General features: G+C 59.0%; 5 protein-coding genes across 5 annotated transcripts in view; 2 read left to right on the top strand and 3 right to left on the bottom strand.

The window, feature by feature from the left end:
• CDR2L (cerebellar degeneration related protein 2 like) overlaps positions 1–1,456 on the bottom strand; it is a 13,411-nt gene extending 11,955 nt beyond the window's left edge. Inside the window, exon 1 of the mRNA XM_056137875.1 lies at positions 1,224–1,456. Coding sequence (XP_055993850.1) covers positions 1,224–1,299 — 76 coding nt within the window. The 5' untranslated portion in view covers positions 1,300–1,456. The remainder of the gene's footprint in view (positions 1–1,223) is intronic.
• A 10,430-nt stretch (positions 1,457–11,886) lies between these two features.
• On the top strand, positions 11,887–27,393 carry HID1 (HID1 domain containing). The gene is made up of 19 exons (XM_056137989.1): positions 11,887–12,080; positions 16,723–16,872; positions 17,144–17,314; positions 18,188–18,301; positions 18,802–18,908; positions 19,082–19,198; positions 21,076–21,298; positions 21,389–21,445; positions 22,224–22,364; positions 22,480–22,570; positions 22,656–22,807; positions 22,909–22,987; positions 24,592–24,756; positions 25,337–25,564; positions 25,738–25,811; positions 26,115–26,201; positions 26,406–26,497; positions 27,037–27,195; positions 27,277–27,393. The coding sequence occupies exons 1-19, from the start codon at positions 12,015–12,017 to the stop codon at positions 27,338–27,340; spliced, it is 2,337 nt and encodes a 778-aa protein (XP_055993964.1). The 5' UTR covers positions 11,887–12,014; the 3' UTR covers positions 27,341–27,393.
• Positions 27,394–28,873: 1,480 nt separating this feature from the next.
• Positions 28,874–34,776, bottom strand: OTOP3 (otopetrin 3). The gene is made up of 6 exons (XM_056138408.1): positions 34,476–34,776; positions 34,245–34,381; positions 32,783–32,841; positions 32,464–32,576; positions 30,115–30,938; positions 28,874–29,044 (listed from the first exon to the last, which is right to left on the bottom strand). The coding sequence occupies exons 1-6, from the start codon at positions 34,774–34,776 to the stop codon at positions 28,874–28,876; spliced, it is 1,605 nt and encodes a 534-aa protein (XP_055994383.1).
• A 3,999-nt stretch (positions 34,777–38,775) lies between these two features.
• Positions 38,776–49,009, bottom strand: OTOP2 (otopetrin 2). Its single transcript, XM_056138431.1, has 8 exons — positions 48,656–49,009; positions 48,050–48,395; positions 47,254–47,390; positions 45,377–45,435; positions 42,808–42,941; positions 41,870–42,042; positions 41,066–41,779; positions 38,776–39,052 (listed from the first exon to the last, which is right to left on the bottom strand). The coding sequence occupies exons 2-8, from the start codon at positions 48,360–48,362 to the stop codon at positions 38,882–38,884; spliced, it is 1,701 nt and encodes a 566-aa protein (XP_055994406.1). The 5' UTR covers positions 48,363–48,395; positions 48,656–49,009; the 3' UTR covers positions 38,776–38,881.
• A 574-nt stretch (positions 49,010–49,583) lies between these two features.
• On the top strand, positions 49,584–53,106 carry USH1G (USH1 protein network component sans). The gene is made up of 2 exons (XM_056138427.1): positions 49,584–50,003; positions 51,882–53,106. Exons 1-2 carry the CDS (start codon positions 49,840–49,842, stop codon positions 53,104–53,106), a joined length of 1,389 nt encoding a protein of 462 aa, XP_055994402.1. The 5' UTR covers positions 49,584–49,839.
• Positions 53,107–68,081: the final 14,975 nt, after the last annotated feature.

The following is a 68,081-nucleotide window of genomic DNA, read 5'->3' as shown; positions in this document are numbered from 1 at the left end:
CTTACCCTTCCCCCCTTCAGTGATAGGCCCGCCAGGGTCAGGGCTGGTAGGGTCTAGCCAGAATGTGGGGCCTCCAGACAGGTATTTGTGGGAGTGGTGCACCTCAGAGACTTGCCCCCAGAATGGGGCATGAAGCTCCAGGACAGTCTTGGCCATACACCCCCAGCCCAGGCTCTGATGGACGCACAGGCCAGCATAGGGCAGCCCAGACCAGGAAACAAAGCTTCTTCTCTGCCTCTCTGCAAAGCAGGACAGCACCCACTAGCCAGCCCAGCTACTGGGGCACAGGGGCTGGGGTCCTGGGACAGTGGGGACTGGCAGCTTGGGGTTATCCTAGAGCCCCAGCACAAGTCTGCTGGCTGGCTGTGGTCACTTGCCCCGGACATGCTCTGTGCCCTTGCCAGGAGGGGTTTTGGGCAGGCCAGCACACTGGACGCCTCTCCAGCTTCCAGCAGGGCGGGGCGCTGACCCTCCTCCTCCTTCCTGTCCTGACTGTCCCGCCCCCTGTCCGGACTGATGTCACTTCGGCCAACTCATCACCAGCTCTGACCCTTCTGCAGCAGCCACTCTTCCTCTGGGAGGGATTGGGATGGCGGGGGGTGGGGCTCCCGTGCTACTCAGGTTCTCACTAGGCTCAGAATTCCCAAACCCAAAGCCCTCATCAGGTCTCAAGGTCTCGGCCATTGGAATGCGGATGGAGAGGGGCAGGGCCAGCGAACTCCTCCCTCGAGAAGGCCAAGGGGACTCCCACTCTGGTTTTGCGGCGAGGTCCCTGCATCCCCACTTCCCTACCGTCCCCAGGGGAGAGGGGAAAGGAGTTGGGAAACTTTCTGGGACTTCAGGCATCCTGGCAGAGAGAAGGAGCAGTGCTGGCCTGGAAAGCAGGGGAGGACGGGAAGGGGGGGTCCCTTCCTCTGCACCCCGCTCCCACCCCAGTGGAGCACAATCAAGGAGCTGCCTCGCGGCCTCCAGACGCTCCCCGCAGATCCCTGGGCCCGGACAATGCCAAGGTGGCTTTAAGATGAGGCGAGCGAGCCGTGTGAAGCGCGGGGACAGCCGCACACCCCCGGTTTGGGCAGGTCCCTCCCGGGCAGCGCCTCCATTCTGCAGGCGCACGGCCCTCGGGCGGGGGGCGCGCCGGGTTCCAGCAGCCCCTTCCTGGCCGCGATCGCCCGACAATGACCAGGGGTCGCGGGACGCCCGCCCCCCGCGCCCGCGCTCACCGTGCTCCAGGTCCTGCTGGTCGTACCAAGGCTCCTCCTCGTCCACGAAGTCCTCCATCGCCGCGGCTCTCCGCATCGCCCCGCGGGCGGCGCGGCTCAAGGCTGGGGCGCGCGGCCCGGGACAATGCGGCGGAGGCGGCCGGGGCGTCCGGAGTGGCGGGCTCCGGCGGCAGCGGCCCGGTCCCTGCACTGCCCTCTGGCCATGGGCCGCCCGCCCGGCGCCCACGCGGGGTTGGCGGGCAGCCGCGGGCGGCCCCGCCGGGGTCCCGCGGCGCCGGAGGGCACCGGACGGCGGCGGCACAAAGGGTGGAGGGGCGGGGACGGCGGGCGGGCCCGCGCCTGGAGGAAGCAGGCCCGCGGCTGGACTGGAGCACGAGCAGCGTCCGGGCACCGCGGCGGGCGGACCCTGCCCGGCTCCGGCCCGCGCCGCCCCCCGCCCGCCCGGCCACCCCCGGAGCCTCGGCCGCGTCTCAACCGGGTCCGCCCCGCGCTTCCCCGGAGACGCTCCGAGGGGTGGGGCCAGTCGCCAGTCACCAATCAGAAGTCACATGTAAATCAGGGGGCGGGGTCTATAGCGGGTCGTGAGGCTGCGCCTTCATCCCCGGCGGCCCTCCAGGTCCGACCCCTTTCGGACTCACGAGCCTGAAATGATTTCAGTCGTTTGGTTTCCCTGTTCTTTGGCTTGCGTCCTTGGTTCTGCCTCTCCCTCTAGATCTTCCCAAAGCAAGGACCTGTCTCATGTGCACCATTGGTTTTATCAGTGCCTAGAATAGTTGGTTAACCGTTAGCCATTACCTGCCATGTACACCGAATGAATGAAAATTCACTCAAAAGCTTTTAAGAAACTGAGGGTTGGACCACTCCTGGGAATATATCCCAGAGAGGCAAAAATGTATTGTCGAAGTGACATCTGCACTTGTTTGTTCATTGCAGCACTCTTTACAATAGCCAGAATCTGGAAAAACCTGAGTGCCCAAGAACAGATGACTGGTTAAAGAAACTTTGGTACATCTACACAATGGAGTACTATGTAGCTGTTAGAAAAGTTAAAGTCATGAAATTTACATACAAGTGGTACTACATGGAAAGTATCATGCTGAGTGAAATGAGTCAGAAAAAGAGAGATAGACATAAAAAGATTGCATTCATCTGGGGGACATAAAGTAACAAAATAGGAGATTAATACCCAAGAATAGCCGAGATCAGTGCCAGGAGGATTACTCCATGGCTTAGAGGCTAGCTGGGCACCTCAGATAGAGAAGGGAGCACCAAATAAAAGGTGTTTGGAGGATCCTCCCAGGATGGGAGATGCATATTGAAAGTAGACTATGGACCGAACATGATTGCCACTCAATGCCTCTTTTGCAGACCACAGCACCCAAAAGGAGAGAGAGAACAAAAGGGAATGCCCTGCCACAGAGGCAGGGTGGGATGGGGGGATGGGGATGGGAGGGATACTGGGGTCCATAGTGGTGGAAAATGGGCACTGGTGGAGGGATGGGTATTTGACCATTGTATAATCAAAACCCAAGCACAAAAATTTGTAAGTCTACAACTGTACCTCATGGTGTTTCACTAATAAAAATTTTTAAAAAAGAAGAAGAAGAAAGAAACTGAGGGTTGGGCCGGAGTGATAGTATAGCTAGTGCAGCGGGGAGGGCATTTGCCTTGCACGCGACTGGCTCGGGTTTAATCTCTACTATCCCATATGGTTCCCCAATTGTCCCATGTGGCTCCCCGATTCCCCAGTACCGTCAGGAGTAATCCCTGAGTGCAGAGCCAAGCTGAGCATCACATGCCTGGTGTGACCACCCCCCAAAAAAATAAAATAAGAATTTGAGAGACCAAATGCCTGTGGCTACCAACCTCAGAAGCTGGGCCGGGGCTGACCTAGGTTCCATTCATGGCATCCCATATGGTCCCCTGCGGGGGGCCCGCAAAACCACTCTCCGGCCCACGGAGGTGGCCCTAGGATCCGTAGGTGCAGGGAAGGACCGACCGAATGAACACAAGACACAAGAGACAGAATGCAGCTCAGAAACAGAGAGAAAAAGGGACAGACTTTATTGGGGGCAATCAGGGTATATATCCATTAGTGAGGCAGCCACACTAAAGGTCGTGCCCATATATGGTTAGGAAGGTTTGTTTTCACCTATCATGCATTACAAGGTTTATGTGTATCTGGTACCAGACTGTGTCTGGCATATCGAATACTCTCGGTAGCTTGCCGGGCTCTCCGAGAGGGGCGGAGGAATCGAACTCGGGTCGGCCATGTTGGCTGCATGCAAGGCAGACGCCCTACTCGCTGTGCTATCGCTCCAGCCCAGTACCAGACACGAGGTGATTACAGAAAGGGCCATGTCCATATGATTTACCAGACATGAGGTAGATACACAAAGGGCCATGTCCATATGATTTATAAAATTTACATGCATCACGTACCAGACACGAGATAGTTACTTCTTGTTATTACTGACAGCCATGACAGATGTCCTCTCAGGATAACCATACATCAAGATAACCATACATAGCACTGGTTTTGCCTGTTGTGGGGTCACGTAGGTCAAGATGACCATACATAGCACAGGCTGTGCCTGCTGTGGGGTCGTAGGTCAGGATGACCATACAGGAACTTAGGCCTTGGTCAGTTAAAGGGCCAGCTTCCCACAGTCCCCCATGGTTCCATATGGTCCTCTGAGCATCGCCGGGGGTGACCCAAAAAGTCACAAAAAAGGGGTCAAGTTTGGGAGCATATTACCTGCATTTGGGTCCTTATCCTTTAAGATTCCGTGTTCCTCTGCATAGTCAAGGATCCATATTCTGTTTCAGCTGTACCCATTATACCCATGAACCACCCAAACACCTTCCCCTTTAAGGACTTTTCAGACTTCATGCAACTAATTTTTTAGTCTTCCTGCAATTTTTTTTTTTGGCCAGGGGCAGGGGGCAGGTGGAAGAATGGGGTTTGGGCTACATCTGGCTCTGCTCAGGAGTCACTGATATAGGGCAACTACCCTGTACTATCTCTCAGGTCATAGATGTTCAACTTTAGAAGGAGCAACACTAACAGAGGAAGAAAGGAAGCAGGGCTGGGCAGAGCATTTGGGATTGGAGAGTGACTTGGCAAAGGTATAGCTATAGTACAGCGGGCATGACTTTTGACCTGCCTGTGGGTTTGATTCCCAGCACCCCTGAGCCCTCCAGGAGTGAATCCTGAGTGCAGATCCAGGCATAAGCCCTAAACACCACCGGGCGTAGCCCCGAAACAAAAAAAGAATAAAGGTTGTATTCATTCTTCACAGAAATAATTGGTTCTGGGACACATTTTCCAAATGGAGCAGCTTTAAATAACACCGACTTATTGTATTACCATTCTGCAGATTAGATGTCTGGGTCTCACTGGCTGAAATCCAGGTGTCTCCAGAGCTGAGTTCCTACTGAAAACACCAGGGGAGAATCTTTCCTTGTCTTTTCTGGTTTCGAAAGACTGCCCACATTCCTTGGCTCCTGGCCCCTTCCTCCATCTTCAAAGTCATCAGTAACTTATCATCTTAGTCATCTTTCCCACACTGCATCACTTGTCCTTTTCTGCATTAAGAGACCTTCATGATTACATTAGACCCACTGGAATAATCCAGCATAATCGCTCCATCTCTAGAGCGTTAATTAAATCACATCTGCAAAGACCCTTTGGTCATGGAGCATAGCATCCTCGTAAGTTAGGGTATGGACAACTTTCGATGTCCAGACTCCATTTACATAATGTTCAAAAAGGTGTGGGGGAAAAGCTATTCAGAGTAATCTATTCAGAGTAAGTAGTATTTGGCCTTTGGGAGACGTACTGGGAGTTTGGATAAACTGGGAGAGTTTTATTTCCTCATCTGGGCACTAGTGATGCAGGAGTTCTTGTTCATGAATATTAACTACCTATATACTCAGATTGTGGCTGTTTCCCTGAATATATGTTTTGCATCAATGAAAGAGCTTACTTAAGTAGACAGCATGTCTAGACACACAGTCTCTTACTTTTATATAGATTTTCTTCTAATGGGAAAAAAATAATAATTACAAGCTGCAGCGTGTAATTTTTTTCACACTTGGAAGTGCTCAGAGATTACTTCTGACTCTCACTCAGAAATCACTTCTGATGAACTCAGGGAACCATACGTGGTGTTGGAGATCAAACCTGGGTCTGCTATGAACAAGGCAAGCACCGTACCAACTGTACTATCTCTCTGTCTCCAAAGCATTTTTTAAAGTTTATTTTAGTTTTGGTTTAGCCACACATGGCAACACTCAGGGATTACTCCTGGCTTTGCACTCAGGGATCACTCCTGGAAGTGCTCAGGAGACCATATGGGATGCCGGGGATTGAACCTGGGTCAACTACAAATAAGACAAGCGCGTTACCCGCTGTACTATCTCTTGGCCTGCAGTGTGTATATAGAGGACCTGAAGAAGTACTCTCAGAGATTTGGGCAGAAGGTCTAAATGAGAGTTCAGGAAAGGCCTCAAGATGACATTTGGAGGTGACATCTGAAGGACCAGATGGTGCCAACCTGCCACAGTCTGGGAGGAGGATGGAGAATGTTCCTAGCAAAAGAGACAGCCAGGTCAATGCCCTGGGGCAGAAAGTACCTGACCTACCTGGGAAGTGCTGAGAGACCAGGTAGCTGAAGTAGAGGGAGGGGAGGGGAGTGGGAAGTAGCATTAGGGTAGCAGGAAGGGGCTGAGGTTCCCCAAACCATCAAAGAGAGTCAATCAAAGGTCTTTTCCTTTCCATCAATAAAATATCACTCAAGCAATTTTAAAATGAGTTCCACAGTCAGTTGCTCAACCTATAGGGGATCACAGTGAAAGAATCTAGGATCTCCTGGACCAGGGCAACAGTACAGCAGGTAGGACATCTGCCTTGCATGCAGCTGACCCAGGTTAAATTCCCGCATCCCATATGCACCCCCTGAGCACTGCCAGGAATAATTCCTAAATGCAGAGCTAGGAGTAACCCCTGAGCATTTCTGGGTATGGCCCAAACACCCGCTGCCCCTAAAAGAAAGAATCAGTCTAGGGGGCTGCAGAGATAGTACAGTGACTCAAAGATCAAGTAAAAAAAAAAAATCTAGGGTCTAAGGCCAGACCCTGTAACACTCAGAAACTACTCCTGGTTTTGCACTTAGGAGCACTCATGTGCTCAGCAAACTTGCATATGGGGGGCGGCCCAGGTTTAATCCCTGGTACCTCACAGCTCCCTGAGCACTGCTGGAAGTGATGTCGGGAGTAGCTTCTGAACAACACCATGTCACTCCCAAGTCCCAAAAAACACCAGCAGCTTTGGTTCAGAGGGAAGGTGTTGGGTCAGGAGGGGCAGGCTGGTAATGAGAGATGATGATTATTTGATGATAGAACTCAGTGAGCATCAATTGATGGAAGCAGCAGAATCTGTGCTCCCTCTCCCTTCCAGAACCAGGCGAGGGGGGCTAACGGGTGTCAGTGACTGAGATGGGGACAGTGAGTCTAAAGAGCAATCTGGAATCCGACCAGGACTCCAAGACCAAGAGGAATCTGTCCAGGACTACAAGGTCAGTAGGATTCAAAGATTGCAGCTCTGCCTCTCTCCTGACCATGCTCCCCATTCGCTCATTTCCTCCGGCAGCCCTGCAAGAGGAAACAGGCTCTCATGAGCCCCAAGAGGTTCCCACAGGAAAGCAGGAGCACAAGACTGAGGGCCAGGGCCTAGATTGCCTTGATGTGCCATGAAAGTGCTAGCAGGGTTCCCTCTAATGAATATACGCCCCCGCACGTGACCCCACATGAACACAAGTCCCTGAGGCTGAGGATGCTTCCAGAAGGAGACTGCCCATGCAATAAAGTGTTTCTGACTGAGCACTGGGCAGGCTGATTCAGGAGGCAGAAGCTGGTGGTGCCACTATACCAAGCTGTCCGCGAGCCTCTCTGGGCCTCTCCACAGGGCACCGAGGATACAAACCCACAACAGGTGGCAAGTGCCAGCCCGTGGCCTGACTCAGTTCATCAGAACCCCAGGCTAGTGACCCAGTCCCACCCCAACCCACGTCTACCCATCCCCCACCCTCATCCTTTCAAGGCCGCCCTTCCCATTTCCTGAACTGTTCTGGGAGGAAACCCCGGTTGCCTTGGATGGACATCCCTCGGTCTGTCCGAACCACCAGCCAACAGCCCTGACAGCAAGTCCAGGTGCAAAGGGATCGATCGGTGCAACGGCTCTAAGGGGCACTGTGCATTCCGTCGTGGGCACCGCGGGGAGGGACCCCCAAGCACTGTGCTGGGAGTAGCTCTGGAGCTGCTGGTGGTCCCCAAAGCAAACAACTGCACAAATCCTACACAAACAATAATAAGAATGATCCGACCCTGCAGCGTCGCTGTCCAGAGCCAGGGGAGAGCCAGGCCTGACCCCACGCCTTAGGCAATACGACTCCCCTTATGATGGGTCTTCCACGCAGGAGGACAGGAACGCTTCCCGGAGTCCCCGGAAACACAAACCCACCGCCCAGATGCGGGCCCAGAATGCAGATGGGAACCTAAGAGTGGGATGGGGTTCCCCAACGGGACGCGTTGGTACAGGCATCCCCGCATCCTGCGGCCCCGCCCATACCACGCCCACCGGAAGTGACGGCATTGCGCGGATCGCGCTGCCGCGAAGGGTCCTGGACGTTCTCATCACCCGGAGAGTGGGGCAGCTGCTAAGTTTCTTCCCCACCACCACCACCCCGCACGCTGGTACCTCTCCGACCCAAGTCCTGCGCGTCTTGAATGGAGGACTAAGAATCAGGAGTCACCAGAACACCTTCCTGGGGGTCTTCATTCCCTCCTTATCCCAGATGCGTCATTCCAGCACCTGGCCCCCAAGGCCGTTCCCCGCGATGATCTCGCCCCATCCGGACACCACCCCCACCCCCTTCACGGGTCTGAGGTCAGCGCCTGGCGGGTTCAGGCGCCCAGTCCAGTTAAATGAACGAGGTCACCCACTGTCCATCCCCCCTCTTCTCCCAGACAACGGTCTGCTTTGAAAGAGGAATTCTTTGACCTCCTCACCCACCCTTTTCCCAGAGTCTCCCTCCCCCGCTCCCTGCAGTTTATGCATTTATGATAAGATTTTTTTAAATGTAGGAGTATTGCTTATGATAAGTTTTTTTTGGGGGGAACCCACACCAAAGATGCTTCGAAGTTCGTTGCAGAAGTTCTGGACCGTCACAAGTTTCAAACCTTGACCTCCTGTCTGCTTTATGTGTGATTTGGCCCAGAGCTATCTTTCCAGCTCCTGAAGGCTATGTTCCAATTGGGGGGGGGGGGTGCAGGGAGTTAAATCCAAGGCTTTAAAACTGTGAAGCATGCTTGCTATTCCTGAACCACATCCCTGGCCAAACCCCGGTAGTTTACACTTTTTAGGCCTGTTCTTGCGAGAGAGACAGGTGCTTGCGGGAGTGTCCCCTGGGGCCTCACACCGCTCCTTCAACTCCCTCTGGACTTTGTTGGCAAATGTCACTGAGCTAACAGGCCAAGTGCTTGGATCAGAGCCTGGGTTGAGTTCTGTGATCCTAAAAGTTCATGTTCACTTTTAGGATCACAGATACAAGTTCTAACCTAGAGGACCATCTATACCTCACACCTCAGCACCCCCCTGCCAGCAGGGCCCCTTAGGTGGGCTGGAGACATTTGTCTAGGAACTTCTGTTTCCTGGTGGTGTGTAGCTTCAATGGAAGCCAGAGGTCTGGGCCGAGAAGCCCCCTGAACTCTTAGCCCCCTCCCCAAGCTGCCTTTGCTCCCTGGGCTCTTACTGCCTCTTGCAGACCCCCAGCTCAGCACACAGCCCCCCTCCCCAAGATCTATTGGTCTCTTGCAGACCCAGAGCTCCCACAGGGCATGAATGAAGAGCTCCCACAGGGCATGAATGAATCATGGATGTCCTGTTCCACAAGACAATCAGGTTCTGTGGTCCTGTTCCATCCTTCTTCACCCAGGCACAATCCACCTATCCCAACAGGAATAATTTTTTTTGGGGGGGATACTTATGGCTCAGTATTTGGGGGCTCCTCTTGGTGGTGCCTGAGGACCAGGTTGGGCTGGGGAATGCAACTAGGGCTCCCTCATCACAGCGTGTACTTTCCCTAGTGAATATCTCCCTGGCTTCTTGAAAGGCTCCTAAAAGAACTGGAAATGGGGCTTGGGGAGGTGTTACAGGGGAGAAGGTTTTCACCTTGCTCATGGAAGATCCCCGAATTCATTGATTTTCGGGGGATTGGGGCCCTAGCAGTGCTCAGGGCTTATTCCTGCCTCTGCACTCAGGGATAACTTTTGGTGGTTTCGGGGGACCCTATGAAATGCCAGGGATTGAACCTGGGCTGGCCGCATGCAGGGCAAGTGCCCTACTGGCTGTACTATTGCTCCAGTCCCAATGTTTTGTTTCATTTGGGTGGGGGTCTGAATTTGATCCATGTACGATGCCCATGAGCCTGCTGGGAATTATCTCTGAGCACAGAGCCAAGAGTAAGCCCTGAGCACCACCAGGGGTGACCCCAAAAGCAAAAATAAATGGAATAAAGATGAACTAATAGTATGCTAAAAACACAAACACAGGGACCAAGCGCTAGGGCAGTGGGAAGGGCATTTGCCTGGCAAATGGCTGACCTGGGTTTAATTCTGGCATCCCACATGGTCCTCTGAGCCATGCTAGGCGTAATCCCTGAGCGCTGAGCCAGGAATAAGCCATGAACACAGCAGTGTGTGGCAAAAGCAAGCAAGCAAGAAGACAAGAAAGGAAGAGAAAATCCAGGGCACGTGCCCTTTGACACAGCAGGAGAGACGCCTAGGTTGAGTACACAACTGTCCTGTGGAGTTTGCTTATGCACTGACATGGTGGCATGCGTGTCCCCTCTCCTTCCCACCATCTCTCTCGCACTGCCTCTGTGACATCCGTTCCCTGTGTAGATGGTGCATCCTTCATTTTTCACTGTGAATTTCTATTAAAGTAACACATTGAAGTTGCTAGGATTTCCAAGTATTGAGGGTTTCCAGAAGCTTCCAGACACAGCATGCAAAATAATGGTGTGGGGACAGTGTAACCGTTTTTGGAGTCAGGGTTGCATTTGGGCTTTGCCCGGCAGGGCTGGGTATCCCAAGATCATGCCTAACAGTTCTGCTTGCAGGACCAGGGGTCAAACTCAGAATCTAGGTCTGGAGATACAACAGGTAGGGCACTTGCCTTACATAGGGTCAACCTGGGTTTGATCCCTGGCACCACATACCAGCCTCCAAGCACTGCTAGGAGTGTTCCCTTAGAACACAGAAGCTGGAGTAATCTCTGAGCACTATCAAGTGTGGCCCACAAACTAACCAAAGAAGCAAACAAAAAAACCCAGAATCTTGCAAAAGCCAGGCAGAAATGCAACCTTCTGAGCCACATTCCCAGTACTGGACTTGCTATTTTATTTTTTAAGCAATTTTTTTTCTTTTTGGGTCACCTCCGGTGATGCTCAGCGGTTACTCCTGGCACTCCACTCAAGAATTACTCCTGACGGTGCTCGGAGGACCATATGGAATGCTGGGAATTGAACCCGGGTCGGTCGCGTGCAAGGAAAACACCCTACTCACTGTGCTATCACTCCAGCCCCCAAACTTGCTATTTTAACTTTGGTATTCACTAGTTGTTTGATAGGGGCAAGTAACAACTGTTTTGAGCCTCAGTTTCCCTGATTGTAAAATGTTAATATCTACTCTCACGTAACATGTATCCTGAGTTAGAGAAATTATCATCAACACCATAATTACTGTGACTTTTTATTATTGCTAATTTGCTTCTATGGAAGGCTCTTTGGGCTAAACCAGGAACTATTGTCCTTGTTTCTCTGTGAACTGATGACTTGTCAAAGGCAGGTCTGGGCACTGTTTGTGGGGATGCATGGGCCCCAAAGGACCCTTAGGGAGGGCGAGTGCCCTGAAATGAGGGAACCCAGGGTACCTCTGGCTGTTATCAAGCCAGGAAACCTTTCCTGGAGGAGAAACACGAGTCAGCGCTTCCCTGCACAGAATGAAGGTGATCGTGGGGCCGAGTAACCCAAAGCTGCAGAGACAAACGGATTTGACAGGTCAGAAAAGGAGGAAGCTTCTGGGTGAAGGGATTGTTGTTGAAACAGTATATGCCCGGAAACTCAATCCTAAACGTCTTTGTAACTTTGTAATTCACGGTGATCCAATATGAGAGAGAGAGAGAGAGAGAGAGAGAAATAGAGAGAGAGAGAGAGAGAGAGGAGGGAGGGAAAGGGGGAACCCAGGGAGAGGTTCAGAGAGGGGAAGAAAGGTGGGGAGGCCGGGCTGGGGAGCAGCGCCCGGGACAAGAGACGGGATGGGGAAGCTGTGAACCACAGGGGACAGGCTGAGGATGGGCCGGTCACAGGAGAGCTGCGGCCTGGCTGGCAATGCGAACCTCGGATCCGGGACGACGTTCCGGCGCCGGAAGGGCGCGGGGACACGGAGCCGCAGGCATCGGCCGGGCCCTCCCCGCACCGAGTGGCAGGGAAGCGCGCGGGGCAGGTGCCGGTCCCCGGCCCAAGCGCGGCAGATGCGGGGCGTGGCCAGCGGGAGGGGCGTGGCCTACGAGGCGTGGCCGGTGGGGGCGGGGCCGACGCCGGCCGGAGGGCGGGGCGCGCCGCTCGGCGCCTGCGAGAGCCGCGGGGGCCGCGGAGCCGGAGCTGGATCCCTAGCCCGGGCTGGGGCGGGAGCCGGGGCCGCGGCTGGGCCGGAGCGGCCTCGGGCGCGATGGGGTCGGTCGACTCCAAGCTGAACTTCCGGAAGGCGGTGATCCAGCTCACCACCAAGACGCAGGTGCGTTCGGGTGGCCCCCGCCCCCCCCCCCCCCCCCCCGGCGTCCCTGCTCACCTGCCGCGCGGGGGGAGGGGGGATGGGCAGGGCGGGGGCTGCGCGAACTTGACTCGCCGGAGATGGGGGGTGGCGGGCCAGGGGGCCGGCCGGCCCGGAGGGTGGCGCTGACGCCGGGGCTGGAGCGGACTCCCGGCTCCATCCCCGACCCCCTCCCGCCTCCCGCCTCCTCTCCCGGGAATATTCCTCTGCCCGCAGCCGCTGCCGCCGCCGCCGGCTGACGTGTGCCTCCCGCTCTCCCAGCCGAGCTTGCACCGCCGCCGGCCGCCCCCCTGCCCGCCACCCGCACCCCCAGCCTCGCACCCCGGCCTCTCCCTTCCTCTCCCACCCTTGCACCGCGCAGCTTTCCCTCTGCCCCTCGGTACCCGCGGGTCCCGGCGCTCCGACCCGGCTGACTCAGTGCAAACAAAGCCTAGCCGGCGGGGAAACAGCTGGTACGCGGTGGTGGCAGCAGCCGGGGGCCGGGGGGTGCTGCCCGCCCGGAAGGCCTGGGGCTTCCTGGAACCCCAGAGTGAGGTTGGCTGACAAGGGGACCCGTTCCCAGATCTGGTGCTCCAGGGGAACCACTGTTCCGGGGGCTCCTCCGAGGCCCAGTGCTGAGGATGGCCACATTCCCGGGGGCCCCTCGCCCCCAGGTCGGGGATACAGATGCCCCAAGTGACCCTGAGTGAGCGGGGGTGGGGTCGGTGCCTTTTAGCCTTTTACACTTGCAACCTCTGCCCGCAGTTGGGGTCCCCCTCATAGGCTCTTGCCCCTTTACTCCTCACCCATAGAACCAGAGAGGCCCAGCCTTCTCCCTCCAGACCCCCCACTTTCAAGGGAGTCAGGACTTGTGGCCATCTGGAACTTTCTTCCTATTGTTCCTTACTATCACTCCCGGGGGCTCTGCTCTTAGCTGGGGCTCTGCACTTAGCTGGGGTTCAGGGGGTTGAGTCTCCCCGAAGTCAGCTGATCCCCCACAGACCAGTCAGCTGCCCGCCAGTGCCCGGGGCCTCAGAGAAGTCCAACCCGCTGATGGGCATCTGACAGGCCTGGCTCTGGGTGGGTGTGGGCACTGGGCTTTCTCTCATGGTCAGGGAGATGACCCCCTCAGTGTGGAGCCACTCAGGGAAGCAGGAGGGAAGCAGCTGGGACTCCCGGGAGTGGTGCTCTGGGCTCAGCCAGTTCAGAGCCCCTGGACTCTGGGCCCCCTGGCTTGGCTCCTCCCTCCCAGAATGCCTCACTCTTGGGTCTCCCCAGCTGCCCTGGCCCAGTGGAGGACCTGAGTTAGCCTGGGGCTGGACTAGAACAGACAAGGCCCAGACTCGCTGCAGGGAACCCCAAGCCAGAGGGGCTGCCAAAAGGAAGAGACCCTCAGGGTGGAAGGGGGTTTTCCTGGGCACCTGGTCTGGCAGCCCAGGGAGGACAGCCCGGGACAGCTCCCAGGCTGAATGTGGAGTTTGTTTGGGCAGCAGACAGGCTGCTGCCACACCTTTCTGTCACCCCCTCCCCTCGCCTTCCTGAACTGTATCCTGTTTGCTTCCTGCCTGGCTGGCTGGGGCCTACCCCTGCCCCCTGGATCCGTGGCCAGCTGAGTTTCCTGCTCCTTCCCTGGTCTGCTCCCAGACTCATCCTGCTTGGACATGTCTACCTCGTGGGCCTTTTGTGAGGTGCTGGGACGCCCACTCAGGCTGGAGTCCAGCCTGCTCCCTGCCAGACAGGTTCGAAGGACCCCCTGAACCCAGGGCGAAGGGGCTTGCCTTGCCTGTGATCTGCCCCCGTTCCATCCCCAGCTCCACATACTGTCTCCTGAACGCTGCCAGGAATGATCTCTGAGCACAGAGCCAGGAGTAAGCCCTGAAGTACGGCAGGTGTGACACCCCCTCCAAAAAAAAAAAAAAGAAAATCAAATTTTTCAGCAAAGGGGCATCAAGCCTGTGCCCCTGGCAGTCTGGCTCTGCCCTGTCCAGCCAAGTCCTGAGATTTCAGAAGCTTTCCTGGGCCAGCTTCGGCCGAAGTCACTCTGGCCAGAGCTAGGTCAGGTCCCTCTCTGGACATCGAAGGGACCTGTGACCCCAGCCGACCCCTGTAGCATTAGGCCTGCCAGGCAGAGCCAGGAAACGGTCCCCTCTCTGAGGCAGTGGGGCCAGCAGAAGCACCCTGAGCTGGGCGTGAGGGAGGGGAGTACCCTTTCAGGTCTGCCCCCTGTAACTGGGCTCTGCTCCTGGGCCTCCTCATTTCAGGTCTCATTCGGGGGTGACTCAGGCCTGATGAACTAACCAGGTCAGAGGTCAGAGGTCAAGGTCACTCGCATCCCCAGAAGTTTTGCCCCCTTTGGGAGGATTGTGGGGAAATGTCAGAGGTGGGGTCTTCTCAGAGGGGATCCTGGTGGGAAGGGGGACTCTGGAGACCTTCTGGGTTGATCTACATCCCCTAAGCCTTGGTGAGTGAGTGTTGGAGGGTTTGAGGGCCAGCCAGCCCCAGCCCCAGGCCTCCTGTAGCCTTTGTCCCTGTCCCCAGTGAACTGGCTCTTCCAGTTTCCAGATAGAGCAGGCCTGATGCCAGCCTCTGTCCTGGCCACCAGCAGGCCTGGGACTCGAGGGAGCACTGCTTGGGGAGGGGGCCAGAGGATTCCTGGGTGAACTTGGTGACTCCACTTGGGCCACTCCATGGGACGCCCAGCCCTGACAGTGATCAGAGGGATGTCTGGGGTAATTACACCCCACAGCTAAGCAAATGTTGGCCACACGCCTGCCATCTGTCTCCACTGACACCCTACTGCAGGCTGCTGGGTCCCAGAGAGCAAGCCTGGGGGTGGGGGGCTTCTTGGAGGAGGAGGCCTCAGAGCTTCCTGTGGCTCTGTTTAATCACGTCTTTGGGTGTATAGGTTTGTTTCCCGCTAGTTCAAGTCGCACATTCTCTCCCTGGCCTGTGACAGCAGGTTCCTCGCAGAAGAGGGTCAAGTTAGCGTTATAGGAGCCTGACTTCACTATCCCTGCTCCCAGCCCTAGGGCCACATCTCAGCTCTTTCCTCCCTATGGGTCTCACTATGTGAGACCTCACTATAACAGTGGCCCCTTAGTAAAAACCTGACATGCGTGCCTCAGGTTCCGCCCTCGGGAGAATTTTTTGTTGTGTTGTCTGGGATCCACGCAGGTTGTCCATCTGACAGCGTACGTGTTCACAGGGTCAGGCATACTCCAGGGCCCAAGGAGGGCTGGGGGACCCTGAAGGGGCAGGGCATGGAGGACAGGAGGGGGTACAGTCTGAGTAAGACTGTGGGGTATGGATTCGGGAAACTCCACACGTGCAGGGCCGGAGCCATCATACAGCAGGGAGTGAGTTTGCCTTGCATGTGGCCGACCTGGGTTCCATCCCTGGCACCCCGTATGGTCTTCTGAGTTGCCAGGAGTCACCTAAGCACAGTCAGAATAAACACTTGGGCACTGCCAGGAGTGTGACACCCCCCTCCAAAAAAAAACCCATGCTCTTGTGTACATGTACAGTTGTGAGCATATGTCCACATGTGCATGCACATTCTGGGTATTCACTGTGATGCACACGTGCTTGTTGTGTTTTCTGTGAAGGTGTGCATGTACATGATTATGTGTGTGAATGCTTGTTTACAATATATTTTTTTGCTTTTTGGGTCTCTCCCAGCGATGCACAGGGGTTACTCCTGGCTCATGCACTCAGGAATTACTTCTGGCCATGCTTGAGGGACCATATGGGGTGCTAGGAATCGAATCTGGGTTGGCTGCGTGCAAGACAAATGCCCTACCCGCTGTGCTATCGCTCTAGCCCCTGTTTACAATTTTTCATGTGCTCAGGTGTGTATGTTAGTATGAGTTGCATGCATGCGTGCACACGTATGGACATGATTGTGTGTAAATACAGGTGTGCACGTTTTACAAGTACAAGTATGTGTGCATGACTCACACATCCATAAGTGCATATATATGTGCACGTGTGCAAGCAGGGAGGTGCGTGGAGGTGACCTCTTGGCTGAGTGTCTGCCGAGTTCTGCCGAGGTCTGAGCCACATCTAGTGGGCCCTAAAGTGCCCTGAAGTTCTTGGCATGACCTCAGTGGGCTCTGCACTCTGCTAGGGGTGGAGCTGGAATCTGGGGGCGGGGCCCCTGCAGAAGGGCCTGGACTGCAGCGCTGGGCACTGGTGGCAGGAGGTGGCCCTCAAGTACCGAGGGAAGGATTGTTTAGATTGGCACCCGTGGGGTATGGCAAGGGAGGGTGGGGCAAGGGGAGCTGCGTCTGTGAATGGAGAGGAATACAGGCCCCCTTTGTCAACTTCCTGGGGCAGAGGGCACAACCTGGCTCTGGCGCCTGGGTACTTAACATGCCTGTGAGCCTGAGGCCCAGGGAGGGCGGGGGAAGTCTGGGCTGTCCAGAGGAGGATGGGCTGGTCCCGGGCCACACCAGCCTCAGGTCGAACTGGGCCCCTCACTGTCCATGTGCTTGCCCGCATGTGCTGGCCGGCTCTCCGGTGGGTAAGCACCTCCTGGCGGGGGCAGGCCCAGGACTCTGGCAGGGGGGCTCCTTGGCCGTAGGCGGGGTAAGCTCGGTGTCACTCTGGACTCTGCTCCCCCCCACAGCCCGTGGAAGCCACTGATGACGCCTTCTGGGACCAGTTCTGGGCTGACACGGCCACTTCGGTGCAGGATGTCTTTGCCCTGGTGCCTGCGGCAGAGATCCGGGCGGTGCGGGAGGAGTCGCCGTCCAACCTGGCCACTCTGTGCTACAAGGTGAGGCCTCCAGGATGCCACGCATGCCGCCCTGTGCTGGGCAGGTTCCCGCTTCCCTCCTCCCGCTTTGGGCTGGGGGATAGGGGCCCCTCTGGCCAAGCGCCATCCCCACCCGTTGCGCGTGGTGCTCCTGTGCGGCTGCTCCTGCACGTGGTGAAACTGAGGCTGGGGGTGGCGACAGCAGGCTCTCCGGGACGCTCCAGGCTGTCCGCTTGTCGGGGTGTCCAGACCCCGTCGCCCCCTCTAGCGAGTCCCGCGCTCCTCCCCACAGGCCGTGGAGAAGCTGGTGCAGGGGGCCGAGAGCGGCTGCCACTCGGACAAGGAGAAGCAGACGGTGCTGAACTGCAGCCGGCTGCTCACCCGCGTGCTGCCCTACATCTTCGAGGACCCTGACTGGCGGGGCTTCTTCTGGTCCACCGTACCCGGCGCTGGGCGAGGCGGGGTCTGTAGGGGCAGGGCTCAATGGGCGGGGCCTGATGAGATGGGTTAGTGGGTGGGGCCTGAAGGAGCTGTGGGCGAGGCCTGAGGATGGGTGGGGCCTGGCGGGCGGGGCTATGAGCAGGACCTGAGAAGATGGGATTTATGGGCTGGGGCTGGAGGGTCTGTGGGCAGGACCAGATGGGAGGGGTGTATGGGCGGGGCCTGGGAGATGGGGCTGGTGGGCCTGGTCTGGCGAGGTGGGATCTGGGGGAGTGGCCATGCAGAAGGGTCTTTGCAGGGAAAGAATGGGCCACCTTCCCCCTAACCTCTCCAGGACAGGGAGGTGCAGGAGGAAAATGTTGGGGACTCCTCCACAGGGGCAGAGAGAAGGTAGCGCTGTTGAGGGCACGCTGCCCTCTCCTCCACCTGGGCAGCCCTCTGGTGATTCCCAGCTGAGGATGAGGCCCTAGACTTTGGGGGACCCAGTCTGGCCCTTCCTCGCTGCTCCCAGTCTGCTTCCCATTCTCCTGTGCTGCTTCGGGAGGTCCAGGGGCTTCAGGATCCACTTCCATTTCTGTCTCCTGCACCTACTTGTTCATGTGCCCCAGAGGCCTGGGTCCTTGGGGCTAGAGTAATAATAGAAGCGGGTGGGGCATTTGCCTTGCACGCTGACATCCCTAGTTGAGTCCATCTCTGGTGCCTTATATGGTCCCTTGGGACCACCAGGAGTAACCCCTGAGTGCAGAGCCAGGAGTAAGCCCTGAGCACTGCTGGGTGTGGCCCCCAAACAAAAGGAAAACAAGAACAGGGAGTCTGAGCCCCTTGCTGTCCTCCAGGCTTTGGGGCCACCGCCCCTGGCTAGCCACACTGAGGCGGCCTGTGGACTGTCCCACAGGCAGAGGACGACGACGAGAATGCCCGGCCGCTGGCTGAGTCCCTGCTGCTGGCCATTGCCGACCTGCTCTTCTGCCCTGACTTCACTGTGCAGAGTCATCGCAGGAGCACGGTGGTGAGAGTCCTGGGCCCCACACTCGGGGACTGGGCAGCGGCTGCTGGGCACACGAGGTCCCCGGGAGAGGGGTGGCTGGCACGGCTGGAGAGGAGCCAGCTGGTCCCTCCCAGCCCTGGCCGGGGCAGTGGTACAGGAGCCCATTGTCTCTGCCTGGGCAGGGCCGGGTGTGGGGCTTGGACCAGGCTGTCCTGGCCCTGTCACTTCCTGTGCTCCTCGGCATTGACCTTGAGGAGGTCCACTGTGCCCCTTGTCCCGTCCCCCTCATGCTCACCAGGGTGCCCCCGCCCCACCCCACCCCTTCCCTCACTCTGCTCCTCAGACTGGATTCAGCCAGGGAGAGAAGCGGACCAGGAAAACACCTCCAAGGTCCGAGAGCTTCTCTCCCCGCCTCCCGTGTCATGGCACTGGCTTAGAATATGGGGGTCTCTGCCTCTGGGGGTCAGGAGACTAGGACTGGCCGCTGCCCCTGCCTGATCGCTCCCTGACCCTGTCCCCAGGACTCTGCGGAGGACGTCCACTCCCTGGACAGCTGTGAATACATCTGGGAGGCGGGTGTGGGCTTTGCCCACTCCCCACAGCCCAACTACATCCACGACATGAACCGGTGAGCTCACAGGGCCCCAGTGCCCCCGCCCCCAGGCGCCTGCCTCCAGCGCTGCAGGGATAAAGTGGGGTCCCTCCTTCTCCCTGCTTGGATCTGGTCTGGCGGGGGTGGGGGCTACCTTTCCGGGGGTGCATTCGGACCCGCAGGCTTTGAAGCTACTCACTGGTCCCCAGGATGGAGCTGCTGAAACTGCTGCTGACCTGCTTCTCAGAGGCCATGTACCTGCCCCCTGCTCCCGACAGCGGCAGCACCAATCCGTGGGTTCAGTTCTTCTGTTCCACGGAGAACAGGTGAGGCCACCCCCGCACCCCGCTTTTCCGTGGCCTTCTCCCGGTTGAGTCCGTCTGAGGGGGCCGTGCTGCCCCCTGGTGGCCGCAGTCTCGCTCTGCAGCCCAGCTGCGGGCGCTGTCCAATGTGCCTCGCTCGCCGCCTCCCTAGAGCCGCGTTGCTGGGGGAAACGAATGTCGGAGGCAGTTCCTGTTGAATGCTGTGCTAAATCTTTCTTTTGTCCGTACCTTCCCTTTTCTTGTGATGAAGGTTGCACACACGCGGTGCCACCGCTCACGCCCCTCCTGGCGGAGCTGGCCAGCGACCCTCACGGTGGTGCTGCTGCGATCGCCCCCTGCCGGCCACGGGAGCGCAGGGCAGGCACTTCCCGGGCCCCCAGCTACGCATATCAAACATCTCTTGTAGGGACCTTAAAACGGGGTGGGGGGAGGGGCTTGGGCTGGAGTGATGGTACAGCGGGTAGGGCGTTTGCCTTGCACGCGGCGGCCGACCCGGGTTCGATTCGCGGCATCCCATATGGTCCCCTGAGCACCTCCAGGAGTAATTCCTGAGTGCATGAGCCAGGAGTAGCCCCTGTGCATCGCTAGGTGTGTGACACAAAAAGCAAAAAAAGAAGAAAACAGGGGCTTCTCCGGGGGTCTGAGCCTTAGTACAGTTTGCCCTGTACTCAGCGGATGAATGTTCAATCCCCAGCACTACTTATGGTTCCCCCAAGGTCCTCCAGGAGTGATCCCTGAGCTCAGAGCCACCATGAAGCCCTGAGCACAGCCGGGTGAGGCCCCAAATAGAAAATAAATAAATGAGAGTTGGGCCTCTGAGAGTTGGTCACGTGGGGGATTGAAGCACTGTCAGATGCTTCAGATGATGGAGGTGGTTTGGGGACTGCACCTGGAAGTGCTCAGAGCTTACTCCTGGCTCTGTGCTCCGGAATCCCTCCTGACAGGGCTCTGGGAGCCATCTGGGGTGTGTGCAGGTTTGCACCCCTGCTCTCTCCAGTCTCTGCATTTCCTGCCCCTGTGTTTGCCACCTTTGTTCACTTCTGACCACTTTGCTTCAAGTACACAGTGATGCTGGGTGGTTTCCTGGGCAGTTTCAATGGGGAAAGAGGGGGGGGAGGCAGATACAGAGAGCATCCTCAGGGTGGGGGAGCCTGGGCTGTGGGGGTGCCGTGAGTGCGTGGAGGCGTCCAGCGGGATTTGGAGCAGGTCTGCCCCTCCAGCTGCCTCTGCGGTGCCTGAGGTCAGCATCCCCAAAAGTCACCGTCCACCCTCCGCCCACCCATAGTCTCCTGTTAACTCTGTCCCACTCAGGTTTTCCCAGAAGGAAGGAGCCCAAGGTGACTCTTCTACCAGTCGCCACCCAGGGGGTAACCGGAAAACTTCCTGGAGGCAGTGGTGTTGATGTCATGCTCTGATGTTTCATAGTGGGGGAGGGGAGATAAGAGTGTGAATTTAAGGTCAGGGAGATGGTGCTCCTGAGCCTCTCTGGGTCTCCGTCTCCTCACCTGTAGAATGGGCCACTGAGGCCTGGATACTGACCATCTCTGAATTGAGTCACTCAGCGGCCCTAGCCAGGTGCTTGAGTACAGGCTCTGCTCCCCAGGAGAACCCACCTTCCTGGTGGACCCCCAGCCCCTTCTCTGAAGCCCTGAGGGGAGCATGTGCCCCCTCCTGAGCTGCCCCAGGTGAAAGCATGTGCACCCCTGAACTCAGGGATCACCCCAGCAGTGCTTAGGGGACCATGTGGGGTAATGGGGATAGAACCTTCCCTGCCATACTGTCCTTCTGGGCATTTGTGAATGAGCATCCTGGCTGACCCCACAGAGCAGTGGAGGGGTGGATGGGCGGAGCCTGCAGCCCTGCCCTCCGCTGCCCTGCAGACACGCGCTGCCCCTCTTCACCTCACTCCTCAACACCGTGTGTGCCTACGACCCGGTGGGCTACGGGATCCCCTACAACCACCTGCTCTTCTCCGACTACCGGGAGCCGCTGGTGGAGGAGGCCGCACAGGTGCTCATCGTCACCCTGGACCACGACAGCGCCACCAGCGCCAGCCCCACAGTGGACGGCACCACCACCAGCACCGCCATGGATGATGCTGAGGTCAGGCAGGACGGGGATGGGGGTGGGGGGCAGCCAAGCAGGGCCGCCTCGTCCAGCTGCAGCTCACTCACCCACTCTCCCTCCTCACAGCCTCCAGGGCCCGAGAACTTGTTCGTGAATTACCTGTCACGTATCCACCGCGAGGAGGTGAGTGGCGCCTGGCTCCAGCTCCTGTGGATTCTCTGTGGTTCTGGCCGGGCAGGGGACGAAGGTGAGATTGGGTGAGCCGTGTCCTGGCTCCTCCAGGGATGGATCACGGTGCCGTGGATTTGAGATACCCCAAGTGAAACGGGGGTGGTGGGAATCTGAGGTGATGGACTCCCCAGGGGTGGCAGGTAGCCCAGGAGGCTTCCTGAAGGAGGTGGTGCTGCCATCACACTGATGTTTCGGAGTCAGGGGGAGGGTTACCTGAAAGTGGATTTCAGGCCAGGCCGACCCCCACTCTTGTCCCTGGGGACCTCAAGGGTGCCTTCTGTACCCACTGAGCCCTCACCTCTATAGCTGTGACACAAGACAATGATGGTTCACCCTGAACTTGCCCCTCTTGTGGCCCAGGTGCAGCGGGGGTCGCTCTCAGGAGGACAGGACGGGGGTCGGAGGGCCAGAGGAAGGTGCTGCCCGCCAGTTCAGGGGAGAAGGGGCCCAGTCAAGGGGAGGCCTATGTGTGGTGTGTGAGCAGGGGCACAGATAAGGGCCATCCGGGACTGTCAGGATGATCTTGGTATCTGGGTTCCTCTCACTGCTGATGTGGGGGCACAGGGAGCCACAGGCCAGGGAAGCCTGGCGGCTGTAGGGGCCACTGGGACAGGCACTGCTGTCCCCCTCCCCGTCCCAGACAGGCCCCGCCCACCTCTCACCTCCTGGACCAGCCCCGCCCGCCCCTCCCCTCCTGACAGGCCCTGCCCTCCCCCTCCCTGTCCTCCAGGACTTCCAGTTCATCCTCAAGGGCCTGGCGCGGCTGCTGTCCAACCCGCTGCTGCAAACCTACCTGCCCAACTCCACCAAGAAGATCCAGTTCCACCAGGAGCTCCTGATTCTCTTCTGGAAACTCTGCGACTTCAACAAGGTGCCCCCCCACCCCCAGGGCGCACTGGACAGCCCTGTGGGGGGCAGCGCCTGAAGGACTGGCAAGGTGGTTCAGAGTCACCCACTGAATTCTCCGATCCCCTCCCCCCCCGCAGAAATTCCTCTTCTTTGTGCTAAAGAGCAGCGACGTGCTGGACATCCTGGTCCCCATTCTCTACTTCCTCAACGACGCCCGGGCTGACCAGTGTAAGGGGAGGGCCTGGCGGGGGCGGGAGGCGTCCCTGTCCTGGTGCCCCTCGGACCCCGCCCTCACCCCCTGTTCCGGCCACAGCTCGAGTGGGTCTGATGCACATCGGCGTCTTCATCCTGCTGTTGCTGAGCGGGGAGCGGAACTTCGGGGTGCGGCTCAACAAGCCCTACTCGGTGCGCGTGCCCATGGACATCCCTGTGTTCACGGGCACGCATGCCGACCTGCTCATCGTGGTGAGTGGGTGCCCTGGCCAGGGTGTGGGGGGCGGGGCGGCGGGTCCTGGAGGCCGCGTGGACCCCACGACCCCCCTCTGCTCGCTCCCCGCTCCGCGTAGGTGTTTCACAAGATCATCACCAGCGGCCACCAGCGGCTGCAGCCCCTCTTCGACTGTCTGCTCACCATAGTGGTCAACGGTAAGCCGCCGTCCCCGCGACGGCCACCAGGGGCGCTAGCCCCCAGCTGACCGGCCAGCCCTTCCCCGCCCCGCCCAAACGCACAGCCGGCCAGGTGGTCCCTTTCTAGTAGTTAAAGAATAAAAGAGGGGGTGGAGCGATAGTCCGGCGGGCAGGACGATTTCCTTGCACGCACCCAACCCAGGTTTGATCCCCAGCATCCCTTATGATCACCCTCCAAGCACCACCCAGAGTAAGCCCTGGGTGCAGAGCCTGGAGTAACCCCTGAATATCCCTGAGTGTGACCCCAAAACAAGAACAAAAGAAACTGTCTAGTTAAAAACGCACATTTAGGATAGGGTGTTGTCTTGCATGCATGCAGCTGACCCGGTTTGATCCCTAGCATCCCATATAGTCCCCTGAACCACAGCAGGAGTAATTTATGAGTATAGAACCAGGAATAACCCCTAAGCATCACTGAGTATGACTACCCCCAAAAAACAAAAACAAAAACAAAAATCTCACATTTAGGCCGAGAAGGCACTTGCCTTGCACGTGGCTGACCTGGGTTCCATCCCTGGCCCTCAGTAGGGGCCCTGGAGCCCTTCTACGAGATCCCTGAGCACAGAGCCAGGAGTAAACCCTGAGTCCCGCTGGGTGTGGCCCCCAAACAAAACAAAACAAAGAATAAAAGAAACAGATGACTGTGGTTTCTTTAAACCACCTTGTCCCAAATATCCCATTATCTCAGCTTGTAAAATTGTCTTAAAGTAATTGAGAGGTGTAGAAATTTGTACACCATCTTCAAACCTGCACCCGCATGGAGCTTCTGTCAGCAAAGACCATGCTCCCAGTGCTCACCCCCACCCCCATGGCAGCTGCCCTACTGGATGGTGCAGTTTGTGTGGTTTGTCTTTTTTTGGGGGGGGTTGGGCCACAATCATCGAAACTCAGGGGTTAGTCCTGGCTCTGCACTCAGGAATCACTCCTGGGGGTGATTGGGGACCCTGTGGGGTGCCGGGGCTTGAACCTGGGTCGGGAGTGGGCGGGGCAGGTGCGCCACCGGCTGTACTGGACGGCACAGTTCGGATAAGTGCAGCATCCACTGATGCCGGGCCGGGAGATGATCAGGGAACCCCCAGGAGCACCCCCAGGAGCAACCCCTGAACAGGGAGCTGGAGCACTACCAGATGTGACCCCAAACCTACGAAGTTTGGGGGCCCAGAGACATTGTACAGTGGGGAGGGCACTGACCTTGCATACGACCAACCCAAGTTTCATCCCCAGCATCCCATATGGCCCCCCCAAAGCACCTCCAGGAGTGACCCCTGAGAGCAGAAGCAGGAGTAAGCCCTGAGCACCACTGGATGTGGTCTCTCCAAAGAAAGATTCTGAATGTCTGAGCCTCAGTTCCCAAGTCTGTAAAAGGGGGAGGTAGCACCATGTCCTACTCTCAGAAGTGTGGGAGGACTGTCCCTTGCCACTGGCCACCTGGGGGGGCAGGGAGGTACCCCATGCTGTCCTGTGGCTCAGTGGAAGGCATGGCTACAGCATGCTGAGCCTAGAGGGGGCTTTGTGGGGGCAGGGAGGGTTTTGCCCGGAGTGAGCTGACCCGTCCCCTGCAGTGTCCCCCTACCTCAAGAGCCTGTGCATGGTGGCGGCCAACAAGCTCCTCCACCTCCTCGAGGCCTTTTCCACCACCTGGTTCCTGTTCTCGGCCGCCCAGAACCACCACCTGGTCTTCTTCCTGCTCGAGGTGTTCAACAACATCATCCAATACCAGTTTGATGGTAAGCTGTGGGCGGGCCCCCACATCCTCTTGTCCCACTCCTGTGCTGGTGGAAAATGGCAGGAGGGAACCCCCCCAGGCTTCCAATAGACGGGGGTGCGGGGCTCAGCAGGAAAAAACGCATGTGCCTTGCAGGCCAGAGACCTGGGCCCCCACAATAAACAGGAAACTGAAACAGGGCTTACCCCAGCCAGCGGGCCCCTGACCTTTTTTTTTTGGGGGGGTCACACCCAGTGATGCTCAAGGGTTCCTCTTAGCTCTGAATTCAGGAATTACTCCTGGCAGTGCTGATCATATGGGATGCCAGGGATCAAACCTTACTGCATGTAAGGCGCATGCAAGGCCAGTGCCCTCCCCAACTATCGCTCCAGCCTTGCCCATGACTTCTGACTTAAAGGGAGTAATGGACTCCTTACGGCTAGACCAGGAGGGGTGTCGGGGGACCCCAGGGGAAAGCTGTCCCCTGCAGCCCACAGCTGACTGCCTGCCCCACACCGGCACCCTCCAGACGCCCCCCAGGCTCCATGTGGGGGCCCGAGGGACAGGAGGGTGCCCCTCACGCAGCTGCTTCCGGCCCACAGGCAACTGTAACCTGGTGTACGCCATCATCCGGAAGCGCGGCCTCTTCCACCAGCTGGCCAACCTGCCCACTGATGCGGCCGCCATCCACAAGGGCCTGCAGCGGCGGCGCCGGCCCCCGGAGCCTCTGTCCCGATCGGGGTCCCAGGAGGGCTCCCCGATGGAGGGCTCCCGGCCTGCTGCCCCCGCCGAGCCTGGCACACTTAAGACCAGCCTGGTGGCCACCCCAGGTCTGCCGCCCAGCAGTCCCGTCAGAGCTGGGGGGGCAGGGCGGCCCCCCATCTCAGTAAAGGGCGTGAGATGGGCAGAGGACGGAGCTACAGGGCGAGGACAAGCACTGGGGGTCCGGGAGGGAGAGGCGGGTGCGGGGAGAGGTGGAGTCCTCACCCCAGGCCCCCTGCAGGCATCGACAAGCTGACGGAGAAGTCCCAGGTATCAGAGGACGGCACAATCCGGTCCCTGCAGGCCTCAGCCGAGGTGGGTGCCAGCAGGGCAGCTGGCCATGCCCTTTCCCAGGGTGCTCCAGGGTGGACCCCAGGGACAGTGGCACTGCCCGACCTGGGAAGGGTGAGGTCCAGATCCCTCCCTGTGGCCGTGGCTACCTCATCCATCAGCCTTATCTGGGCTGTCAGCCCTGGCCCTGACCCTGTGGGAGGGCTGGGCACGGAGGGTGGAGGCCCAGGACAAAGGTGCCTGGCTGGGCTCACCCGAGCTATGGGAGCCAACCCTCCCTGACCACTGGCTGGACCGCGGGGCGACCTCCCCCCAATTCCTTCCCAGGACCAGGAACCCCCCCAGGCGTGGAGGGAACAGCGGCGGCTGTCCAGCGCATCCTCCAGCGGCCAGTGGAACCCCACGTCGGAGTGGGTGAGGGTCTGCCCGGGGCGCGCCTGCGGGCACAGCCCTGCCAGCGGCGCAGCCAGGCCCCCCGATTTCTGGGCCCCTCACCTCCTCCTGCTCCTTCCTCCCTGTCCGACTCCGGGGGTCCTGGGACAGGGATAGTTCCCGCCCCTTCGGAGGCTTCCCCCCACCCCCGCCCCTCCCCAGCCCGGGCTGTGGTGCCCCCTGCAGGTGCTCTCGTGGAAGTCCAAGCTGCCGCTGCAGACCATCATGCGACTGCTGCAAGTGCTGGTGCCACAGGTGGAGAAGATCTGCATCGACAAGTGAGGGCGGCCCCACTCAGCACGTGCGCATGCACGCATCCTGGCTCCCTTGGGCCCTGCAGGAGGGCGTGCCCTGCGTGCATGCTTGCGTGTGCTTGTGTGTGCTCGCACATGTGGGCTTGTGTGTATCCGGTTCCCCCAGACCTTCAGGAGGTAGTCCTGAGTGCATGTGCATATGTGCGTGCCTGCGTGCCGGCTCCTCCAGGCCCTCGGGAGGGCTAGCCCTGAGTACATGTGTGTGCGTGCGTGTCCGTGTGTGTGCCCGTGCACGCCGGCTCCCCCTGATCCTCGGGAGGGCTAGTCCTGAGTGCATGCGTGCGTGTGAGTGTGCGCGCGTGTGCATGCCGGCTTCCCCGGGCCCTCGGGAGGGCTAGCCATTAGTGCTAGTGTCTCGGACCCACTTTTTGGAGGTTTGACGCCTACGGCCAGGGTCGGAAGGCCGTCCCGCGCCTGCATGTGTCTGCGTGTGCATTGGCCGCACGAGCTCAAGGACACCCTCAGTGGGCTGTCCGGCCACCTTGGACCCGGTGTCCCCACAGGGGCTTGACGGATGAGTCAGAGATCCTGCGTTTCCTGCAGCACGGCACACTGGTGGGGCTGCTGCCCGTGCCCCACCCCATCCTCATTCGAAAGTACCAGGCCAACGCGGGCACCGCCATGTGGTTCCGGACGTACATGTGGGGAGTCATCTACCTGAGGTGGGTCGCTGTGCCCCACTCCCTCACCCGCCTGCTGCCCGCACCCTGCTGACCACCCTCACTGACTGCCCCCTCCTCCAGGAACGTGGACCCGCCCGTGTGGTACGACACCGATGTGAAACTGTTCGAGATCCAGCGGGTGTGACATGTCAGGGCGGCCCAGCTGCCCTCGGACCCGCTTTTGGAGCTTGATGCCTCCGGCCAGGGCTGGGCCACAGACATTCCTGGGGTGGACGGTGCAACTGGGCTCACACCGCCCCCAGACTGCACTCCAGGGGCACCCCGTCCTGGCCGCAGCCCCAACCTCTCTCCCTAGCCCGCCTCAAGATCCATTTCTGTGTGACCCAGAGACTCCGCGGGGTCAGTGGCCCAGTGGGCAGTGCCTGTTTCGGGGGCACCCTGCACCCTCTTTAGCCTGGCGGGAAAAGGAAAGCGTGGGGCCGGCGCATGCTCGGGGGCAAGGCCGCGGGAATCGTAGATATTTAAGGGCTGACAGAGAGGTTTGAGGGTTCCTCCTGACTGGAGAACCAGGGATGGGGGGGTCAGTCCTCTCTGCCCCCACCTGGATGGCTGGAGGGCTGAGCCGCCACCCCCACCCTAGTTGTTTGTCTGTACAATCCTTGCTGTGTACAATCTGCCTCTTCCCCAATAAACTCCCTCTCACACTCCGGCTCCCGGTGCTTGTTGGGAAGGGGTGGTTGGGGTCCAGCATTCCCCCCCCGCCCCCCGCCCGGAGTCAGCCTTCACACCTCAGAGCCAGCACAGGATTGGCACCGTTTTCTTGGGTATGACCATGGAAGCCCCTGGCCTGTGGTGCCCCTATGCCCCCGCTGGCCGGTACATTGTGGACCCCTGAAAAGACCCTTGGCAGGCAAGCAGTGGGGTCTGCCACACAGATCCTGTTTGTCCCCCAACCTCCTCCACACCCCACACTACTGGCCGTGAGCAGCTCCAGGGTGGTGATGGAGGCTACTGATCTAGGGGAGGGGTCCAGGGGTACACAGGGCCGCCCCTGAAGGGTCTGGGGCTGGGCTCTCAGAACCTTGGGCACAGCCCACTGATGGCCAAGCTCCAGGGTGTATTCCAGGACGGGTGCATCCAGGCCACCTGAGGGCACAGCTCTGCGGCGGGCCAGATGCACTGATCCAGGGCTCTGGAGAAGAGGTGCTAAGGACCCCAGGCCCTCCCCCTTCCGGCCCAGCCTTCCCTCCCCCTGCAGCCCCACCCCGGAGAACCGCCCCTTCCTCTTTCCCACCAGCTGGTCTTGGGGAACAAACAAATGTGCGGAGCCTGGGTGCAATTGATCAAACAGGGTTTATGGCAGCGCCAGGCTATTAGCCAGCTCATTAGTCACCAGCTGGGACAGTTTCCAGGGTGACCCACCCCATGCCACCCCAAAGGCCCCGGCTGCTTGGTGGAGGAAAGGCCCTCTTCAAACTCTTCAAGACTCAGTCGTGGAGAGTTTGGGGGTCCCCAGGCTGTGGAGCTGGGCAGAACCCCCGCCCCCGCCCAGACCGGGGTGTGAAGTATCCAGGCCCCACCCTTGGGCATGGGCTCCCCACCTTAGACACCTGGGGATGCACTGGGGACCCCAGCTTGATCCAGGCCTCCATGCTGCCCCCCCTCTTCATTTGTGGGCTGTCAGGGGTCTGATGGAGGTGGGGTCCCCTGGACGGCCTCAAGCCCCCAGGTAGACTTCCACCAGCGTCCCCACAGAATGCATGCGGTAGAAGACGCCCAGGGGCAGCCCAAAGTTGACAATGGTGAACCACGCGTGATAGCCGTAGAAATCCTTCTCCAGCCCGTTCTTGAACTCGGGGTGAATGCCAAACGCTGGCATCACCCACAGCTGTGGGGGGGGGGGGTAAGCACTCAGTGCGGGGGAGGGGGTTGGGGGGGCAGAGCGATAGCATGGCAGGGTGGGCGTCTGCCTTGCATATGGCCAACCCTGGTTTGATTCCCAGCATCCCATAGGGTCCCCCAAGCACCACCAGGAGTAATTACTGAGTGCAGAGCCAGGAGTAAGTAACCCCCCGTGCATCGCCAGGTGGGACCCAAAAAGCAAAAAAAAAAAGCACTCAGTGGGGGACAGCGTGTTCAGAGTCAGCCCCTCCTCCCCATCTCCCCCGAAGCCCCTCAGCACAGCGCCCTCCCTGGCCTGCTGGGCGATCCTCGGGGCTGCCCTGATCCCAGCCTCTGGCTTCTGCCATGGCAATCTGCCAGAGCTGGCGGCCCCAAACTCTGTCCCAATCCCATCCCATTCTCACAGCTCACTGCAAGCCTTCCAGAAGCTTCCCTGGTTGCGGGGCCCACCCGCCTGTCCCAGTGTTTCCACTGCCTGTTAGGGCCATGCATGATGTAGGCTCTGTGGGGTCAGGGCACTGTGTCCTGGATTCCGTGTTTAATCTAGGGAGGCTTTGGGTCTCCCTACTGGTCCCGGCCCTGCTTCCTGGCTTCGGGACCCAAGCCTCAGTTTCCTCAGCTGTAAGGCGGGAAGTGCCAGAGCTGTGATGATTTGGCCCGAGGCGCAGGGGCCTGGGGCCTCGGCCGACGGGCTGAACCCTCCTCACCAATACCTTCAACTCAAGACTCTTTAGGAAATCAGGCCCGTTCTCACGGCTTCCCTAGGCTGAAGTTAGTGAGCCACTGATTCTCGAGAAATTCCTTAACTGGTTGTCAAGAGCTCTCAGATCCAGGCTCGCCACAGTCACCTCTGCGGACCTTGCAGGGAGCCGGGGGATACTCTCAAGCAGTCTGGACCGAGTTGGAAAGAGGCTCGCATCTTCAGCGAGCCAAGGGATGCTCCCCTTGCCCCGGGGAAAGTTCAGCAGCTGGACCTGCGCCTTGATCCCGCCCTTCCTGCGTGAGGCTTTCTGGGGCGTGCCATCCCCACCCAGCCAGCCTGGCCCCACCACTCACCGTGATGTTGCAGAGGATGAGGAAAAAGGACACCTCCTTGAGCATCCGCCGCTTCCAGTTGAGGTTGCTGTAGGATTGGAGGTAGGCCGTCGAGAGGCGCCGGAGGTTCTGGCCCAAGTCCATGAGGGAGTGCCCCTCGTTCAGCTCCACCTCCGGCTTTAACGCATCCGGGCTGCGGGGCGCCGTCTCCCACAGCGGCTGGCGGTGCAGGTCCCCGATGATGAAGAGGTTCTGGAGCACATGCTGCAGCACGACCAGCAGCGAGTAGGCCAGGAGCAGGTCACTGAACTGCTCGTGGGAGCGGCTGGCCATGATGGCCACGAGGGAGAAGTAGGCGATGGCCATCTGGCCGATGGGCATGCCGAGCAGCAGCGCCACATCCAGGCTGCGCGTGGGGTTCTCCACCATGTCCAGCTCGCGCTCCTCCAGCTCATGGATGACCAGGCCCGTGAGGCAGGCCAGGCTCATGAGCAGCAGGATCGCCACGTAGAAGGCGTAGTACAGGGTGAAGTACCAGAGCGCAATGGAACTGCCGCTGGCCTGGATCTGGAAGAGCACAAAGACGAACACGCCCGCCACCATGGCCAGCGCGCCCAGCAGCGGCCCAAAGATGGCCCCCTGCATGCGGAAGGGCACGGCGTGCCGGGGCAGGGAGGCGTGGTGGGTCAGGCTGCGGCCCACGTTCTTCCACATGACGAAGAGCACCGTGCAGCAGATGAGGCAGTACTCGGTCCTGAAGGGGTAGAGCATCAGGAAGCCTTTCTGGAACACGTCGCACAACGTTCCGCTGGGGCACATACACTGGCTGCTGTTGGTGATGTTGCCTACGACGGGGCCTGGGAGGGGGACAGATGTTCATAGACCTGCTCCGGGGAGGCCCCCTGCACATGGGGTCTACCCCTCTCCTGCCAGTGGTGTGTGTGTGGGGGGGCACCCAGCTGCTCATTTGACAGATAGGCAGACTGAGGCCCAGAAGTAGATTCAGAAATCACAGGCCTGGGGCTGGAGCGATAGCACAATGGGTAGGGCGTCTGCCTCCCACTCGGCCGACCCGGGTTCGGTCCCCAGCATCCCATATGGTCCCTGAGCACCACCAGGAGTAATTCCTGAGTGCATGAGCCAGGAGGAAACCCTGAGCATCGCTGGGTATGACCCAAAAAAAAAGCAAAAAAAAATTAAAAAAAAAAAAAGAAAAATCACAGGCCTGGCCAGATTGGGTTTTTTTTTTAGTCTTTCTTTTTAAAAAATCGTATTTATTTATTTATCTATTTATTTTAGCTCTTTGGGTCATATCCGGCACTGCTCAGGGGTTACTCCTAGCCCTGCACTTAAGAATTACTCCTAGCGGTGCTCGGGGGGACCAAGTGGGCTGCCAGGGATCGAACCTGGGTTGGCTGCATGGTAGGCAAACACCCTCCTGGCTGTACTATCCCTCCAAACCCTCCTCTTTTCTCTTTTTTGGTTTTGGATCACACCTGGCGATGCTCAGAGGTTACCCCTGGCTCTACCCTTAGTAATTACTTCTGGTGGTGTTTGGGGGACACTATGGGATGCCGGGGATGGAAACCCAGTTGGTCACATGCAAGGCAAGACTCCAGCTGCTATACTATTGCTCTGGTCCCAAGGTAATTTTCACACCCAGCAGTGCTCAGGGGTCACTCCTGGCTCTCCTCTGCACTTATAAATCTCTCCAGGTGGTGTTCGGAGAGCCTTATGGAATGGTGGGGATCTAACCTGGTTGGTTGTGTGCAAGGCAAGTGCCCTCCCCACTGTGCTCTCGCCCCAGCCCCAGGGCCAGACACAGAGGCAGGAGGGGTTTGACTTGCATGCGGCCGGCTCCAGTTCCATCCCTGACACTGTGGGATTCCCACAGAGCCAGGTTGTCCCCATGCACCAACGGGTATGACTCAAAACTTCCATACTCACCCCCCCCCCCAAAAAGTGATCCATTCTTCAAGTTTCTAGGATGGGCGGGGACAGTGAGAATGGTAGGACACCACCACCAGGAAGCAACCTGGTATGCCTCCATGGTATTGGGAGAAAGAAACTAGAAGGGGCCGGAGCCATAGTACAGCGGGGGAGGGCATCTGCCTGGCACGCAGTCAGTCCGAGTTCGATCCTCGGCATCTCCTAGGTTCCCCCAGCACCTCCAGGCACTGAGTGCAGAGTCAGGAGGAACCCCCGACCACTGTTGGGTGTGTCCCCCCGCCCGTGCCTCCCCCCACATAAAAGAGACATAAAGCAGAGTTCACCCTGAACTTGGCAGACGCCGAGTCCTCGGCAGCAGGGGCGGGGGGACATGTGCATACACTCACAAACATATTGGGGGGCTGCTGGTCCCCTGGGTACCTGCCAACTTCTCACTGAATAGGTGCTCCTCGATCTCCAGATGCATGGAGTCGTTGGTGACCGCCAGGATCCAGAGCAGCAGGTTGGTGGCCAGGCTCAGCATGAGGCCACACCTGGAAGAGTGGGCGCATCTGCCAACCCCTGCATCCGCCTCAGCACCACCCTTGGGGTGAGCACTCTTCCCCAAGCCCACATCCCATCTGGGGGAGCTCACCCTAGGGACCACTGGGGTTACCTCATTTCCAGGACCACCAGACCAGGACAGATGGGGGGGCCGTGAACACTAGCAGTGAACTGGGGCTGGTGAGCCTCCCTTTACCTGGTGATGTTGGTCTGGACCTGAGCACAGTCCTTAGCGTGTTTCCAGAGCACCCAGGTCTGAAAGAGAGGGGACTTGAGCCCAGAGGCTGGTGTGGGGATGGGGGGGGGGGGGAACCATGGGCCATATCCCACTTGCTGGCCCTGTATTCATGGTGGAAGGCACGTGGAGGAAGCCAGGCTCCAACCGCCTCTTGCTGTGTGCTCCTGGCCGCAGTAGAGAAACCTCCTCCCACCTCAGTCATCCCAGCTCAAAAATGGGATCATGGGGATATGGAGGGCCAGAGCAATGGGACAGCAGGTAAGATGTTTGCCTCACATGCAACTAGACTGGGTTCATTCCCCAGCACCCCATATGGTTCCCCGAGCATGCCAGGCTGAACTCAGAGCCAGGGTGAGCCATAAGCACAGCTGAGTGTGTTCCCAAAGTCCCCAACCCATTAATAAAAATACTCGCATGGGAACATGATTGTTGCAGAAGGCCTGGTGGGAACAGGGATGTGGAAAGAAACTGGAGAACCATCACTAAAAACTCGCAGGGCCCGGGTGTCACCCACGGAGCACAGCAATGGCTTGTCAGTGTGGGGAACTGGGTGTGGCCCCCCGCATAGCTGCTGACAGGGCTGCAAGAAGGGCACAGCGGGCAGGGCGCCTGTCTTGTACTCAGCCGACTCGGGTTCAGTCCTGGCAGCACCAATGATCCCCGCGCCCCCATCAGGAGTGATTCCTAAGCACAGAGTCAGGAGCTAGTCCTGGAGTGGCCCAAAGCAAGCAAGAAAGAAAGAATGAAAGCAAGAAAGGAAGGAAGGAAAGGAAGGGAGGAAGGAAGGGAGGGAGGGAGTGAAGGAGGGAAGGAGAAGGAAGGGAGGGGGGGAGGAAGGGAGGGAGGAAGGAAGAAAGGAAGGAAGGAAGGAAGGAAGGAAGGAAGGAAAGAAGGAAGGGGGCTGGAGCGATAGCACAACGGGTAGGGCATTTGCCTTGGACACGGCTGACCAGGGTTCGATTCTGAGCATCCCATATGGTCCCCTGAGCACCGCCAGGCGTGATTCCTGAGTGCAGAGTCAGGAGTAACCACTGTACCTCGCTGGGTGTGATCCAAAAAGCAAAAAAAAAAAAAAAAAAAGGAAGGGACAGGGCAGAACAACCGTCCAGTGGGGAAGCATTTGCCTTGCACGCAGTCAACCTGGGTTCAATTCCCAGCATCCCATATAAGTCCTCTGAGCACCGTCAGGAGTGATCCCTGAGCGAAGAGCCAGGAGTCAGCCCTGAGCACCAGCAGGTGTGGCCCAACCCTCCCCAAAGCCAAGCAGAGGACTCCACTGCCTGCATTTCACGCGCCAGTGCGCGGCTGGAGCAAACAAGGGCACGCGGGCATGTGGAGGCCCCGGCTCCTGCCCTGGGGGTGTGTGCCAGTGGATGTCTCTAGGTCCACATCAGCTGTGAGTGCGCCCGTGGCCTTTCACCTGGACGCCGATGAAGACCATCTCGATGAAGGGCAAGACGAGCTCCAGCTGCTCCTTGCACTCCAAGTGGCTGACGCTGTAGCCCACCCGGAAGACGTTGAGGCAGATGGTGAAGCCACCGAACAGCACCAGGGAGCCTGGTGGTCCCAGACAGCGTTGGCACCTGCCCATCCCCAGGGCCCGCCCCTGTGTGTCCCCCTTCCCCCACCGAGCCCAAGCCCCAGTACTCACCCCTCACCCAGATGGATCCGGCATGCGTGTCCTGGAAGTTCACGGCCCAGGGCCGCTGCATGGCGCTCGCCATGTAGTAGAGGAACCAAAGGAGCGAGATGATCTTGCAGATGGCCAGCAGGATGCCCACCTCGTGCAGCGTGACGGCGCTGTTGAAGATCATGCTGCAGATGACGGCCGTGCCCAGCAGCACCACGTTGAGGCACAGGAGCCCCGAGAAGAGCTGGCCCGTCTGCTGGAGGTGGTGGTGGTGCTGAGCCCGCCGCGCAGCCAGCTGCTTCTCCTTCTGGCTCCTCTCCATCGCGCTCTCCTTGGTGGCTTCAGTCCCTCCGTAGTCCCACAGAGACCGGGTCCGAGCCTCAGAGAGGCCTGGGGAGGAGGGAAAGGGTCCGGGATGCCTCTCACTCCTGCCCCTGTGTGACTGCTGTGTGACCTAAGGTTGCCATCCAACCTTTCTGGTCAGGAAATTATAGCTTCCCGCAGGGGTGCATACTTGGCATGCATTGTAGGGGGGCTCAGCACTGCTGGGGTGGCCCTGGTGGTCTCCAGCACCCCAGGGTCTGGTCCCAGACACTCCAACCTTCTCATTGAACCACCCTGCTCAGTTGGCTGAGCGCCCTTGGGAGATGTCCCCACCCCAGAATTCTCTCTGATCTTTTGGTTTGGGGGTACACCTGGCTTGGGAATTACTCCTGGTGATGTTCAGGGTGCATCTGGGGTGCCAGGGATCAACCCCGGGCCAGGTGCGTGCAAGGCAGATGCCCTCCCTGCTGTCCTATCGCTCCAGCCCATCAAAATCCTCTTTTAAAACCTTGGCAAATGCCTATTGCACACTCCCTCCCCCAGCCCCCCTCTCCTCTCCCAGTAGGCCTCCAGGTGGGGATGTGTCTGACCCTGGCCAGCACCCGTCAAGGCCAGGAGCTGCACCAGAACCCAGAGCTGACCCCCCAGACTAGTTCACTGTGGACACATCACCTGTCTTGGCGACTGTCCCAGGGGAACATTCAGTACCAGTACCAGAGATCCTGTCCACATGCAGAGCTGGAGAGATCTTTCCAGAAGATCCTTAGGGCTCAAGCAATAGTACAGCGGGGAGAGCATTTGCCTTGTACGCAGCCAACCCAGGGTGGATCTCTGGCCTGCCAAATGGTCCCTGGGCCCCACCAAGAGTAATTCCTGAGCACAGAGCTCTGAGTTAGCCTGGGACAAGAACACTAGATACTCTGTATCTCCCCTCTCAAGCTCTCCCGCCCACACTGAGGACCCTGAGGCTTGCAGGGCCAGCCTGAGCCTTTCTGACTGTTCCTCAGCATCTTCATCCTCCTGAGGCAAGAAAAGCGGATGAAGGGGAACTCAGACTCCAGGCTGGGAAATGGTTCAGTGCACCGAGCGTTTGCTTTGCAGGTGGGGGCTCCGGCCGTGACCACCAGCACCCTGCTGGAGGAAGGGAGCTGGCAGGGAGCAGGAGCAAACTCTGCAGACACTCTGAGTCTCAGTTTCCCCATACGACTAGGGACGTGTGCCTGCTACACATCCCGTATTTCACACAGACTTCTTGGACCAATCTGTGAAGGCATGAATGTATAACAGCGCGGGGGGGGGGGGGGGTAGGGGGAGGGGGGTGGAAGTTGTTAGCACTCATATCTAGGGACCAGAGCAATACTACAGCAGGGAGGGCACTTGCCTTGCACACAGCAGACCCGGATTCGATCCCCAGCACCCCAAAGGGTCCCCAGAGCACCAGGAGGAGTAATTTCTGAGTGCAGGGCTAGGAGTAATTCCTCAGCACTGCCGAGTGTGACCCAAAACCAAACTACAAACAACCCTCCTCCCCCCAACTCATGATCTAACACACCCACGTGGAAGGTTTTGGGCTCCCGGGTTCCTGGGTTTCCTGTGAGGATTGAGGGGGCGGCGTTGTGCAGGAATTTGGGGTTTTGGACCCAGGCCTAGAGGGAGCCCTGGGGAACGAGAGTCAGGGGCTCCTGCCAGGTCCCGCCCCTGTCTCCCCTGCTCCCCCCAAGCCGTTCCCCCACAATGTCTGCTAGCGGGAGTGTCAGAGAGGAATGGGAGATACAACCTTAGCGCACTTACCTGCATGAGGCACACCCGGGGTCCACCCCCTGGTACCACATCGTGTCTCCTGAGCACAGAGCCAGGAATAATCCCTGAGCACCACAGGATGTGTCTCCAAAACCAAACCCCACCCCCCCTAAACTAAACAGAAAAAAGATTAGGGGGGGGGAACTGTAGGATGGAGAAAGGGCAGGGGTGTCAGGACATTGGGGGCAGGAGGCTGGTGTACCCCTCGGCTCTGCCAGGCCAAGGGAAGGTCCCCACATCAATTTGTGGGTCTCGGGGCCCACCCCAAGCTGCGCAGGGTCAGGCCGCTGACCAGAACTTTGGAGGTTTCTCCCTGGGCCTCTGGAGGGGGTTGGGGAGCATCTCTGGGCCGGAGGCTGCCCACAGCTGTGCCAACGCCTCACCCCTTCCCCAGTGGGTTTCAGCTTCTTTCTGCCCCGGGAGCCTCTTTGCGGCCCGGCTGCGCCCAGCAGTCCTGGGACGGGGGCGCCGAGCTGGGGTGCGCCGGCCTCCCACTGCGGAGCCCCCAGGGGACGAGCAGGCGCACCTGGGGGGCCCTACCTGAGACCTTCACCGCAGACTGACCCCGACGCGGCCTGGGCGCTGATCGAACAGTCCCGAGCCCCTCCACCGTTGCCCCCAACGCCCTCCCCCCGCGACCCCGCGCAGCCGCAGTCAGCAGTCGGGGGGCCCATAGATTGTTCTGTTGACTTTGGGGCCTCATTAATCCTTCGCTAATTACCCACTGGCGGCAGCGTGGGCGGGGCAGGCAGGGGCGGGGCGAGGGCGGGGCGGGGTCCTCTTGCTGCCCCTCGGTGGGAAGGAGGCTGGGGCTGCCGACCCTGCTCTGCCTCCCGAGTGCAGGTCAGGAAGGAGAGCCCCTAGACTCACCTCCTGCCTGGGTGCGGCCCCCCCCACCCCGCAACCCCAAAGGTCCCCACCGGCTTCCTCTTCTCCCACCCAGCTGCCCACCCAAGGGACCCCCCCCTTCACTGGAATCTCGCCCTCCCCCCAGTCCCTTCTGGTCTAGACACTGGAGCCTCTTTTATGTTGTTTTTCTGAGTCACAGGCTCTGCGTTCAGGAGTCACTCCTGGTGGAGCTTGGGGGACCCTATAAGGGTGCTGGGGATTGAACCCAGGTCAGCTGCGTGCAAGGCAAGTGCCCTCCAGCTCCTGCGGTCTCTCTCCTCTCTCTCCTTCTCTCTCTCTCTCTCTCTCTCTCTCTCTCTCTCTCTCTCTCTCCTCTTTCCTCTCTCCGGCCACCTCTTCCTCCTCTCTCCTTCTTCCCCGTTTGTCTCTCCCAGCTAAGACCATCCCTGACTCTCTCCCCCCAACATCCCCAGCCCTCTCCGGTGACAATACCCCAGGTGGTATTTGGGGTTCCCCAAATACTTTATTTGAGGGGGAGAAAAAGTTCAGCTGCTTAAAAAACATTGACAGTTCTCAGTAGAATACTTACGCTTTGAGCTGTGTGACCCTGGGCAAGTCCCTTTCCCCAGGAGCCACACCTGATGGTGCTCAGGAGTTACTCCCCACTTAGTGCTCGGGGGGCTGTTTGTGGGAGTGCTTCGGGGATCGTGCAGAGAGCCAGGGATGAAACCCAGGCCTCAGGCATGCCATGCCTGCACTCAGCCTCTTTTTTTTTTCTTTTGGGGTCACACCCAGGGATGCACAGGGGTTATTTCTGGCTCTGCACTTAGGAATTACTCCTGGTTGTACTCGGGGTGGGGGACCATATGCTGGAAATCTTACCAGGTCAGCCTCCGGCCTCCCTACCCACTGTGCCATTGCTCCAGCCCCCTGCACTCAGTCTCTTAATTTGTCTCCCTCAGCTCCTGCTTTGTAAAATGGTGGGTGGGTCTGGTGGTTCCTTCTCAAACTTCAGTGGCTCGCACACAGAAAATAACCTGTTCTTGTTGCTTGAGGATACAGGGAAGGGGAAGCCGAGGACCCCGCCAGCACCCCTGGGCCCCGTGACTTTAGCTTGTCTGTATCTTGCCCTCTAAGCTGGAAACCTGAAAATTCCCAGAAGCCCTTCCAGCCCGGAGCGCCCTCTCCTCTCCCCGCGCACTCAGAACCTTCCATCATGTTGGGGGTGGGGGGTGGCTGAATCAGGAATTCAGGGCCAGTGAGGGTGACCATCAGGTTTATTGGTTGGGGTTAGGGGCAGAGCTGAGAGGCTGCCTCCCTGGGGTGGGGGTGGAGCGGAGGTGGCAGGGTAGGCGTGAGGTGGGGGGGGGGTGCGGGATTGTGCTTTAAAAACTCGTCCTGGAAAAATAGCTCTTGTGAAAACTCCACTCAGGGCCCAGCGGGGACGCTCGTGGTCAGGAGAGCACGTAGACCTCCAGCAGGCTGGACACGGCGTGCATGCGGTAGAAGATGCCGAAGGGCAGGCAGACGTTGACGATGGCAGCCCACAGCGAGTAGCCATAGAAGTCCACCTCCACCGTGTTGCTGAAGTGTGGGCGGGCCCCGAAGGCGGGCATGACCCACAGCTGCGGGGAGAGAGGCGTGTCACTTCTGTGGCCTTGGTGGGTCCCTGGAGTTTGGGGCCTGGGTGCTGCTGGGACTTCTGGTGTCTTGGGCAGAGCCTAGAGCACCCCCAGATGTTGGGGTGAGCTTGCCCACCCCAGACTAGGGCTCCCATCTTCCCCTCCCTTAGTGTGGCCCCACTTGGGGGTCTCAGTGACTGAGTGGGGAGTAGAACAAATGACTGCATGTTTTCCCCTGAGGAGGGGTGTGAGGGGCGGGGAGGACAAGATGCCCCGCGGACCACCCACAGGCCGTGGTTCTCACGGAGAGGCAGTGGGCGTCAGCCTTTATCCACCTGAAGCCCAGCACTGGTGTGTGGACCCCTGGGCTGCCCCTCCCAGCTCTGGGCTCTACTGCTGCTTAAGGAAATCGGGACTTGGGGGCCGGAGTGACAGTACAGTGGGGTGGGCATTTGCCTTACATGTGGCCAACCCAGGTTTGATCCCCGGCATCCCATAGGGTCTCCCAAGCACCACCAGGAGTGATTCCTCAGTGCAGAGCCAGGAGTAACGAAGTAATCCCTGAGCATGTCTGGGTGTAACCCAAAAAGCAAAAAAAAAAAAAAAAAAGAAAATCGGGAACACCTTACCACTTTTTAGTTTTTGGATGCTACAAGGGATGCAGGGCATAGAACTCAGGGTCACTGCACCCAGAGCATGTGCTCTAGCCCTTTGAGCCTCTCCCCAGCCCCCACTCATGTTGGTTTTGGGGATTACATCTAGCAGTGCTCAGGGGTTATTCCCAGCTCTGTACTCAGAAGTCACTCCTGGCCATGGTCAAGGGGGTCGTTTGTAATGCCAGGGATTCGAACTGGGGCTGGCTGTGTGCAAGGCAAGCGCTGTAACCCTGTCCTGCCTCTCCAGCCCTTCCTCTTTGTCTGTTGGTCACACCCAGTGGCGCTCAGGGCTGACTTCTGACACTGTGCTCAGGGATCCCTCCTGACGGGGCTCAGGGGACCCCATGGGGTTTCGGGGATCGAACCTGGGTTGGCCAGGTGCAACACAAGCACTTCTTGCCTTTTGGTTTTGGCTTTGATTTTGGGGGGATCACAGTGGTTGTTGTTCAGGGCTGACCCCTGGCACTATACTCACGGATCATTTCTCATGGGGCTCGGAATATGGTACCAGGTTGGCCACAGGCAAGGCCCCCTTATTTTGCTTTTTTTTCTTTTTGGGTCACACCCAGCGATGCACAGGGGCTATTTCTGGCTCATGCAAAATTACTCCTGGCAGTGCTCAGGGAACCATATGGGATGCTGGGAATTGAACCCAGGTCAGCTGCGTGCAAGGCAAATGCCCTACCCGCTGTACTATCGCTCCAGCCCCTATATTGCTTTTTTTAAAGCTCACCCTTATTTGGTTTTATTCACAGTGGGAACAAATCTCAGAATGTCTGTTGGTGCAGGTGAAACTGGGGGTGTATTCTGTTTGGGGACGGACCCACATACCAGCTTTGGCAGGGTCTCTGGTGTTCTGTCAGGACATGCAGTGGTACAGGGTCTGCCTTCCGGAGGGGCTACTCTTAGGAAAAAGCCAGGCTGGATCCAGGGGTGTGGGTGGAGGAGCCCCCTCCCAATCTGCCTCTGGCTACTGAAATGCTCACATTTACACTTACACTGGTCGCTGCCACTTCCTGAGGCTGCTCCAATTATTCTGAGATGAGGGTTGGTCACAAGTTCCGGGAAGCTGTCACACCTCCCAGCGGGGCCCCAGCCCCCAGCCCTCTGCAGCCCCAACCTACTGTTCCCTCCTCTTCACCAGCCCCCCCCAGCAGCACCCTCTGCTGCTTACATGCCAGCACCTGCAAAGGCATTTTCTCCTGTGCCCCAGTCGCTGTTTGACCTTCAGGCTACCTTGACCCTCTCTGATCCAGCCCCCTTCCTAGAGATGGAGGAGGGGGGTGCAGATGAATATACCTAAAGGCTCCCCCTGCGATCCGCGGCACTGTGGCTTCTCTTCCCTCCCCCCATTACTCACAATGACGTTGCAGAGCAGAAGAAAGAGAGAGATGTCCTTCAGGCACCGGCGTCTCCAGTGCGTCTTGGGTGGCAAGATGACGTCCACTGCCTCCCCTGGATGCTGCACCCCACCGGGGTCCACCAGCCCCGGGGTGGACGAGCAGGCGGGCAAGGTGTGGAGGGCATCCAGGTTGGCAAAAGTCAGGCCCTGGCAGGGCTCCTTGGTGGTGGGATGCGGGGGCTCCTCCGTGGGGGGCCCCCGGTGGAGGCTTTCGATGATGAACACGTTCTGGGAGGTGTGCTGGGCGATCATGACCAGCGCGTGGGCCAGGTTGAGCGCCGCCAGCAGATCCCTGGGGGTGCCCACCACCACGGCCACGATGGAGTAGTAGGAGATGGCGTACTGGCCCAGCGCGGCGCCCATCAGCAGGGCCACGTCCAGGGTGCGCGTTGGGTTCTTGTGGTGGTCCATGGCGCGGCGATCAAACCGGTAGATGACCGAGCCACTGAGGCTGACCAAGGTCATGAGTCCCAGGCACACGATGTTGAAGCTGTAGTAGGCGACCAAGGCCTGCTGCGTGCGCGCCCCCTCCCCGCTCACTTGGACCTCGTAGATGATGAACACGGCCAGGCCCACCACGAAGAGCAGCAGCCCCAGCACGGGACCTGCGAAGAACGTCTCCCGGAAGACGCTGGGCCGGGCGTGGGCGTGGGCGTGGGTGTGACTGTGGGCCTGGGTGTGGCTGTGGGCGTGGTCGCGGCCAGGGGCGTGGTCTTGGCTGGAGGCGTGGTCTTGATCTGGGGCATGGCCTAGGTCGGGGACAGGGCCTGCCAGAAACCGGCCCACGTTCTTCCACATGACGTAGAGCATGGTGGAGGCGAAGAGGCTGTACTCGATGTTGAAGGGGTACAGGTAGAAGTAGCCCTGCTGGAAGATCTGGCAGATGGCTGTCTTGCACTCACACTGGTCTCCTGCCGCATCGCCTGCTCGCTTCGCTGCAGAGAAAGGAGTGCAGAGTTGCCCACCCACCTCCCTGCAGGGGCTCCCTCAGTCCGCTTGTTTGGGTTTTGATATTTTGGGGGGGATGGGAGGTGGAGGTGCACAACCCACCTTACTCTTACTCTTGGCTCTACCTTCAAGGGCTTACTCTTGGCTCTACCTTCAAGGATCACTTCTGGCTGGGTGCAGGGTGCTAGGTGATGCTGGGATTCGAACCTGGGTCAGCCATATGCAAGGCAAGTGCCTTACCCTTCCGGCTCAGAATAGCTTAGGGGTCAAGAAGGGTCTTTGAGTTCTGGGGCCTTGGGTGAACTACTTGACCTCTCCTGCTTGAGTGTTTTCATCTGTCCAATGGGTATTTCTGTGCAATGGAGTCCATTTCTCTGAGACTGTGTGAGACACAGCCAGTGCTCACTGGTCACTGTTGCTGTGGGCTGAGCCTGTCTGTCCTTCTGGCCATGCTCTCCATCTCACTATAGGGCATCAGGCTAACCAGTGTCCTTCCCTTCTCCCCGGCTAGACCATCCTTGCCCCTTGGGGAACAGAGATCTGAAAAGCAGGGCCGAGGCTGCAGGACGGGCAAATCTCCTCAGGGCTCACCCACCCGCCCTCCTTCCTCTTGTGAGGCTGGAGCATCAGGGGTCGTCTGGCCTCTGCTTATGTCTCTGTGTCCTTGTTAGGACACAGAGATGGTGGGGACAAGCCCCTGAGCCTTGGCTGAGGCCTGGGCAGCTGTAGGCTTGCGGGAAATGGGCACTCACGGTTGGGCGCGAGGCGGGAGTAGCTGGCGTTGCCATGGGACGTGATGTAGCTGTGGGCCTGGTGCATCGACTCATCCACCACGGCAGCCATCCAGATGGCCAGGTTGGTGGTGAGCGTGAACATGAGGCCACACCTGTGTAGGCAAAGTGACTGTGAGGGTCTGGCTCCCCTTGGGGCCCTGGGGAGGAGGTGATGAGGAGAAGCAGGAAAGCAGGTTGGCTCATGCACAGGGAAGTGGGTCCTTCTTGAGCTGCCAGCTGCACCCAAGAGAGCGCCCCAGGGGCTGCAGGAAGGACAGAGCCAGCCAGACTGCCCAGGCCGCTGAAACACATTCAGTACACACACCCAGACACATAACTCACTCCCACACACACACTCAGACACACACTCACGTCCCCCCCCACATTCTGACAGACACAGACATTCAGTCACACACTCACGCCCAGGTACACACCCAGACACACACCCAGACACACACTCATGCCCAGACACACATTCACACCCCTACACACACTCACACACACACTCACATCCAGTCACACGCTCACGCTCACACACACACCCAGACACAGACACACTCGCGCCACACAAACTCATGCCCAGGTACACACCAGACACACACCTAGGCACACACACACTCACACCAGACACACACTCAGACACACACACTCTCGCCCAGATACACACCCAGACACACACACACCCAGACACAATCACGTCCAGACACACACATGCCCAGACACATACTCAGACACACACACACTCAATCCAGTCACATACTCATGCCCAGATACACACCCAGACACACACCCCCAGTCACACACTCATGCTCAGACACACATGCCCTCACATACACTCATACCCACACATACACTCAGACACACACACACTCACATCCAGTCACACATTGATGCTCAGATACATACCCAGACACACACACGCCCACACACACTCACGCTCAGACACACACTCATGCCCAGGTACACACCCAGACACACACTCAGACACACATACACTCATATCCAGTCACACATCGATGCTCAGACACACACCCAGACACACACTCAGACACACATACACTCATATCCAGCCACACATCGATGCTCAGACACACACCCAGACACACACACCCACACACACACACAATTATGCCCAGGTACACACCCAGACACACACTCAGACACACACACTCACGCCCGCACATACTCAGACACACACAATCCAGTCACACACTCATGCCCAGATACACACCCAGACACACACACACCCAGTCACACACTCATGCTCAGACACACATGCCCACACACACTCAGACACACACTTATGCCCAGAAACACACTCACAGGGCTGGGGAGAGAGCACAGCGGGTAGGGTGTTTACCTTGCACGTGGCCAACCCAGATTCGATTCCCAGAAATCCCATATGGTCCCCTGAGCACCACCAGGAGTTAACTCCTGAGTGCAGAGCTAGGAGTAAGCCCTGTGCATCACTGGGTGTGACCCAAAAAGCAAAAAAAAAACAGAAACACACTCACGCCAGACACACACCCAGACATACACTCATGTCCACACACACACTCACACCAAGATACATACCCAGATACACACACTCACACCCAGTCACACACTCACTCTCAGACACACACTCACGCCCAGACACATACTCACCAGGTACACACTCACACCCAGACACATACACTCACATCCAGTCACACTCATACCCAGTCACACTCACACCCAGTATGCATTCACACTCAGATACACATTTATATACAGATACACACTCATACCCAGGCATACAATCACACAGACACACCCACAGACACTCAGTCCCAGACACACTCATCCAGAGACATACACCCAGACACACTCTCACACTCAGACACACACTCGAACACAACTCACCCCAGACAAACCAAGACACATGCTCAGACACACACAGAAACACTCACATGTACACAGTTACACAACCAGATACAAACAACGTACATAGATATGCATAAACATCCAGATATGCACTCACAGTTACAACAGTTACACTCACACTCATCTAGATGCAAACTCACATACTCATATACACACTTAGACACACACAGAACACTCAACCATATACACACCCACCCAGATACACACTCGCCTATACACACTCAGAGAAACACACTCCATCAGACACACACACATTCATATACATACATACTCACATATTTACAGACACATACATACTCATACACACATATACAAAATATATACACACAGAGAACGCATTGACAGAACTCATCTAGGACACAAAGGCACACAAGCACACACAAACACATATATACACATACATGTAACACACATACAAAACTTATCTTCACATACACAGAAGCATACATTCACATACCTACACATACACAATACACACTCATGCACACATAGACACAGGGTGCTAGGAGCAGCTGACAAAGCGGGAGTCCTGGACTGAAGGAGAGTCCAGGGGCCAGAGCAGAGCCAGGCCCAATGGGAGAGACCCCATGCAGAGTGGGCACAGTCACCCCCAGCAGAGGCAGGCGCTGGCCTGGGCACTCACCGGGTCAGATCCAGGTGGACGTGAACACAGTCTTTAGCGGAGACCCAGAGAAAGTAAGTCTGAGTTGAGAGAGAGCGGGGGTCATTTACCTGGATTTGGGCCGAGCCTTCAGCTGATTTAGCTTTAAGCACTTCCCTCTTTCTAGTTCATGGGGCACTGTAGCACTGTAGCACTGTCCTCCCATTGTTCATCAATTGCTCGAGTGAGCACCAGTAACGTCTCCATTGTGAGACTTGTTACTGTTTTTTGGCATATTGAATACCCCATGGGGAGCTTTCCATGTTCTGTTGTGCGGGTGGGATACTCTCGGTAGCTTGCCGGGCTCTCGGAGAAGGACGGAGGAATCGAACCTGGGTTAGCCGGGTGCAAGTCAAACGCCCTACCCGCTGTGCTATTGCTCCAGCTCTAGCCCAGTCTATGGGGCAAATAGTATAAATAGGTTTTCTCTAACACCAACCATTTTGCGGGGAGGGTCTCCCCAGCAGTGTTCAGAACTCTGGGGCCACCACTCCTGCCAACACCTGGTCTAGCAGTACAGGTGGGTGTGGGATGCTGGGATTGAACTCAGGCCCTAACTCATGCAAAAATGTGAGCCACCCTTTGGGTTCCCTTCTCTATTTTATTATTGCTGTTATTATTAGCAACACCCAGCAATGCTCAGAGGTTACTCCTGGCTCTGTACTGTACCCAGGGATCACTCCTGGTGGTGTGCAGGGGACCATATGGGATGACGGAGAGCAAACCCCAGTCAGCCACGTGCAAGGGAACCTCTCTATCCACTGCACTATGGCTCCGGCCCCATCTCCGATTTTTAAACACTTGCAAAGTCACCTGCAACTCTGTCTGGTATTGGAATTTTCTATTTGTTGTGGTCAGGAACAACAGAAATCTAGTTTTGCCTCCCTTCTTTCCGATTCCTGGGGGAAAGGCCAGGCACAGGGCCCAGTATCAAGAAACCCTAGGTTTCTCATCTTCCTTGGCCACGCCCCCTCACCCGGCTCCACCCTCAGCTCATCTGGCTGCCTCTGAAATCCGGCTCGGAGATTGACCCATGTGAGATCTGGGCATTTGCCTTTCACTTGATTAGTTGTCACACCCATAAAATGGAAGGTCAAAATAATATAAATGCCAAGTTATCAGAGTGTTGTTAGAAACAGGGGCGGGGTGTGGGTAATGTCTCAGGGGAGACGCTAGGGTCAGTTTCATGATGATAAAGGGTCTTCTCCGGCCTCAGGTGACACCAGTCCTGCCTGGGCTCCATTGGAAGATCTTTCCAATAGGAGGTGGGGGGGGGGGGGAAAGGAGCAAGATATGAACTTGTTTAAAGAATCCCAGAGAGAGGATAAGCTATTTCTAGGACAGATGCATATCACCCAGAGGAGGCAAGACTGAGGTCAGAAAGCGGCTGACACTCATGCCCTCTGCGGGCATACAGGGAGTCCAGGCCAACTGCTGCAATGCACACCTCCCGGGTGTTAACAAGCACCGCTCGAACGCAAAAATAAAACTGCACGGCTCCTACGCATGAGCTCACACGGGGCTCTGAGCTCGTGACTGAGCTCCCAGAAGTGCGAACCCCGAGGATTCCCATTGCAGCCCTGACTTATTTCACAGAATGGCCGAGGGGAAGTGGGCAGTGGAGCTCAGGCCTTCAGATCCCATGCCAAGGTTTTTTTTCTTTTTTTGGGGGGGCACACCCATTAGTGCTCAGGGCTTAGTCCTGGATCTTCACTCTGGAATCACTCTTGGCCAGCCTTGGGGGACCATATGTGGTGTCGGGGATCAAACCTGGGTCGGCCATATGCAAGGCAAGTGCCTTCCCCACTGTTCTTCTGCTCCCGGCCCAGGTGTTCTTTACCACTTTCCTACCTACCCACCTGGACAATGACAAACACCGCCTGGGTGAGTGGGTGCAAGATCTTGATGGCCGACTGACATTCAAAGAAACTGGAGTAGTAACCCGTCTTGAAGACATCCATGACTAAAGTGCAGATTCCAAAAAGCACCAGCCCACCTGGGAAAGAGGGGTGCAGAGTGGATCAGAGAGGCAGGAGAATTTTTTTTAACGTCAGGATGGGTGGCTGAGTGGAGAAGTGATTGGGTGGGTGGGTGGGTGGAGGGGTGAATGGACAGATGGGTGGGTGGATAGATGGATGGAGGATGGACAAGTGATTGGATGGGTGGAGAGATGGATGAATGTAGAGATGGGTGGTTGGAGGAGAAACCATTGAATGCGTGAGTGGAGGGATGGATGATGATGGGTAAGTTATTGGATAGGTGGATGGATGCTAGGTGAGTGATGGATGGTTGGATATGGATGGATGGTTGGGCGGATGGACAGATGGATGGTTGAAAGATGAATAGGAGGGCAGAGTGAGTGTGTGGCTGAGTAGGTGGGTGGATGGATGCCCTGTGGAACTCCATCCTTCGGAGACTGCATTCGCATTTGTGAGGATGAGGGAGAGCTCATTTGAGAGGTGCCTTGGAGGCTCTTTCCACCTGTAAATGAATAAGAAGTTCCCCTTCCTCCTCCCTCAACCAGGACTCAGCCTTCCTGTGCTTCGGTCACTTTCAGTCCCGCGGGGGCTCCCTCTGGCCCTTCCCTCCTCCAAGAGTCCCAGCCCCCGGCTCTGCAGGGGCCCGGCCCCTCCGCCCCCAGCGTCCCGCAGCCACCTCGCAGCCAGATGGGGCCGGCGTGCGCGTCGCGGTAGGGCACGGCGCCGGGGCTGCGCGCGGTGCCCAGGAGGTAGAAGAGGATCCAGAGCGCGGCCAGCAGCATCATGGTGGTGAGCAGCGCGAACACGTCGGTGTCGTACACCGCCACCTTGTTGAAGGCGCCGCCGCTGATGAGCGTGCAGGCCAGGAGCAGCACGTTGACGGCCAGCAGCACGGACAGCAGACGGCCCCCCTTCTTCCACACCTCGCGGGGGGCGGCCCGCGGCGCTGGCGGCCTCTCCTTGGGGGCCGCGGCCAGCTCCTCGGACATGGCAGGGGCGACTGGAGGAGGTTGCCGGGGTCACTGTGGGGGAGGAGAGGACAGAAGGACCCCTCAAGTTAACCCCAGGTCAGCCCCAGGGCGGAGGGCGCCTTTTCCTCCAGCCTCGCAGCCCAAGGTCGACTCCGCCGGACCGGGGAGCTCCTGACCCGCGCGCCGGGCGAGGGGCCGCGGGAGGGCGGAACCGGCTCTGGGGAAGTTTCGGAGGAGATGGAGCGAGCTCGAGGAGCTCGTCCAGGGGCCCCAGTTCAGCACCTTGCGGCCGTCGGGCCTGCTGCACCCACCTGGCTAGGCCGGGAGCCCGCGAGGAGCAGGGGGTCAGCGGGCGGCGAGCGAGTCCTCTCTTCCCCGCGGGGTTGGACGGGCGCTTTATACCGGGGCGCGCAGGACGATTTACAGCCGCGGGAGCTCAGCTCCATAAACCTCTCAGTCCCGCTCACATGATCCATCTTTTCTGCGAGCTGAATTTAGGGAAGAGCGCGCGGGAGCCAGATAAGGTGAGACTTATATTACGGGTTAAGAGGCGCCCCCACCCTCGCCGCCCTGTCACCTCCGCGCCGCCAAGCCGGGGCGCGGCCCTGCACTGCGGCACGCCGAGGGCACCCCGCTTCCCTCTCCCCGGCGTCCCCAGTGCCCGGGCGCCCCACGATCCCAAGCACCCGGGACCCTAAGAACGGCGGCCCCACAGACGCCCCCGGGGCCCCGCGGACACCCGGACGCGCTGCCGGTCCTGGCGCGCGGGCGCGACCCCTCGGTGCGCCTCCGTGACCGTACCGCGATCGGGACCCCGGCCCCCCTTTCCCAGGCTCCCTCACTGGGGTCCAAGTTCTTACTTCCTCGCTCCGCCCCCCACCTCCCTTCCTCGGCGCCGGGGAGGCTGCGAAACCCTACGCGGATGCCAAGTGGCCGGCGCGCGCGGGGCGCTCCGGGTCTGCAGCGCCCCCTGCTGGAGCGCCGCTGACCGGCCGTGCGCCGGAGGGTGGCGTCCAGCTCGCTGTCCGTCGGCGTGTCTGTCCTCTGGCCACCCCTCGCCCCGCGGTCCCGGGGGTCCGCATTGACCTCGCACACTCCCCTCCCCGGCCCTTGGGCCGTTCCCGGGGCAGGTGGCACCGTCGGGGGCCGCAGAGGTTAGACTCGCGCGGTCCTGCGCGCCGGGGCGTGGCGCGGGGCTCCCCCGGGGACTCGGGCTGCAGAGCGCCGGGCCCCCGCCGACGGCTCTCCGGTGTTTAGGACCCAGGGGCGGCCGGGGGCGGGCCCTGGACGGCGGGCGGGCCTCCGCGGCCTCCGCCCGGCCGCACGGCTCAGGTGTCCGAGGAGCCGCGATTCTGCTCCGCGCATCCGCCGGCGGCGCCAGCGGGGGAGCTGGAGGCCCGGGCCCGGCCCCCTCCGCCACCCCATGCCTCGGCCCTAACCCCGCCGCCCTCCCTCGTGGGGGGCACTCCCCCGCGCCCCGGCCCAGTCGGAAGCCATGAACGACCAGTACCACCGGGCCGCCCGCGACGGCTACCTGGAGCTCCTGAAGGAGGCCACCCGCAAGGAGCTGAACGCCCCCGACGAGGATGGCATGACGCCCACCCTCTGGGCTGCCTACCACGGCAACCTGGAGTCCCTGCGCCTCATCGTGAGCCGGGGGTGAGTGCCGGCCACCAGACCCTCTCCCCAGCCTCTCCCCTGCCCAGCACCCCCTCTCCTGACCCCCAGGCCCTAAAGCGGGGTCTTGGGGTCGATTTGTGGGAGATGCCAAGACTCGGGGCTCCTATGAGTGGGGCGGGGTGCTCGGAGAGGAGGGGGCTGCATTTTGAGGGCTCACCACTGCGGATGGGAGACTGGGGCTCCTGGGAGCCATAGTGAGGGGCAGGAGAGGGGGTCTCATGGAAGACAGGGGTCCTGGCAGCCTCAGCCCCTCTGGCCCTAGCCAGCCCCTAGTGCCCTCCCCCACCCACCCCGCTGCTGGTCCTGGGATTTATGGGTCCCTGCGCCAGTACCAAATGTCCCTGGGTTCATTAACACTGCCTCTCCCCCATGACAGCTGAGCAATGGGGTGTCTGGGGTGCTCTGCCCTGTAAGTGCTCTCTCACCCTCCCTGTGGATTTGGGAGGCAGCAGTAGGTGTGGATTGGGGGTTAGGACCCTGGAGGAAGTGGTGCAGTGTAAAGCCCCCTCCCCAGAAGTTTACCCAGAATCAAAGTTCGGGGTGACCTGGGATGGGCACTTGCCATGTCAGGGGTGTCCCCTGAGGCTGGTGAGGAATTTCTCAGCCCCCAAGTGGTGGTGAGGGGCAGGGGCCCAGCTGGTCCTATTGGCAGCAGCTACTGCTGGCCCGAGTTTGTGGGGGGTGGGCGACGCCCAGAGCCTTGCCGCTGGTCTGCCAGAGCCCCCAGAGCCCAGCCCCCATGGCCAGGCAGCAGAGTGTGCCCATGCCAGGTGGGCACATGGGGATCCTGCCCCCACCAGAGATCCAAGAGGGAGGCGGGGGTGGCCCTCCTTGCAACAGCTCCTCAAACCCAGCCGGGTAAGGCTGGGGCTTGATGGGGAGTGGGACAGATGCCCACCAGCCCCCACTGCTGCCAGATTTGGCCAGTAGAGGGAATTGTGAGTGAACCTCTGAGAAAGGGGGGGCATTCTTCCCCCAGAACAGCGGGGTGACCTGGTGGCCTCATTTGTGAGGGGTGGAGGCTCTGCCTGGGCCCCCGAGGGAGAGGAGAGCTTGGAGGAGCTATGGGAAGCTCAGCCTGAGGAGGATGGGGGGCTCTCTGCTGTGGAGGGGGCAGGCAGGGCCCCTGAACCGGTTCGCTGGTCCCAGCCCCGGGAGGGGCAGATGGCGGGCCTAACCGACTGCCCTCCCCGCCCCGTCCAGTGCTGGCTGCCCCCACGCTCCCCTCCGGGCCCAGGCCAAGACCCGACACCTACTCTCACACGCGGGCTTGCCAGGCCTGGCCCTGCTCCCTGCAGGCTGGGCCGTGCCCGCTGACACTCAGGGCAGACACCCACCTTGACACACACTCACCGGGGTTGCGCCCTGCACAGCCCCCCGGGGTTCGCCATCACGGTCCTTCCCCCCCACACAACCACCCCACGCCTGCCTAGAGACCCAGGCTGGTCCCTGGCCCACCACCTCTCTGGGCCAGCTCCCCGCTGAGCGCCATGAATAATTCACTCCTTTCTCTCTGGGCATCAAATATTTATCCCCTGTGATTCCCAGGCCGCAGGTCTGCGGAGGCTCCGCCCACGTGGCCCCGCCCACAAACAACACGCCCACACCCGTAGCCACGCCCCTAGCGGTGGCCCCGCCCTCCGCGTGCAGGGCTGGTTTCTCCTGGGCTTGCAATGGGTGTGGGGTGTTGGGGGTGGGGGGAAGGTAGGAGAGCTGCGTGTGTCCCGCAATCCGAGGGGAGATATCAGGCCCAGTGTCCCTCTGCCGCTGGGGACCTCCCCACCCCTCAGGCCACGATCCGTGACCTGCCCTATCTGGCCCCGACTTCTCACCCCTTTCCACGTGTGCCCCTTGCAGAGGGGATCCAGACAAGTGTGACATCTGGGGCAACACGCCCCTGCACCTGGCGGCCTCCAACGGCCACCTGCACTGCCTCTCCTTCCTGGTGTCCTTCGGGGCCAACATCTGGTGCCTGGACAACGACTATCACACGCCGCTGGACATGGCGGCCATGAAGGGCCACATGGAGAGCGTGCGCTACCTGGATTCCATCGCGGCCAAGCAGAGCGGCCTCAACCCCAAGCTGGTGGGCAAGCTGAAGGACAAGGCCTTCCGCGAGGCCGAGCGGCGCATCCGCGAGTGCGCCAAGCTGCAGCGCAAGCACCACGAGCGCATGGAGCGGCGCTACCGGCGCGAGCTGGCCGAGCGCTCGGACACGCTGAGCTTCTCCAGCCTCACGTCCAGCACACTGAGCCGCCGGCTGCAGCCGCTGTCGCTGAGCGGCCACCTGCCCTACTCGCAGGCCACGCTGCACGGCACGGCGCGCGGGAAGACCAAGATCCAGCGCAAGCTGGAGCGGCGCAAGCAGGGCGGCGAGGGCACCTTCAAGATCTCGGAGGACGGGCGCAAGAGCGTGCGCTCGCTCTCCGGCCTGCAGCTGGGCAGCGACGTGATGTTCGTGCGCCAGGGCACCTACGCCAACCCCAAGGAGTGGGGCCGCTCCCCGCTCCGGGACATCTTCCTCTCAGACGAGGACAGCGTCTCCCGTGCCACGCTGGCGGCCGAGCCGGCCCACTCGGAGGTCAGCACCGACTCCGGCCACGACTCCCTGTTTACGCGCCCAGGCCTGGGCACCATGGTCTTCCGCCGGAACTACCTGAGCAGCGGCCTGCAGGGGCTGGGCCGCGACGATGCAGCGCTGGACGGCCGGGAGCCCGCGGTGCGGGCTCGGCTGCAGACCTCCCCCAGCCTGGACGACGACAGCCTGGGCAGTGCCAACAGCCTGCAGGAGCGCAGCTGCGGCGCCGAGCTGCCGTGGGACGAGCTGGACCTAGGGCTGGACGAGGACCTGGAGCCCGAGACCAGCCCGCTGGACACCTTCCTGGCCTCCCTGCACATGGAGGACTTCGGGCCGCTCCTGCGGCAGGAGAAGATCGACCTGGAGGCGCTCATGCTCTGCTCCGACCTGGACCTCCGCACCATCAGCGTCCCCCTAGGGCCGCGCAAGAAGATCATGGGCGCCGTGCGGCGGCGGAGGCAGGCACTGGAGCGGCCGCCCGCCCTGGGCGACACAGAGCTGTGAGTGCAGGGCGGGGGGAGGGGGGCAGGCAGGAAGAGGGGCGCTACCTTGCAGGGGGAGATTATACGGACTTCATAACCCAAGTTGCCACAGATTCCAAGAGGCCCCTCGTTGTCTTCTCCGCCCCCACTTCAGAAGATGCCGTTTTAATGACCTGATCCCAGCTTTCCTGTGACACCTCAGCTTTGGCATTTTGGGGGGCACACCTGGTGGTGCACAGGACTGGCTCTGTGCTCAGGGGACCATAGGGGATACCCAGGTCAGCCCAGTGCAAGGCAAGCGCCCTGCCCACAGTTCCATGGCTCCAGCCCCTCAACTTTGTTTTCTAGTTTTTGTTTGGGGGGCCACACTCAGCAGTCCTCAGGGATTACTCCTGACTCTGTGCTCAGGTACGACTCCTGGGGGACTCGGGACCATCTCGGGGTGGCAGGGATCAAACCTTGTTGGCTGTGGGGCTGGAAAGATAGTACAGCAGGTAAGATGCTAGCCTTGTACACGCCTGACCCAGGTTCAATCACCGGCATCCCATATGGTTCCCCCAAGCACCTCCAGGAGTCATTCAAGAATGCAGAGCCAGGAGTGACCCCTGAGCATCACCATGTGTGCCCCCCCCCGAGAGAGAGAGAGAGAGAGAGAGAGAGAGAGAGAGAGAGAGAGAGAACACGAGGTTGGCCTCGTGCCCGGTGAGTGCCCCTGCCACTGTGCTCTCTCCGCCCAGGGCACCTTAGCTTCAGAGCTTTGAGCCCATGCAGTCTGAGGGAAGCAGCCAGTAGCCATGTAACCCTGCAGGGTTCTCGATGGTCCATCTCCAGGTGTCCTGGGGCTGCCCTGCCACCTGCTCCCAGCCCCTGGTGTCCCCACTTTACAGGTGAGCATGTGGCAGCCCCGTGATTAGGGTGTGTCCAGGTCCTGAGCCTCTCGCAGAGCTGGGCTCCATCCTGGGTCTGTGTGGGGACGAGGGGACTTCCAGGAGCTGTCGGGCCTCGAGGCAGACCTGGAGCCCACTGGCCCCAGATCATTGCTGGGAGCAAGGCCAGCAGCAGCCTGGGGCAAGGGGGGCGCTGTCAGTTCCCAAACCCCAACCTGGGCCACTCAAGGCTGCCCATCGCTTTCCTGTCTGGCTCATTCCCCCATGGCAACGACTTAAACATGCAAATGCTGCCTCCCCTTTGGGCTCTGGGGCCTTTGCCCGGAGGGCGGCATGGGTGGAATCTGGTTTGGAGTCCGGGAGATGAGGAGGGCCTCTCTCGGCCAGTGTCGCCATCTCTGATTTCTGTCTCTCTCTCCACAGATAACTTGGGGCTCCTCTCCCCAGACCAAAGTGAATTGCAAGTTGCCACAACCCACGGTGGGACCCTGGGGTCCTCACAGTCGCCAGTCCAGCCCCTTCCTGAGAGCAAGGCCTATATGGGCCCCCCACCTGGAAAGCCTGCCCACCTGCCCACCCGCACGCAGCAGGAAAGGATGAGTGCCCCCTGGCACCCCCACTGCCCTGCGTCTCCTCCAGGGTTCCCTGAGCTTCTTAGCCACCCCCTGCCAGGGGACCTCTAGAACATGAGGGCTGGAGGTAGCCAGCCCCAGAGGCCGCTGGGACCCCGATGTGCTGGATTCACGTGTGTGCATGAGCGTACGTGTGTGATTGAGTAAATACATGTGTGTACATGTGTGTTTGTCTGTGTGTGTGCTTGAGTACATGCATGTGCACAAATGTATGTGTGGTGTGTGCACATGTGCCCATGCAATACTTGAGTTGGTATGTGCTCATGTTCATGTGCACATGTACGCGGGCGCATGTGTGAGTTAGCAAGTGCACAGTGCACATGTGCATGCATGTGTGTGCGTGTGTAAGAGGGGGAGGGAGCCCTCTGACCTGGCTCAGGACGGGCCTCGCTTGTTTTCAGCTCTGAGTGAAGGGGAAAGTTTGGCCGCCCCCGCTCCCCCACACGTCCCTGAGAAAGGAGGTTCTTGCCAGACCCTTCAGCCAAACCCCCTAAAGGCCCCTCCTGGCTCTGCCCTTTCTCCTGCCCCTGCTGTGTGCCAGGGGACTTGGATGCCAGGCTGGGGTAGGAGGGCTGTCACTGCCAGCTTGGCCTGGCTCAGGCTCACAGTGGCCCTGTCCTCCGGGGGCCCTGCTCTCTGGCTCCTGTTTGAACACCATGGACCCCGCAGGTTTAGGGTGGGAGACGCCTGGGGCGTCCCCAGGGGCTCCTAGACCCACACAGGTGAAAACCGGGTGGGAGTCCGGGCTGCAGGGGTGAGTCCTGCTGTGTGGACAGTGGTGCCCAGGAAGGTGGAATCGAAGCGACGGTGGCCCGAGGCCCCAGCCATGGTGCTGTGTATGCGGGGCTGGCCGGGGCTCTCCATCCTGGTAGCAGAGAGGCTGGACGCAGGGACTGGATGAGGGCGCCCTAGGCCTGTCTCTGCTCAGTGATGGGTGTGACTGGGACAGGCCAGCCCAGACATGTGTCTCCAGAGCCCCCGCTGCTGGCGAGGCTGAGATGTGGAACAGTTCCTCTGGTGCCAGTAGAACGCGATGAGCCTGGCTACTAATGCCCCAGAGCCCGGCCCTGCCCGCAGCCTGGCCGGCCACAGCCCAGAGGATATCCCGGGCCCCAGGGTGTGTCAGCATGTGGGCTCTGACCCCAGAATGTGTCCAGAGCCAGCTGGGGTGTGATGGAGACCCCCCTCCAAAGCCCCCTCCCCAGACCCCGCTCCATACAGAGCAAGGCCACCTGCCACTACCCTGAGGCACCTCGGTGCTTCTCCCTGTTCTCCAGGCCTCGGCCTGGACCCCCAAGTGCCGACTCCCCCTCCTGGCCTCAGCCCCCTCCTATGAGCCGGGGGGGGGGTGGGCAGGGGGGTGCTCACTGTAACCCCCTTTCAGCCTCATTACAGCTTTTGTAGAGAAGCTTCCGTCTCACCTGGTCTGGTTCTTTCAATGTGTGTTGGGGGGCAGAGGATGGGGGGAGAAGAAGAGGGAGGGCCACTTCTGGGAGTCCCCAGGAGCTTGGCCTGGGATGGTTTCCCCCTACACCTTCTCCCTGGTCTCTGGGCCCAGCGTCTGGAGCTGACAGAGAGTGGGCTGCAGTACCCCCAGCAGCTGAATGCGAGGATGGTGGAACACACTGGTGCCCAGTGACCAAGGCTGAGGCAAGACACTACTCTCCCTCCATAGGGGCCCTGCCAGTGAAGCCCCACCCAAGACATTTCCACCCCCCCCCCTTGGAATTTCAGAACCTCGATGTCAAGCCCACCCCCCCTCGGAAGCCCTAGTGGGGTCCTGTTTCCTTGGCACCCCCAGCCAGTTCTTGGGGCATCCCCAGTGGAACCAGATCCCCTTTAGGCTGCAGGACAAAGGGCTGGTGTCTGGGAGGGGCGTGGGGAAAGGGCCCCAATCACTGCCCCAGTTTTTTTCTTAGCTCCTGCAAGGGGGACTCCGCACCCCACCCCCTCCTGCAGCCTCCCCACGAAGGGCAGTGTCTCCATTTGACAGATGGAAAAACTGAGGCCCCCGAGGGGAAGGCTCGTTCCTTCTGTCCTTCACAGAACATGAACTGACTGCAGCAGGCTGGGGAGATTGTGCCAGGTTTGGGCTATGCGCTGAGATCCAACCGCCCCCCACCCCCCCCACGCTGCCACCCGTCGCGCCCCCTGCTGGTTCTCAGGGTCAATGCACCTACCTCAGGAAAGGTGGCCAAGGCCGGCAGCGGGCATTCTGTCCCGGGACAGTCATGGGGGTGATGACTTGCAAGAACAGAACCAGAGGGTGATCGGGTGATTGGAACCTCTGGGCGGCCGGGGACACAGGTAGGTTTATTGGCTGCAGTGGGGGCTGGGGCCTCTAGGGGTCAGTGGCGTTGGGGCTGAGCAACAGTGGGGCATAGGGACAGGAAGCCGCCTCCGTAGGGGGCACCAACGTTTTTCAGACTCCTTCCCCTAAAATGCAGAACAAGTTAGGTCCCTGAGCGCAAAGCAGAAGTAAACACAGAGCCCCTAACCTCCGGGTGGCCCCTAGAAAAAAACAACAGAACAAGATTAGCAAAATTCTCAGTTTAGGGGTTTGTACATTATCCTGGAGAGCAAAGCGTTGCTCTGGGCATGGGCAGGCATGGGCGGGCAAGGGCGGGCAGGGGATGGGCATGGGCGGGCATGCACACTCCTGAGCAATCTAGCTCACTCTACCAGGCAGCTCCTGGAGTCCCATGGGGTCCGGGAAGGAATAAGATTTCACAAACTTTCGTTATGTCACACACTGGGTGGCCACAGGACATCAGATTTGATGGAGAGGGGCAGGTGCAATGACTCAGGGGCAGGAAGTCCCTCCAGGGGTCTCGGGTGACCTCTGATCTTCCAAACTGAGGCCGAGGGGGAAGGCAGTGGCAAAAAGAGCAGCCAAGTGGCAGTAGATATCTTGATACCTCTGTGCCCACGGATGCCCAGCCCTGGACAGTGCGTGCCCACTGTACCTCCAGGTCATCCCCAGGTCACCTGAAGTCAGGATGTGGCAAGACTCAGGGCCTGCCTGGGCAACAGATCAGACTACACCCCTTTGCAGTTCTGTGACAGCAGGTGAGTTACCAAGCCTCTCTGGGCATGTGCCCTCATCTGTAAGATAGCCCCGCTAACTCAAGTACAGCTCAGTGAGCTGGAACACAAACTCTGTAAGTGGGCGGCGCTCTGTGGATCTCCTGAGCACTGCAGGACTGACCCCCGAGCACTGAGTGCAGGAATAGGTACTGAGCATTGTGGGGGTGTGGCCCCCAAAGGAACAAAGGTCAGAGTTATTGGTGGGTTGAGCCAGGGGGTCTTTCCTTGCTCTTGTGGGCTCAGCCATAAATAGAGAAGTTGAGAGCCTTCGGGGGATGCCTGCTTTCTGAGCCCCATCTTCGAAGGAGTGGACCCCTACTGGCCGGTCCATCAGGGAGTCTCCTCTGACCAGCAGGGGGTGTTGGCAGTCCCACAAGAGGGCGAGGCAGTGGTGCCTGCTGGTGGCCAGGACAGGTTTTCCTGTAGCGCTGGAGGATCTGGGCATCTTCGCTGGAGGGGGAGTTGTGCCCCCCAGCCCAGATCCCCGTCCACTATGTTCTGACCTTCAGAGATGAACCACACCGTCCCCCAGTTCCTGGGAGGTTGGCGGGTGGGGGCCTTCAGCTCTGCTAGCCAGGAGGAGCCTGTTGTCCTTCCCCACCAGGGTCCGGGGACCTCAGGCTCCTGGACTACGTTTCTTTTGCCATCCTGCCCGTCCTCAGAGGTGAGCTGCTAAGTTGTGTGTGTGTGTGTGTGTGTGTGTGTGTGTGTGTGTGTGCAGGAGGCCACACCCAGCGATGCTCAGGGCTTAACTCCTGAGCATGTGCTCAGAGATCACTCCTGGCAGGGCTTGGGGGACCGTATGGGTGTTGGGGATCAAATCTAGATCAGCCATATGCAAGGCAAGCGCCCGGCCCCATTAACTGTGAATTGTTGAGAACTTCTGTGATGTCAGAAACTTAACCTCCACGTATACTTAACCCTCAAGTTACAACCACAGCCCTTAAAACAAAGACTAGATCACCTGCATTTTACGGGGTAGGCGGGGGGAGTTGGGACAGTCAGATTAGCAGCATCGCTGCCCCAGGCTGGCCGGCTGCCAGCCGGGCACAGTTCTATGCTACCAGGGCCTCCTGTCCACTGCAGTACTCTGCGGACCCCCAGCATTTGTTTATTTGGGGACCATCCCCAGCAGTGCTCAGGGCTTACTTCTAGCTCTGTGCTAAGGGAGCACTCCTGGTGAGCTTAGGGGACCCTATGGGGTGCCAGGGATCGAACCCAGGTCGGCCACATGCAGGACCAGCACCCTCCCCGCTGTGCTATCACTCCAGCCCTTTCCCCACATGATGTTATTTCTGTCTCTGTCCCTCACCCCCTTCCATCACTTTGCTGGTCCTTGTCCAGGGCTGAGCCACAGCCCTAGAGCTCAGTGCCCACCCCCCTACTTTTCCTCACCCGCCCCTCCCCATGTGCACCTCTGTGGAACCCGAGGGCTCCCTGGAACCCAGGGCGAAGACACCAATGGGCTGCTAGGACCTGAGGAAAGTGTCTTTTTACAAACATCCCCACGGGTCAGGACAGACCCTGACTGCAGAGGACCCTGCCCTGTGGGCTGACAGACACAGTCATCACCAGGGCCAGAGTCCTGTGAGCTGCTCAGCCCTGTGGGGCAGACTCGTGGCTCAGTGTTCAGGTGCCACCCTGTTCTGGGAGGAGCAGAAGAGGAACAGAACTCTGGGCTCCCACATGCAGAGCTGGTGCTCTGCCCTTTTCACCTCTCTTCTCCCACAAAGGGGACCCGAGGGTGCCCCTCACCCAGGCACTATGGTGTGCTGCTGCCCAGCCTCGCGGGGGCACCCCTGACACTCGGCAATGACTCACCCTGCCTCTAGCTCCCCTCTCTCCCTGCTTTTCGCATGAGGAAATGGAGGCCCAGGCATGTTGGCAAACTGCGCCCCCGTGGACGCCTCTGGAAGTGGGTGGGGCCTGAGCTCACACCCTGGTCCCGGAGTCTCATCTGGGGGTGCGTGTGTCCTGAAGGCCGGCTCTGGGCCCGCACTCCCCCTATGACGTAAGTGATTTGCTGTGAATAACTAATGAGTGTGGTTACTAAACCCATTTCTCAGAGGAGAAGACTGAGGCTGCCCAGGGTGGCTGGGGAAGCATAGATGGGAAGGAGCGCTGCAGGCCCAACGCCCCATCTAGCTGCCTCTCGCTTCCAGGAAAAGTGTGGGCTGGGTCTGAGAGATAGCAGAGGGGTTAGCACTTGCCTTGCATGAGGCAGACCCTGGTTCAACAGCTGGCACTATGGAGGGTTCCCTGAGCACCATCAGGAGTGACCAAGGAGTTAGTCCTGAGCAGCACGGTGGGTAGGAGCGGAGGGATGGCATAATGGGTAGGGCTCCTGCTTTATAATTTCTTTTCCTCTTTTCATTAAAAAAATTTTGAGGAGAGGGACCATGTCCTGTGATGCTCCGGGATTACTCCTTGGCTGTGTGCTCAGAGATCATTCCTGGTGGGGCTTAGGGAACTATATGGAGTACAGAGGTCAAACCCAGGTCAGCCACAAGCAAGGCCAGCGCCCTTCGCTGTCCTATTGCTCCCGCCCTGGCCTTGCACTTTCTCTGCGCCCCTGAGGGGAACTCCTGGGAACGACAGTGCCCCCTGCAGGTCAGGAAGACGGCTTGCAGGTGGACACCTTGCCCAGTCACTGGGTGCAAGAGGGTCAGGCTTGAGGGGTCTCGCACCCCACACTCTGCCTCGTCATGGTGGCCCCAGCCTCCCTCACCCCCTCACAGAACCCCCTGCCTTCACAGGGGCCAAGCCGGCAGGAAGTGGGGGCTCACCCCTTGTGCTCCTGCTTGCCTCAGGAGTCTGACTCTCCGAACTGACCCGCCCAGCGGCCCCCTCCCCCTGGAATCTGCCTAGGGGAACAGCGGAAGTGCCCAATTGCATCAGAAGCTGCTCCCAGCCCCCAGGATGTTCCAGCGCTCATGGTGCCTGACAGGGCTGAACCCGTGGAAGATGTGGGGTCCTGAGGATGGGGGCCCTACGGACGGGGGCGCCTGAGGATGGGGGTGTCTCTGAGAATGGGGCCCCTGAAGATGGGGGCCCTGAGGATGGGGTCCCTGAGGATGGGGGTCTCTGAGGATGGGGGTCCTAAGGATGGGAGCCCTGAGGATGGGGGTCCTGAGGACGGGGCCCTGAGAATGGGGCCCTGAGGATAGCGGCCCTGAGGATGGGGGTCTCTGAGGACGGGGGTCCTGAGGATGGGGGCATTAGGCGTATCTCTACAAGTGTGGGGCATGCGCTCCCTGGAGGGCTGATTTCTACCCTGGACCCATGGACTGTGCATCCCAGTGGTTTGGGACATCAGTTCAGCAGAGACATGTATGGGCACTGTACATGTGCATGGCAGTACATGTGTGTGCATATGTGTAATGTGTGACTGTACATGTGTGTACATGTGTGTAATGCACATGTGTGATGTGTGCACTGTGTGCAAACAGGAGAGTTGTATGTGCTCCCATGTATGTACATGTGTGCATGTGCTCTCTCCTTCTCAGAGGCTATGACTTGGTCTAGAATCTTCTTTCAGGCTCTCCTCCCACCTGGCATCTGTTTCTAGGTGTAGCTCCTTCCCCCGGAAGACTGACGCTCAGGCCACCCACCTCTCGTGCCGTCAGCCTCTGACCTTCCCACACCCCTCTCATCGCCCCCATTGCCCCAGCAGGAGGGTGAGCCGGAGAGAGGTCCAGGCCGGGACGGGGAGCCGGGTCTGGCTCTTGGACACACAGGGTCCGAGGGCTCCCCGGGGCGGGTGCTCCTGTGCAGGGTGAGGGGCTGATGACTCGCTCCCAGCCTCTGCGTTTCTGACCTGTGAGACGGTAGCTGGGCCCCGTCAGGGTTAGCTGTGGGGAGCACTGGACAGAAACTACTTAATTTAGGCCACTTGCTGGCAGCCAGAGGGTCAGCCCAGAGAGCTGGTGGGAGGAGTTGGTAGGGCTGATGGTAGGGTGGGCTCAGCCAGGCAGGGCAGACAGAGTTGACATCAGGATGGTTCCTGATGCAGCCTCCTCTCCAGGGTGCGCTCAGTACTGTGGATGGCAGTGGGGGCTTGAGTCGGAGACAGCGCAATGGGTCAGGAGTCTGCCTGAATACAGCTGGCCTGGGTTCCATCCCCAGCACCCCATATGATCCCCAGAGCCCGCCAGGAGTAAGCCCTGGGCACCACCAGGCTCCCCAAAGAAGTGGGGTGTCTTCACACAGCTGAACCCCATCCATCTACACACATGTGGATACACATACTCACACACAGAACACATAAACACACACATTCATACATATATACACACATACTGAACACACACACATACACACAAACACACACATACACACACTGAACACACACCATCACATACACTAAGCACAGATACACACACACCTAAACACACACAGAGACACACATAGACGCCCACACACGTACACTAAACCCTGACAGGGGGCACGGGAGAGCGAACACATTCAGGCCCTTTTCCCCGAGACAGGGAACCCTTTTCTTCCCCATTTTTCTGTGCATGGGGACACATCAGCGGTGCTTGGGGGCCCACATGGGGTTGGAGCCCAGGTCTACGTATAAAGCACACGCTCAGCCCTTCAACCCACCCTCCCAAGCCCCCATTTCCACTCCCGTGACCCATAGATCCCGGTTCAGTGAGAGCCAGAGCTGGGAACAGTGCCGCCTTCCCAGGGGCCCTCCCCCGCCCCCTGCGCAGGAAAGAGATGACCTATTATTCTCGGGTGATCAGGTAAAGGAGATAGAATCATTCTCCTCTCCAAACAGCCGCTTGGCAAACAGAGGCTCAGAGAGGCCAAGCAGCTTGCCGAGGGCCACACAGCAAGGACTGGCAAGCAGGGGCACGTGTGTCCAGCACTCCACTCTGGGCCCTGCTCGCTCTCAGCCCCCACCAGGCTCAGGCTCCCCACCGCACCCTCAAATCACGCCCACACATTGAACTGACTGTGAGGCTGATGGGATACGGGAGGGACCAGGCACCCCAAACCACTCACCAGCTGGCTAGAGGTGCCATTCCGGGCCTTAGTGTCCCCTGACAGTCCCTGGGGCCTCATCAGTTGAGACCGGCTCCCTCCTCTCGGTCCCTACCCCGCCAGTGACGCCAGTGACGGTCACTCACCTGCCCTTGTCCCTGCAGAGAACTGATGGCCCAGGGGAGCCAGAGCAAGGCTGGGGGCGGCACACAGGCCGGCCGGGCGCTGGGGCTGCTGGTCACAGGCTTGGCTGGCCACGATCTGAGCCTCAGCGGCCCTGTCTCCCCAGCTCCCCCAGCCCCACCCCTGTGAATAATGCCGCTCCTGCTGCAGTCAGACCTTTGATGACCTGGGGGAGTGTGGACGGGTGGGCAGGAGCCCGAGAAGGCCGGGAAGGCGAAGTCCCGGCCATCTAGTGAGAGCAGGGAGAAGGGTCAGGCAGGAGGGGCTGGAAGTGGTACCCCCAGCTTCCCCCTCTAGGAACTTACCCCTTTCCAGACCCCCCTGGAGGCCCTGGGGCCTGGGCAGGGCTCCTGCTCACTCCCAACCACAACAGTAATTAACCCCATGAATCCCAACGAATAAAGATCTGAATTGCAGAAGGCAGGACTCATCAGCGCCTGGGGAAGGAAGGGGGGACTCTGGGGTTTCTGGGAAGGTCAGGCACAGCCTCGCTGGCACCCCCAGTCCCCCACTACTGCCCAGAGAGGTCCTGGGAGGGGCCTGGGAGGAGGACACAACCTTTGAGTTCAGGGAAAGTTGGGGCTCCGCCCTCCCTCTAGGCTGCATCTGTTCTGTGTTTTGTTTTTTTTTAATTTTTCTTGTCCGTTTTGAGCCACGCCCAGCAATGCTCAGGGGTTACTCCTGGCTCTGCTCTCAGGAATTACACCTGGCAGTGCTCAGGGGATCCTATAGGATGCCAGGGATTGAACCCAGGTCCGTTGTGTGCAACGCAAATGCCCTCCCTGCTGTACTATTGCTCCGGCCCCTAAATCTGTATTTTAAGCCCGCATCTCCTCCTGTTCTGTTTTCCTGCACTGCCCAGGCCAGCGGCACCTGGGCACTGTGCCTCAAGCGTTTGCCGCACACCTACTGTGCGTCACGCTCTGCGCAGACCACAGGCAAGGGGTGTCCAGGGAACCGGAAGGACCTGTCTCAGCCCACCCCCTCTTCCCCGGGGACGGGAGTTTTGCCAGGCATTCAGTGGTGGCCGGCTGATAGCTGTGAGTGCAGGTGGGTGGTAGGCAGCGTTGGTCCTGGTGTGTGTGTGTTGGGGGCAGAGGAGGCTTGGGGGTATGCAGCAGGGCCTGGCAGGCTGGCTATGCTGGTACCAGGGAATGGAAAGGGGCACGGGCCAGGTGTCTGCCTTCGGGACCCACCTGCACTTCACACAAGAAGGTTCCAGGGCCGGAGCCAGTGGGGAGGGCACTTGCCTTGTATGTGGTAGACCCAGGTTCAATTCCTGGCACCCCATACAGACTCCTGAGCCCTGCCAGGAGTGGTTCCCGAGCTCCGAACCAAGAGTAAGCGCTGAGCACAGTGTGGTGTGGCCTCAACCCAAACCCAACAAACATGTGCCTGTCTCTTTTGTTTTCACTTTAACAGTCTGGGGGGAGCCACACTTGTGATGCTCAGGAACCATGCCTGGGGGGCTTAGAAGCCATATGCAGTGGCCGGATTTGAACCGTTGTCTCCGCTGTGGCTATGAGTGAAACAAGTGCCTTAGCCCAGTTCTGGCCCTAGTGTTAGGGTTAACTACAATGAACCCATTTTGAAGTGCAAGTTGGTAATTTTGGCAGTGGATATTTGGTCACAGCCCGAGATGCCCAGGGACTACAGCTCTGTGCTTGGGGGTTGCACCCAGATGTGCTGGGGGTTCGCCCAGGGCCTCCTGCATGGAAGGCAGGTGCTCTAGACCTTTGAGCCATCTTCCCCACGCCTGGGCTGATGGAATTTGACTGCTGTGCACAACTGCCCCAAGACTCAGAGCACCATCTTCCCAGAAATGTTCGTGGCGGAACCAGAGCAAGAGTATAGCAGGGAAGGCATTCGCCTTGAATGTGCTGCCCTAGCTGTGATGCCCGCCAGGATCCATAGTTCCCTGAGCCTGACAGGAGGAAGGCCTGGGTGTGGCCCCAAAATAACAACCAAAAAAATGTCCTTCATGTCTCAGCAATTAACAACCCCCCCCCCCACACACACACACAAACACACGGGAACCCTCCCCAGACAATGAGGGATTGAATGTGACACTCTATATGTTGCACATGTTCTGGAACTTTCCACAAATGGTAGTTCCACTCAGTTCTTGCTTGTGTGTGGCTTCTCTCCCTCGGTGCGCTGCTCTCTGTGGGTGCTGAGTCTGTGGGTGCTGAGTCTGTGGGCGTTGTCTGTGGGTGCTGTCTGTGGGCGCTGCTGTCTGTGGGCTCTGTCTGTGGGCACTGTCTGTGGGTGCTGGATCTGTGGGGCTGTCTGTGGGTGCTGAGTCTGTGGGCGCGCTGCCATCTGGGTCGTACCTTCAATCCAGGCCACGTGTGTGCTGCGTTCCGTTCTCCACCACAGACACCGAGACTGTTTCCGGTGCTACCAGGTGACTCATGCTCCCGGTCACTAGGCGTGCGTGGCCATGTGTGCTTGTTTTCATTCTTGTGCGCTGAGCTGCGGGTGATGCGGAGCGGGTCTGCACTGCACCTCACAGGAAACTCCCAACTGTTTTCCATGTCACACTCTCATCGTGAAAGAATGAGTGTCAGGTGCTCCAACCCCGCACCCGCACTTAGCACTCAGCACTGCCGGCTGTTTCAGTTCAGCCCATCTCATGAGTCTGGGGGGATCTCTCTCTCTCTCTCTCTCTCTCTCTTTCCCACATGGAGTTTTATTATTTTTTAACACTTTTTTTCCCTGCCTGTACCGGTGGTGACCAGCTGGCGTTGGTCAGGGGTCACTAATGACTCTATGTAGAGATCAATCCTGGTGGTACCTGGGATGGAACTGGGGACATCCACTTGCCTTAACCCCTGTACTCTCCCCCAAATAGACTTAATGGACATCTCCCAAACGACTGAGTTTTTTTACATGTTTACTGGCCCTCCATACATTTCCTTGGGCTCACTGTTGTTTCAAGTCTTTCTTAATTTGTTTTTGGGGCCACACCCAGAGGTGCTCATGGCTTACTTCTGGCTCTGAGCACAGGGCTCACTCCTGGCAGAGCTGTGGGGATCCTATGTGATGCTGAGGATCAAACCCAGATTGGTGGCAAGCAAGGCAAGCACCATACCTACTGCACTATTTCTCCAGCCCTGTCCTTATTTTGTCAACCTTCATCTACCACCCCACATCCTCCCCCCATACACAGTTACACCTTCACACCTTTTGGGGAGGGGGGCTTGGAAGGACACACTCAGAAGGGCTCAGTGCTTACTCCTGGCTCTGTGCTCAGGGATCACTCGGTGGGGATGGGGGACCCTATGAGGTTCCGGGAATCGAACCCAGGTCAGGCGTGTGCGAGACAAGCATCTTCCCCACTGTACTATGTCTCCAGCCACCCTTGCACCCTCTTCCCCAGCTACCAGGAATTGCCAGCTGAGCCCTCCCACAAGCCCCGGTTCTCACAAGTCCTGCCCCCACAAGCCCCGCCCCAAAGCTCCGCCCACAAACCCAAGCCCCACCTCCCACGAGTCCCACCTCTCAAAGCCCCGCCTCCCACGAGCCCCGCCCCCACAAGCCCTGCCTCCCACATGCCCCCCACAAGGCCCACCTCCCAAGCCCCTCCCCCACGAGCTCTGCCTCCCACGAGTCCCGCCCCCACAAGCCCCCAGTCCCGCCCATGTCTGTGCCGTTCAGGCTCTCCAGGCCCCTGGCGCCTGGTCCCCCAGACTTTTCTCTGCCACCTCCCCTGACAGTTTCCCAGCACGCACGCCTTCTGCTCGCGCTGGGATCGGGAGACTCGGCTCCTACCGGTGAGAGTGTAGGAAACCACGCCGGGAAGAGCCTGGAGGCGGCCCCAGGGGGATTCCGCTCCTCCAAGTTCCTCTTACTCCCAGTTCGTCTCTGCAGCCTTTGCTTCTGTGGGAGATCCTGAGATGTCCCGGGGGCTCCCCAGAAGTTCACTAGTTTACGTATTAAAAACATCAGGATTCCCGCTCATAGACAAGGATAATATTGGAGAATTGTCCCAGGGGCCAGAGGCATAGTACAGCAGGGAGGGGGCGCTTGCCTTGTTTAGGGCCAACGCGGGTTCTATCCCTGGCACCACATAAGGTTCTCTGAGCACCTCAAGGAGCAAGGCTTGAACACTCCTGGGTGTGGCCCCGAAATAAAACCAAAAGATTGATTCATCAGACATAAGAGTGTTGGTCAAAGGTCTTGGTCATTTGGGTGTTGTGCAGATGAGGCAACGATGAACATTTAAAACCACAAGAGTCAACAGTCCTGGAAGCAAATGACCCAAACAATAATAAGCAAATAAAAGCGTTTGCTAAAGAGTTACAGAGAGGAAGGAATCTGGGTCATTAGTGGAGGGTCACTGGCAATGGTGGAGGGGTGAGGGTTGGAATATTGAATGCCTGGAACTTTTATCAACAGCTTTATAAATCACAATGAATAATTTTTTTTAGAGGAAGGCACTTGGTCATGCTCGAAGGTTGCTCATGGTTCTGTGCTCAGGGGTCATTCCTAATGGGGCTCAGGGTCCATAGGTGCTGGGGAATTGAACCTGGATCATCCACATGTGCTATCTCCCCACGCCCTGAATAATTTTTTAAAAACATTGGTCTAGGGGAAGGGCATGTAGATGAGCGGTAGAGCACCTGCCTTATATGTGTGACCCTGAGCTCCGGGGTTTGATTCTCAGCACTACAACAGAAACAAAAGAGACAAAGTGTGTGTGTTTGAGGGGTCTGCTGGAGAGATAGTACAGTGGGAGAGGGCTTGACCTGCACGCAGCTGACCTCGGTCCCATCCCCAGAACCCCATATGGGTCCCCGAGCTCCAAAGCAGTGATCTCTGAGTTCAGAATCAGGAGTAAGCCTTGAGCACCACCAGATGTGGCCCCCCAAACAAAAACAAACAAAAAAGGAGCTGAATATTGGTTTGTAATCGCAGAGAATGTGACCTAGTATATGATGGGTGTAACAGAAACCTAATGCTGAAAGGGCTTTAATGTCTAATGGGCAGGGCAGGAAAGCCACAAATCAAGAGAAATAGAGAAAGGAGAAAGGCCCCTCAGAATCGAGAGGGCCTTGCTTGGGCCTGTCCTTGGAAGCCTAAGGGCAGTGTCCTGTGGGCAGGGGCTAGGACAAGGGCTACTTACTTCCTAGCCCTGGGGCTGCTCACTGCAGCCCTGGAAGGCCCAGATGCAGCACCTCATACCCCTGAGTGCAGTCACTAAACCTTGAGACGTT

Source organism: Sorex fumeus, unplaced genomic scaffold (genome assembly GCF_029834395.1).
Source record: "Sorex fumeus unplaced genomic scaffold, SorFum_2.1 ptg000128l, whole genome shotgun sequence".
NCBI lineage: Eukaryota > Metazoa > Chordata > Mammalia > Eulipotyphla > Soricidae > Sorex > Sorex fumeus.
Note: the sequence above shows the minus strand (reverse complement) of the source record. Positions and strands in the feature narration are given on the sequence as shown.

Bases quoted from the DNA above. Each gene is read 5' to 3' on its own strand.
- HID1 (XM_056137989.1), top strand. From the start codon at position 12,015: ATGGGGTCGGTCGACTCCAAGCTGAACTTCCGGAAGGCGGTGATCCAG. The intron at 19,199-21,075 runs GTGAGGCCACCC...GCTGCCCTGCAG, and splicing joins TTCTGTTCCACGGAGAACAG to ACACGCGCTGCCCCTCTTCA. The intron at 27,196-27,276 runs GTGGGTCGCTGT...CCCCTCCTCCAG, and splicing joins TGGGGAGTCATCTACCTGAG to GAACGTGGACCCGCCCGTGT.
- USH1G (XM_056138427.1), top strand. From the start codon at position 49,840: ATGAACGACCAGTACCACCGGGCCGCCCGCGACGGCTACCTGGAGCTC. The intron at 50,004-51,881 runs GTGAGTGCCGGC...TGCCCCTTGCAG, and splicing joins CGCCTCATCGTGAGCCGGGG to AGGGGATCCAGACAAGTGTG.
- OTOP2 (XM_056138431.1), bottom strand. From the start codon at position 48,362: ATGTCCGAGGAGCTGGCCGCGGCCCCCAAGGAGAGGCCGCCAGCGCCG. The intron at 47,391-48,049 runs GTGGCTGCGGGA...CCTCTTTCCCAG, and splicing joins CGGCCCCATCTGGCTGCGAG to GTGGGCTGGTGCTTTTTGGA. The intron at 39,053-41,065 runs GTGAGTAATGGG...CTCTCCCCGCAG, and splicing joins TTCTGCTCTGCAACGTCATT to CTGTGGGTCATGCCCGCCTT.
- OTOP3 (XM_056138408.1), bottom strand. From the start codon at position 34,776: ATGGAGAGGAGCCAGAAGGAGAAGCAGCTGGCTGCGCGGCGGGCTCAG. The intron at 34,382-34,475 runs GTGAGTACTGGG...TGGGACCACCAG, and splicing joins CGGATCCATCTGGGTGAGGG to GCTCCCTGGTGCTGTTCGGT. The intron at 29,045-30,114 runs GTGAGTGGTGGG...CCCCCCCCACAG, and splicing joins TCATCCTCTGCAACATCACG to CTGTGGGTGATGCCAGCGTT.